General features: G+C 43.3%; 3 protein-coding genes across 11 annotated transcripts in view; 2 read left to right on the top strand and 1 right to left on the bottom strand.

Annotated features, from left to right (window-relative positions):
• Window positions 1–2073, top strand: part of LETM1 (leucine zipper and EF-hand containing transmembrane protein 1) — a 62240-nt gene extending 60167 nt beyond the window's left edge. For all 8 annotated transcript variants that reach the window (XR_015060163.1, XR_015060162.1, XR_015060160.1 and 5 more), the window contains one exon: window positions 994–2073. Coding sequence is in view for 4 of the 8 variants with exons in the window: in XM_085888709.1 (XP_085744835.1) it covers window positions 994–1038 (45 nt within the window). In the remaining 4 variants the exon portion in view is untranslated. The remainder of the gene's footprint in view (window positions 1–993) is intronic.
• Window positions 2074–17289: 15216 nt separating this feature from the next.
• Window positions 17290–43201, top strand: INO80B (INO80 complex subunit B). Of its 2 annotated transcripts, XM_085888730.1 has the most exons (6): window positions 17290–17308; window positions 17641–17703; window positions 29867–30035; window positions 30432–30544; window positions 37050–37204; window positions 41437–43201. In XM_085888730.1, the coding sequence occupies exons 2-6, from the start codon at window positions 17655–17657 to the stop codon at window positions 41947–41949; spliced, it is 999 nt and encodes a 332-aa protein (XP_085744856.1). In that variant the 5' UTR covers window positions 17290–17308; window positions 17641–17654; the 3' UTR covers window positions 41950–43201. The 2 variants fall into 2 exon arrangements, with proteins under 2 accessions (XP_085744856.1, XP_085744865.1); XM_085888739.1 differs by lacking the exons at window positions 17290–17308; window positions 17641–17703 and adding an exon at window positions 17986–18160.
• Window positions 43202–47906: 4705 nt separating this feature from the next.
• On the bottom strand, window positions 47907–59157 carry NICOL1 (NELL2 interacting cell ontogeny regulator 1). Its single transcript, XM_085888754.1, has 4 exons — window positions 59005–59157; window positions 58666–58822; window positions 50315–50403; window positions 47907–49526 (listed from the first exon to the last, which is right to left on the bottom strand). Exons 1-4 carry the CDS (start codon window positions 59059–59061, stop codon window positions 49437–49439), a joined length of 393 nt encoding a protein of 130 aa, XP_085744880.1. The 5' UTR covers window positions 59062–59157; the 3' UTR covers window positions 47907–49436.
• Window positions 59158–72089: the final 12932 nt, after the last annotated feature.

Raw genomic sequence — 72089 nt, 5'->3', positions numbered from 1 at the left:
TATGGATGCACACTTGTAAGCCTTACGGAGTGACCCAGCGTTGCTCTCAGTTGGGTTAGCCTTCCATTTTGAGAAAGCCACCTGCTTTAATGTAACTGCCTTGCCATAAGATTTGGCAATCTATGGCCAAGAGGATGATAGGGTCGTGTTCCGTGAGATATAGCGTTCCCTGCAGCCATGAAAATAACGTGTTTTTCAGTTGAAACTAATTTCACATGAGAGCGCTCAGTGGTTACGTATTTTAAGATGTCCGACTGTCTTCAGTTTCCTTTAAAATGTGTCCAATCTCTTTGTAACCATCTACCTTCACAACAATTATATAATGTTTCCTGCCTGTGATGTTGAGATTGTTTGGCCCATCATGCTTATGCTGTCTCCACATGTTATTTTAGTTTACCACTCAGTTGAATTATGTTACTTATCCTGACAGTAATAAGAACTGGTATTATTATGAAAAAAATCAACATTAAATATTAATTAAATAACGTTCACGGTGTAAGTCCAGCGATATCAATAAAAAGGGCTAACTTGAATTTAACATGTAAAATGACATGATACAATCCAGATGAAATGAGCCGCCATATTGTGTCTAATTTGAAAAGGAGGAGGTGAAATGCTCAAATTAAATGCGTATCAATTATGATAATGAGTACCAATTATGTTTGTTTATTTGATCTTTGAAAAATATTAAAGAACTTTAAGTTATGTTCAAAAGAGAAGGTAACTTTGTATGAGCACTTCACCATGCCAATTTGTGAAATCAAAAGAATGTAAAATTGTCCACACATCGTAACGAGAAGGAGACCACATCATGCCATTCGAGAAATAGACCATCACAATACTGAAGAAGCACCTTACTTTGTCTATTAAATATTCTAGTTGGCAGTATTCATTTTGGGGCGATGTTCTTTTGTACTGTTGTACAATCATGTGCCTCAGTATGATCTCAGCTTGTTTGCTTCAGTTTATAATCTCCTCAACCTGTCACTTCAGATCTCTGAACAAGGCACGGACCAAAGAGGTGATGAAGTCATATAGTCCAGTGGAAGATGATTCTACTCGTTCCGACAGCTGAGTTGATTGTGGACCCCCAGTGGAACTCTTTAAGCATTCAGAATGACATCTCAAATCGACTTTACCATTGAAAATGATCGTTTCATTCATTATTTTACGTTACGATTGAAACAAATTTTGAAATATTTGTTTCTTGGGCACGAGGAGGAAGAAGACTTCAGAATGTGATCATTTTTGAAGTCCTATGGAACATTTTATAATCCATGATGACTTGTCTTTTCTATCTGATATTTGCCATCACAAAGCACTGCAAAAACATTGCATTACTTCAAGGGTGGATTCCTGTTACTACCCACAAGTTTCAAATTAATTATTTTTTTCTGGCATTATAAATGTATAGGAAGATGCTGATGGCTTTATTCAAACCCCTCCAAAATCTCAATTGGTTCTAATAAGATACACTCAAATTATCATCGCCTGATATACAGATTGTTAAATGGTTCAAAACACAAGAACAAGTTGAATACAAAACGACCCGAAAATTGCATAGTAAACCTGTGAAATGTTTTTTGAGTGAGTCGTACCTTGTATATTTGTGAAATGTTTGTTTAGTGCACAAAATTGAAAATGAAGCGATTTAATGTAGGGACTCAAAATATTTCCCTTCAACACGAACACGTTCCTTGTATCTACCAGTGACAGATCGTTGCAGATATCTGCAGCACAAAGGTCTTTGTTAATAGAACAAAAATGTATTGTTCTGTTTATTATTATGAGGGTAATTTTAGTCATTGGGTTTAATTTTATGAACTCCATCTTTTATGTCACCTCATATGGGACTCTATCTGTAAATCAACTTGAGAACACTCATACGCTTCTCAATAGCCAATCGGTAAGATCCACTACCTCCAGCAGGTGTTTTTATTCATCAAGTTTGAAAAAAAATAAAGAAAAGACAAAGTCAACATTAGACAGCGACATAATGAAAAATTCACAAGTTTAAGTACTTTCAATCACCCTGTATTTTTGTTCATTAAAATAAGATATGAAGCTTGAAAATTTTTTTCTCACTTTCTCCTTCATTCTTATATTGAACAAATGTTTGATTATTTTATTTTTTTATTTTTTTATTTTTTAAAGAATACGCACTGAACATATCTATCTTTATGCATGTTGAAAGCAACAAACTTCTGGTATGTCGTTTCTTTTGTTTAACAGTCACATCATCGGGTTAATTATGATCCTCGTCTTTTCGGATATAGAGTACACCGCCCTAAGCTTGTCCCATATACATCAAAAATACCATGGTCCTTACAAGTGCCACCGGCACTTACAAATGCAGGAGCAGACTTTGATGGAGTTGTTTCGAATGACGAATGCACTGTATTTATTGGACTTGACTTGAAATGATTAAAATTGAGTACAAGTTAATACCCAATTCATTTGTGGTACTCTGTATGAATCAACTCAAATATAGCATCATACTTTGAAGTTTTTAGGATAAGATATAAATATGAATGGGCATTGTCAAATTTGAATTTCTGTGGTACAGTGTAATGTAATTTGATGCACTGGTACAGTGTAATCCCAAAAGGGATTCACTTTTTTTAAACTTTGAGTTGCATAAAATAATCTCTTTCATGATTCAGAAGGCCACTGTTTTCTTCTTCTTCTTGTTCTTCTTGTTCTTGTTCTTCTTGTTCTTCTTGTTCTTCTTGTTCTTCTTCTTCTTCTTCTTCTTGTTCTTGTTCTTCTTGTTCTTCTTGTTCTTCTTCTTCTTCTTCTTCTTCTTCTTATTCTCTTCTTCTTCTTCTTCTTCTTCTTCTTCTTCTTCTTCTTCTTCTTCTTCCTGTTATCCTTAAACTGGTGCTAATACTTTAAATTATAATTTTTCCGTTTGATAAACTTTTTTTTTCAAGTTTAAACAGTGAAATACCCTGGTATAACCATGTTTTAACTTATCTAAACTCTAAAGCACTGCTCCAGGTTCGGAGGGGGTCGCGAGGGGAGGACCTACTTCCCGGCCGACGACCCTGAAGCCAACGAACCACAGACAAACTCCATGGCACGACAGGTTGCTGAGCAACCACAGACGCTATCTTCGACACTTAATTTAGGTATGGTCGAGTGTCCAATTCCCGCTTTACCTTCCCGGCAAATTAATCGCCCCAGATTGCTTCCCAAAGGACTGTGCTTCCCAACGCTCCACTGCTATGAATCAAAACGGCCGAGCGATACCGTAAGTGGAACGGTTGCTAATGTCTAACCACAATGAAACAGCGGAGCTGAACTCCCTGTCACTAATCACACACGATGTCTAACCAATGTAAAGAGACTATCGGGCAGTTTGGAAACTGGTTTACACAGGTTTAGCAAAAAGGGCATGTATATACAAGGCAAACAGTGTCACAAAAGAAAGCTCTTACTCCGAGCACAGAAGAGAAATCTTAATCAGTCACTTTGTCACAGGTTCTACACACACAGGTGCCTCAGTCATTCTGGAAATCGAGATAAGGAAGAGGTATAGAAAGAGGAGAGAAGAAGATGGGGCATATTGGTGGCAGATTTACATTGGTCCCAAGGAAAGAAAGAGGAGGGGAGAAAGAAGAGGAGTGTAAAGAGTGTAATGTGAAGTGTAAGGAGAGGTGCAAATGATGAATGCTTGTAATGCTGAGAGGAAAGCGTGAAGTGCGAGTCAGTAAGCCAGCCCTAAAAAGGATGAGGGCTTATCAGTGAATGCTCTCATGCATTCAAAGTGAACGTATTAGAACTGGGAAAGCAAGCAATGGTGTAAATCAGTGTGTTATGGCCGGTGCATCCAGGGAAACTCTGCTGCTTGGTACACTTGTCAGCCCTCCCCTGGACCACGTTCACCTGCCTATTCATCCTCGCAGGTTCAGTCTTTGCTCCTGAAATCTCCAGATGCCCGAAGCTCTCAGCCCTTGAATCTCCCGGTTCACATGGCCCTTGTGAGTGGGAGGGGGGGGCGTGATTTGGAGACAGACTGCTTGTAATGTCGATTGGAATAAAGTGTGTATGAATGTGCTGCAGAGGTGTAGAGAGAGATATTGAGAAATAGGAGGGGAGATAAGAAGAGATAGAAAGACAGAGAATTTAGATGGAGAAGAATCCCAAAAGGGTTGGAATCTTCGACACAAACACAATACATTTCCTTTTATACTGATACGAGGGGAAAGGTAACTTAGACCAAATATAACTACAAAAACATTAAAAATAAAAAAAACAGATTTAACTCTACTCAGGCTGTGTTGGTATGTGTCTTGTGTGTTGGTATGTGTTTTGTGTTCGTATGTGTCTCCCCAGGTTCTCTGAAAACCATAACAAGACAAAGATTTGGATTTTATCAGATACCATCTCTTTTTGAATCTCCTTAAGCACTCACATTTGTAATCTTTTTTTATTTTCACATGAATGGTGAAATTGACAATATGTAGTATGTGGTTATTTTACATGTCCATTGCCTTTGGTCTCAGACTCTGATCATTTGTGTTGATTGTGGTGTTATCATTCACTGTCAAGTTTCTCATTTAAAATCCTGTTTCAGGGATTCTTACTGAGACCATGGCTGCAATCTAAATCCATACAAGTGCAGCAGTCTTGGGATACGTGAAGAGGGTGGCAGAGCTCCACTCCAAGGGCTGGTAAATCCAAGGAGACAATATTCATTCATTGTTTTTCGTGATTTTCACCTTCCGAGACGCTGTTGCAGGAGGAACCTCATGATCAGCCTAAACCCATCTAAATGTGAAACATGTCCTGCAAAATGGAATTTCATCCAGGTGCCGAGACATTGTACATATACTGCTTTTTATTCAAAGGAAAGGTGGAAAAGAAATTTGAAGAGAAAAAAAACTTTCCTAGAAATGTTACACTTTATGTGAATGTTCATTCACAGGGTTGAAAAGGTGGTTCAAGGTAGCTTGCATGTTTGACGACTGCAAAATTGCCATTGGTACATTGTCTGACTTGGGGATTTTTTTTGTATGCAATATCAAGGCTCATATGAGAGCTAACACACAGAATGCATGACAAAGGGAGCAGGATTTTATCAGATACCATCTCTTTTTGAATCTCTTCAAGCACTTACATTTGTAATTTTGTTTTTCCCATCTCGGATACATTGATAACAAAGGGAGCAGGAGACAAGAGGGGTGGGAGATGGAAGCAAAAAACAGTGGGGAATAGAGACATTAGGATATCTGTGGAAGGGAGAGGGATGGGGCGGGGTACACAGGGTAAACAAGATGGACACTACAGGGACTTTCAGGGCCTTACACTACAGGGACTTTCAGGAAGGAAAGCAGGGAATTTGAAGGATGCGGGTTTGGGGTGGAATAACGGGGGTGGAAAAGATCATGGTTTTGGATGGGGGGAAGATGAAAGATGGTGGTGAACAGCTCTTTTTAAGACCTGGAGGGAAGAGTGGGATTGAAGAGAGTGTCGGTGTTTGTTCCAGAGGCAGGGAAAAAAGGAATGAAAGCGTGAAGGTGAGCAGTGATTCTTGATTTTGGTAGCTTCACCAGAAGGGGGTTGGTGGCGAACCTTGAGCGCCCTGCAGAAATATGGGGGGGTGCGAGGCCAGAGAGGAGACGGTAGAAGACAGAAAGACCACTGACCTGCCTGTGGTGAGAGAGAGACACCCAAAGACTCAGCTTCATCGTGGGAGATACCAATGATCCTAAATGCCTTGGTTTCTACAGCGTGAAGCCGAGAAAAGTGTGAGGTAGGAGCACCAGCCCAGATGAGAGAGAGCAGTGCGCCATCAGGCTGTGGATGAAAGCTTCGTATATGGTCAGGAGTTCAGGTGGGCCGAGAAAGGACTTTGCACGACAGAGGATGTCATGTAGGTGACTGACTTTGGAGGCCAGCTTGGAAATGTGGCTTTCCCAAGAAAGATCATGGCAGATGGTGAGACCCAAAAGCTTCAATGAAAGGACTTCTTCAAGAGGATTGTTGAGAAAGTAGATGGGGGTGGGGGAGTTCCAGCTGGTCCTTTCGGAGAGACAAAGTGAGAATGTGAGATGTTATAAAAGAAAAGGTTTCTCAAAGGTCCTGACCAATACGGGATGCATTCCAAAAAACCACCCTGTTTTCGGTGTCCATTATACAGTTGAGGTTTCTGAATTGAAGTTCGGAAGGAAGATATTAAAGTTGAAGTGTAATTCTGCTTTAGTTGCAGTCTGGGAAAGACATAGAACTATTCAATGCCAAATGCAGTATCAGCTGCTACACTGCGAACCATAACATCAGTGGGCATGTTTATGTGATGTCAAGTGGATACTTGGAATGGGCAGTGGGCAGAGTATAACTGAAGGGATAACTGTGAAGTTATGATTGGTGCATCAACCCTAACCCTAACCCTGTCCTTTCTATTGGGTGAACCAGATGATCGTTTTGTTCTGTGTTTCAAGGTTGTTGTTTTTTCACGAAAATGAAACATTCGTTCTAAAATAGGTTATTATCAAGTTATCTAGTTCTGTCAAGTCGTCTCTGACTTTTGGTGACATTCATGATGAGATTTCTACAAACATCCCGATCCTGCACTGCTTCCCGAAGCTCTAACAGAGACAGCAACATTCGGCTCCAACACCACATTTCAAAACTGTCAATCTTCTTCCTTTCTTTCTTTTTCACTGTCCATGACTCACATCCATGCACAGATTTTTCATTGCGACGATCCAAGGATAGCCATAGTTTTTGGTTTATCAGTTTTTTTGGTTTAAAATACCAGGGCAGTCACCAGCCTGTTCTTGCTTTGTATTGTCACATATTTGTCTTTCCACATCTTTGTCAATTATGACATTGCTGTTCTCCCCAATGCCAACCGTCTATGAATTTCTCCTTCACTTTCTCCACTCAGTTCAGTATTAGAACCCAGGAAGATGAAACTTTCCACTATTTCCACACGATCATCTCCCAACCTGAACACATCGATCTTCGTTGACAAGATTTTAACCTTTTGTGGGTTTAAATTTAAAAAAAAAACTTTTTCACTTTCCTTCTTCACCGTTTGAACAGTTTCATCAAGTTATCTTTACTTTATGCAAACAGAGTGGAATCGTCTGTCTATCTTAGATTGTTGATACATCTTCCTCCAATCCTGACTCCAACCTCCATGTCGTCCAACTTTGATTTCCTCATGATCTACTCACGATACAGATTGAACTAGAGGGGGAGCACTCGGGAGAGTGCAAAACCTCCGCCGCCAATACTGCTGGGTCACTCAAGTTAACCTTGTATCTTTTTCATTAAATATGATGTCAACAGTGCTGACAGAGTTATAGTTCTTTTCTCCAATATTTTTTTTTTGGGGGGGGGGTGGAAATCACTTAAAACATGTAAAAATGCAAAAAAATATTTTTTTTCTCTAACAATTTTTTTTGGGGGGGGGGGGGTTGGAAATCACTTAAAACATGTAGAAATGCAAAAAAAATTTTCTCTTTATTTTTTTTGGGGGGGTTGGAAATCACTTAAAACATGTAGAAATGCAAAAAAAATTATCTTTTTGGGGGGGTTAACAATTTTTTGGGGGGGTTGGAAATCACTTAAAACATGTAGAAATGCAAAACAAAAAATTTCTCTATTTTCTGGGGGGGTAACAATTTTTTTGGGGTGGGTTGGAAATCACTTAAAACATGTAGAAATGCAAAAAAAAATTCTCTATTTTTTTTTTTTGGGGGGGGTGGAAATCACTTAAAACATGTAGAAATGCAAAAAAATTATCTTTTTTGGGGGGGATAATTTTTTGGGGGGGTTGGTAATCACTTAAACATGTAGAAATGCAAAAAAAAAATTCTCTATTTTTTTGGGGGGGGGATAACAATTTTTTTGGGGGGGGTTGGAAATCACTTAAAACATGTAGAAATGCAAAAAAAAAAAAATTTTCTCTAACAATTTTTTTTGGGGGGCAGGGGGGACCAAGTCCAAAATTTAATGGCATGATCCTTGGACCATACCCCCCCCACCAAGTTTCGTAAAAATCCGTCGAGGAGTTTTTCCTTAATACTGTTCACAAACAAACAAACAAACAGAAAGGGGTGAAAACAGTAACCTCCATCTATCTTCGAAGATGGCAGAGGTTAACAAGGGGAGAGAATGCATCCCTGTCTAATCCCTTTTCCAATTCCAAACCATTCCGTCTCTCCATACTCTGTTCTTACTGTGGCTTCTTCTTTCGTGTATCGGGCTTCTTATCACACATATCAGGTGTTCCGACATCCTCATTTCTCTCAATATAATCCACATCAATTCATGATCAACACAATTGAAAGCTTTGATGTATTTAACCATGAGAGGTGTGTGTGTGTTACCATTTTTCTCAGATATTTTTCTCAGAGCTCCTGACCACTTACAAAGCTTTTGTCCGTAGCCTGATGGAGTACTGCTCTCCCCTCTGGGCTGGTGCTCCTGCCTCCCACCTTTCTCAACTTCACGCTGTCGAAACCAGGGCTTTTAAGATCATTGGCATCTCCCGCAATGAAGCTGAGTCTTTGGGCCTCTCACTCAATCACCGCAGGTTGGTCGGTGGTCTTTCTGTCTTCTACCGACTCCTCTCCAGCCTTGCCCCCCCTGCTCTCTCTGCGATTTGTCCCAACCACATTTCCACAGGGCGCTCAAGGTCCGCCAACAACCCCCTTCTGGTAAAACTACCAAAATCACGAATCACTGCTCATCTTCACTCTTTCATTCCTCTTTTTTCCCGCCTTTGGAATAAACTTCCTCACTCTATTCTTTCCCATTCTTCCCTTCAGGCTTTCAAAACAGCTGTTCACCACCACCTCTTATCTTCCCCCATCCAAATCCTCGATCTTTTCTACCCCCGATAATCCACCCAAGCCCACTTCCTTCAATTCTCCTGCTTTCCTTCCTGAAAGTCCCTTTAATGTCCATCTTCCCCTCGCCATGTTCCCCGTCCCATCCCCATCCCTCTCCCTTCCACAGTTCACCTGTGTCTGTTCCCCAATGTTTTGTCCCTTCCACTCCCGCCCCTCTTGTCTCATGCCTCCTTGCTGTGAGTTGTGTGTTAGCTCTCATACGAGCCTCGACCAAGGTATACAAAAAAAAAAAAAAAAAAAAAAAAAAAAAGATATGGCTGAACGGATCTTCGTCAAACTTTCAGGGGTTCATCAGTGAGTACCGGGGAGTGTTTTCTGGTTAACAATTTTGAAAAAAAGTTTTTTATCGCTCTTCAGTACTGAAGACTTTGTAGCTATGTGAAATGTAGTATTAAATGATCTCCGACCACATTCCTGAGTGGTTGTCGGGAAGTGTTCACAAAAAAAATCAAAATTTGATTTCTTCAAAATGCCAACAAGTTTAGAACAGGAATTGGCAATTCCAGGTACCCCAGCTCGTAATTAATAAAACAGAGGTACACCTTCATTTGATATTCCCTTGCTTTTTTCCCCATGATCCACTTCAGATATGCAATTTGATCCCTCGTGCCTCTTCCTCTTCTGAAACCTGATTGCTCAATCGGCACTTATCATTTAATGAAGTCTTCTCCTCCGAGTTGAATGGTCTTCAGTAATATCTTGCCAGCATGTGAAATTAAGGCAATTTTTTGTTTATTTGAACATTCTCTTGCATCCTCTTTCTTTGGTAATGGGATGTGGACTGACTGCTTCCACCTTTTAGGTTATTTAATTCTGCTGCAAATTTGTGTACAGATAGCTGTTAAAATTTTGATTGCCTCCTCCCCAACTACCTTAGAGTTATCGTGGAATTCCATGGGCTTTACCTACCTCACGTTGTATCACCACTGGATCTTGCTCATCCTAAAATAGTTGCAGATTTGGGTAAAATCACAAACTGGTCCAACAGGTGGAACATGTCTTTCAATCCAGACAAATCTCACACTCTCACTATGTCTCTCCGAAAGGACCGTTTGGAAAACACCCCCACATACTTTCTCAACAATTCTCTGGAAGTCCTCTCTTCCAAGCTTCTGAGTCTCACTATCTGCCATTATCCTTCCTGGGAAAGCCACATTTCAAACGTGGCCTCCAAAGCCAGTCGCCGACTGGGAATCCTCCGTCGCACAAAGCCCTTCCTCGACCCACCTGAGCTCCTGACCACATACAAAGCTTTCGTCCGCAGCCTGATAGAGTACTGCTCTCCCCTCTGGGCTGGTGCTCCTGCCTCTCACCTTTCTCGGCTTCACACTGTGGAAACCAAGGCATTTTGGATAATTGATATCTCCCGCGATGAGGCTGAGTCTTTGGGCCTCTCACTCTCTCACCACAGGCAGGTCGGTGGTCTTTCTGTCTTCTACCGTCTCCTCTCCGGTCTCACCCCCCTGCTGTATCTGCAATTTGTTCCCACCATATTTCCGCAGGGCGCTCAAGGTCCGCCAACAACCCCCTTCTGGTAAAACTACCAAAATAACGAATCACTGCTCACCTTCACTCTTTCATTCCTCTTTTTTCCCGCCTTTGGAATAAACTCATTCACTCTGTTCAATCCCAATCTTCCCTCCAGGCCTTCAAAACAGCTTTTCACCACCACCTGTTATCATCCCCCATCCAAATCCTTGATATTTTCTACCCCCGTTAATCCACCCCAAACCCACCTCCTTCAAATTCCCTACTTTCCTTCCTGAAAGTCCCTGTAATTTCCATCTTGTATACCCCATGTTCCCTGCCCCATCCCTCTCCCTTCCACAGATCTCCTAATATCTCTGTTTCCCACTGTTTTGTCCTTCCCACTCCCACCCCTCTTGTCTCATGCCCCCCTTGCTGTGCATTATGTGTTCGCTCTCATACGAGCCTCGACAAGGTATACAAAAAAGCTATTGCACGTCAAAATGTGCCTTCTCAGGTCACAAAATTTCATCATGCTCGGAAACTAAAACCACAATTGGAGAGTCGATGATTTTCCATTTCAAAGAAGTGCCTTTTTCGGTTTCCAAAAAACCTAAATTTCCCTTAATGTTATCAACGGAAAAAGAAGCATTTCTTTGTGCACTTCCAGAGGAAAAAAAATACAATTTTCCTCAACTCTCTGCACCGAAAATCCTCCACGGGTCTCTGGGTGCTGTGTTGTGCAGGGAATAATAAAATGAAAATATAATTACAAGCAGTAGGCGGGAAAAATGTGGAAACCTGTACCATGGAATGTAGTACTTTAAACGGACTCAATCTTGATTACAATGTTCGTGTGTTCTCACTTCCAAGGGAAGCCTGGTGTTGGCTTGATGGTTAAGGGGGCTGGCTTAAGAGCCAAGGGTCTTGAGTTCAAACCCCTGTCAGGCTGTAAAATTAACCCTACCCGAACAGGTAGGGTTGATCCAGCCTGTCATCCTTCTGAGGTCAACAAAATGAGTCCCAGAAGATACCAACAAAAAGCTCACCCTTCCACGTGACATCATAAATCCCTCGGGCTCTCATGCTGGAACCTCTTGTCACTGAGACGTGCGTACGACCTTTATTGGCTCGCGTGATTCCGTAGCTCTGCCTCGTCCGCCCTGCACTGATTGGTGATTCGCCCCATCCTTAATTTTGCGCCAACATCTACCTTCCCGCCAAAACAATTGCTGCCCACGGCCTGGTTCTTCCCCAAAAATACAGATTACAGGGGAATAAGACATACAAAAGGTTCCGCAAGGAAGTGATTTTACACATGAACATGCATGGAAGGAGGACTGCTGCTTTATATACAAATAAGGACGCATTTCCTAATACAGTATGGTCACTTTCGCTCACACTTAACGCTAAACATTCGCGATGGAAGTAACTATCATTATGCTCCTCAATGTTTACCCCTATAAGGCATTCCTGCAACGATATTTTAGGAACTGTGCATTAAGCAGCGGGTCACAAATTTTAAGTTCTGTTATAATCCGAATATAAATAATTATATTAACTACCTTACTGGTATTGAAGGTGTGATTCACATGAGCGGGATTATTATGCACACGTCGTCAGGATTTTATTGCTCTTCCATGTCCCAATCACAATTGGGTATGAAATTTATACTAATAAAAGGGTGTGTGTGTGTGTGTGTGTGTGTGTGTGTGTGTGTGTGTGTGTGTGTGTGTGTGTGTGTGTGTGTGTGTGTGTGTGTGTGTGTGTGTGTGTTTGGTTGTTATCACCATCGAGGGGTTTCAGAAAGTGAAATGGAGCCCTCCCAAGTCTCAAAGTATCCTTCTCCGTGTGTGTGTGTGTGTGTGTGTGTGTGTGTGTGTGTGTGTGTGTGTGTGTGTGTGTGTGTGTGTGTGTGTGTGTGTGTGTTGTTATTGGTTGTTATCTCCATATGTGGGTTCCAGAAAGTGGAATGGAGCCCTCCCAGGTCTCAAAATATCCACCACCGTATGAGTATGTGTGTGTGTGTGTGTGTGTGTGTGTGTGTGTGTGTGTGTGTGTGTGTGTGTGTGTGTGTGTGTGTGTGTACACGTGTAAGTTGCTATTGTCTCTGCTATTTCCACATGTGGGTGGGTTTCAGAAGGTGAAACTGAGACCTACCGTGTGTGTGTGTGTGTGTGTGTGTGTGTGTTATTGATTGGTATCTACACATGTGGGTTTCACAATGTGGAATAGAGTCCTCCTTGGGCAGGCTCAAAGTATCCACCTTTATTTCGGTAAGGGGTCACGATTCATGGAACAAGCTGTGAAGTTTTCTGTTTTCAAAGTTTTGTGCTGAGGACTCTATTCAGGATTGTTGCTGAGCCCCAGACAGCTTCCAACTGTAGTTCGTTTGTAATAATATTCCCAGGGATGGGTTTTAATATCTCTGTGAGGTTCTTCGTCATCATTCCCAAAGCTCCAACTATCACTGGTACAACTTTGGCATTCTTCAGCTTCCAGGATCTTTTCACTTCATTCTTGAGGTCTTGGTATTTGGTCATTTTCTGGATTTCTGCATCGTTTAATCCAAAATCACAGGTTTACCACCTCAGTTAGCAATGTCTCCTTCTCTCTTTTTTTTGTACCAAAGTATGATATCTAGTCACAATGCTTTGTTTTCGATGTTCACGCTCGATGGGATCATTAGGTCATACATGAGCATGATGTCCTTATTTTCAATGATTGCCCTTGGTTCGTGTTTCCATGAATTTTCTGGAACTTGAACATCAAAGTTTTTGCAGATGTGCCTGTGGTTAACATTACAAACTGTTGTGTTGTTGCGTGCACAGCTATTCTGACATGAGATTTTTTTGTATGTGCGTTTGGTGATTGAGCATAACATATAACTCTCTTTGCTAACTCCACCCCTCACCCAACTCTTTTTTTTTGTCCTCCTCACCCCTCCCTCCTCTGTCTGCCCCCTCCTCACTCCCTGCTCCAAATAACAGTGAATAGCAACGTTTCGTGAGGTATTGTTCTCCCCACCAACACCCCCTTTCCTCGCTCTTCTCCCCTTCTTAGCTTCAACTTCTTCACCCACTCCTAGCTCCCTGCCCATCCCTTCTCTCCGTCCTCTCTGCCTCCCCTCTCTCCCTACCTTCGACCTCTCTCTCCCTCTCTCTTTCTCCAATCCCTCCACTTCACACGCCGGTCAGCGTCAGTAGTCTTTCAAACGTAATTTTTAGCATTCGGTCGGGAGTTTGAAGTGTGGGCAGCTGCCCATCCGGCGAGCTGAGAAAGTTGTCCAAGTCTTTCGTTGTGCGGAGGCACATGACACCCCTCTCTCTCACATACTTTCTCCCATCCCTTCTCTTTTAGTGTCTGCCCTAACCCTAACCCTATTACTAAACCACGGCGAGACGTGGTTTAGTATTTAAGTAGCTAAGATAGTAGCTAGTGTCTGCCCTAACGCTAACCCTATTACTAAACCACGGCGAGACGTGGTTTAGTATTTAAGTAGCTAAGATAGTAGCTAGTGTCTGCCCTAACGCTAACCCTATTACTAAACCACGGCGAGACGTGGTTTAGTATTTAAGTAGCAAAGACGAAAAACTCTGAAAACAGACAGAGCAGCTAAGCAATGGAATATTGCGAAGGAAAGAGACCTAGGACCTATTACCTAATATAGAATATGGAATATGGAGAATAGGATATGGAATATAGAATATGGAATATAGAATATGGAATATAGAATATGGAATATGGAATATAGAATATAGAATATGGAATGTGGAATAAAGAATATAGAATATGAAATATAGAATATGGAATATAGGATGTAGAATATGGAATATAGAATATGAAATATAGAATATGAAATATAGAATATGGAATATAGAATATGGAATATGGAATATAGAATATGGAATATAGAATATGGAATATAGAATATGGAATATGGAATATAGAATATGGAATAAAGGATGTAGAATATGGAATATAGAATATGGAATAAAGGATGTAGAATATGGAATATAGAATATAGAATATAGAATATGGAATGTGGAATAAAGAATATAGAATATGAAATATAGAATATGGAATATAGGATGTAGAATATGAAATATAGAATATGGAATATAGAATATAGAATATGGAATATAGAATATGGAATATGGAATATAGAATATGGAATAAAGGATGTAGAATATGGAATATAGAATATGGAATAAAGGATGTAGAATATGGAATATAGAATATAGAATATGGAATATAGAACATGGAATATAGAATATAGAATATAGAATTTCAAATATGTAATATAGAATATGGAATATGGAATATAGAATATGGAATATAGAATATGAAATATAGAATGTGGAATATAGGATGTAGAATATGGAATATAGAATATGAAATATGGAATATGGAATATAGAATATAGAATATGGAATATAGTAGATTATAGATTATGCAATATAGAATATGGAATATAGATTATGGATGATGGAAATATAGAATATAGATTATAGAATGTTGATTATGGAATATGGAAATATGCATGCCTGGTGTAAGCTTAATGGTTAGGGTGGTGGGGTTTGGATCCGAGGGTCCTGAGTTCAAATCCCGCTCAGCTGTTAAATTAATAGCAGGTGGGGTTAACTCAACCTGTCATACTTCCGAGGTTGGCAAAATGAGTGCCAGCATGCTGGTATACTGTGTCAGAGTGGCGACCCGTCCAGGATTGTGCCCAATAGCCAAGGAGACTGCTTTAGGAGCACCAACGCTCTGCACAGAGTATGGTCCCCTCCCCTCCTCCTTTAAACAAACAATATATATATATATATATATATATATATATATATATATATATATATATATACATACACACACACACACACATACATTATGTATAATTGGAACGCTCGAAGCACAACTCCGACTTCGAAGTGGTGTGTCCTTTTACCAATCAGCTTGCTATCGCTTGCCAAGCCAGACATTCCTTATCAACCGTTTCGTTGGAGTTGCTTGCTCGAATGCTCAAGCCACCTGGCGAGCGCTCTTTAAGCTGCTTGACAATCATGAGGCACACACACCCGATATCGAACCGTTTCACCCCACCGAGCATTCGCTCTGAGTCTGAGAGATCGGCGGTTCGAAGCCTGGCCCAGTTATGCCAAAGACTTAAAAATGGTACATGCTGCTTCCTTGCTTGACACTCAGAATTTGAAAGAATAGAGCATGGACAAACAACCATAGGTTGGTAATCATAGCGTAGCCTTTGATGGCCTCCTCGTGGGTCAAAGGTTTCTTGAAAAAGAACATATTGTTATTACTGCAAATAATATCTTTCCTCATGCTAAGGAAAGAGACAAAGGACCTCTGCGTGGAATAACATTGATCCCTGGGTCACGTGATGCCATTTTAGACCAATCAGAACGTCGACAAGTTCGTCCGAACTCGGACGTCTTGGTCAGGATTGAAGTAATTTATCTGAAGATAGAAAGGAAAATATGAAATTCTATGAGAGGGATCGTGTCAAGATTTTCGCTTAAAACGAGTCAATGACACCCGACACACACACACGTTCCGAAAATCAACAGAATCGGATTTCCGCGGATATTTTCCGGAAATAAAGGAATTTGTTCATCTATCTATAATTCCAGAAATGTGTGTGTGTGTGTGTGTGTGTGTGTGTGTGTGTGTGTGTGTGTGTGTGTGTGTGTGTGTGTGTGTGTGTGTGTGTGTGTGTGTGTGTGCGTGTGCGTGACTGCTGTTTCTTGACAACCACTGGTCCGATGTAATTGAAACTTGCCAGATATATTGCTGGGGACCTGAGGATGTGCCTTTTCAAGGTTTGATATTAATCGGACAAGTGCTTCCCAAGTTATGGCCATTTATTTACCAAACCAATGACAAGACACGTTGTTGCGTGGGCGTGGCCAATGGGGAAGGGAAGCTCAGCCACGTTCCCCATTACGGGTTACAATGTACGGGCTTCCGGAGAGTGATGACTTCGTGTATTCTAATAATTTCTCGATTTCTTATGCGCATTTATAGATAAACACAATGGCCCAAGTTATGATCGTTTTCATATTAGACGGTGCATAAATTTCGGTAACATCAGAGTGCTGGTATGCTCCGAACCAGGAAGTAAAATTTTTTTCTCTCTCTTCTCTTCTCTTTTTTGTTTTTCCTTGCCACGACATTGCGAAAAGGTAAAATACTTCTTCTTCTTCTTCTTTCGCTGCTCCCTTTAGGGGTCATCACAGCGGATCATCCGTACGATCCGCATAGTGATTTGGCACACATTTTATGCCAGATGCCCTTCCTGACGCAACCATGGTCGCCTCTTACGACACAGGGATATGGTACACCTATTTTATCCAGGGTATACACCGGCCCAGTACACTGGTACTCATTTCGCTGACCTCAGAAGGATGACAGGCTGTCAACCTCCTGGTGTATTAATTCAGTGGCACAACAGGACTTGAACTCAGGACCTTTTGGATCCTAAGCTGCTGCCCTTACCACTGCGCCAACACCAGGCTACGAAAATGTAAAATACGTTGGCGCTTATTGAATAATTGGGTATTAAAACTAAATTGCGAATAATCGTAACTGCGAATAATATGCGAACTTCCGGGCCACGCACGTACGGGCACGCGATAGCGAAAAAACGGCCTGTGTGGTTGTTGTTTGTTGCTCGTGGTTGAATATTTATTTATTTATTTATTTATTTTTTACGGGCACGTACTAGTTTTTAAAATGGACAATTATTGCCAGAATTGTGGAACCTCGATTCGCTTGATTTGTATTGAGCTTTTTTTTCCGATTTTCGTGCTTGGTCTTGACCTCGCCGTTTTCCTCCACGACGTTTGAAGGAGATTCGTTACAAACTTCCCTCCTGGTGAGGTTCCGCTCAAACTCGCAGCGAGACGTCCGACCGAGACGAGATGCTTTCTCAAACATTATAAACGCGGCAAAAGGTTCGAAAAACGTGAAACAAGCGATTTGTCGTCGTGAACTGCACGAAGTGGGGATTTTTGTTCATTTTCCCCCTCAAACTCCTCCCACGATCCTCCATCTTTGTTGTCGCTTCATCTTCGTTCTCTCTCGATCGGCGTCACTAAAAACGGGGTTCATTTATTTATTATCTCTATTACTTTTGTGCTCTTTGTGTTTTTTTTTCTTCTTCTTCTTCCTCTCTTAATCTTCTTCTTCTTCTTCCTCTCTTTAGTCTTCTTCTTCTTCCTCTCTTTAGTCTTCTTCTTCTTCTCTTTAGTCTTCTTCTTCTTCTCCTTCCATCCTTACCCGTCAGCTTGCCTTCAAGACATGAGGAAGAAACAAGAGGTGCCGAACGAAGCCGACGATGACGGCACAGGTGAGTCGGTGTACCTGTGTTCGTTTGTCTTGTTCGAGCTTGACCTCTTTATACGATCTGGTAGTGAGGTGGTGCGAATCCGGTGTCGGTAAAACGGATGGGGTTTTTAACCTTTAGGGTGTATTCTTTGGTGGATGAATGATGAATCGAAGGACGTGGTGTTTAACTCTGTGCAGGAATGTAACTAACGCGGCCTCACTTTAAATATCGTGTTCAGTTTTTGACCCGGGGGTCAGCGTCGAGCCGTGGGGGGGGGGGAGGGGGCATTGCAATGATCCCGGAGGTTCGCTCGACGAAGCTTCGAGGAGCGGTTCATGGACGCAGGACTTGGTCGGTGATCTGCTGGACGTGTTGAAGATGACTAGTTGGTCCGTTGGTCTTCTCGGCCTTGTTGCATACCTGCCTGCTGGACTTCTTGAGCATTAGATTACCTTTCACGAAGCCCAGATGTGCTTTGGTCAGTTGGGGGATGACACGTTCGTTGTTATTATTATTGCCAGATGATACTGCTATCATTATTGTTGTTAATATTATTCGTGTTAATTAATATATGCTTTGTTACGATGTTATCGTTTTTTTTTGTTTCTTTTTTAATTACAATGCCATTTTGTGGAAGGACACGTTAAGCTGTTTTATATACCTTAACATGACGTGCGTTTAAAACGTGGGAACTCTTCCGGATTCTTCATAGTTAACGAGCCGAATCGACTCGGGGGATGATGACGGTCATGTTGGTGTATTGTATTCCACATCAGAACACTCTCTAGTAGAACTGCACAAAAAAACATCACACACACACACACACACACACACACACACACACACACACACACACACACACACACACACACACACACACACACGATGTAATGGAGACATCAGGAGGAACCTGGATAGCATTCAGGTTCCAGCCATGACTCCACAACCCTCAAACCCATCCAGGTGCAGCCAAGTGAGCCTGACAAAAAGAAACCCCCCAAAAAAACCAATGTCACCCACTTGGTGACCAGTATCTTGCCAAAATGTGAACATGAGTGACTTATTTATTCGATTAAAGTTACTCAAAAAAATAAGGGTTTCGTCGACCTTGATGCTTGACCTTTTTGTGACCTTAACCTTTGACCTTGACCTTTATATTTTCGTTCGGTTAATGGTATCTCTCCAGGACCGTTGTACATGAAATATCAAGAGATTTTGATGAGAACTGAGGAAATAAAATTTTCATGAAAAATCCGTTTTTTCGTCATGACGTCATCAAATGACGTCATAGCGTCAAACTTTTGACAGATCTGGAAAGCACTTATCAAGCGCTTTCATATGAGGTATTACTCGATATGGTATCTAAGATTTCAAAATTTGACCTTGGGGTCAAAAACTTTCGACCTCCAGTGCTAACCATGAAGGTCAAGGCCAATCGCCACCAAAAATTAATCAGCTGAGCGCCAGACCATGAACTATATTCCCATGAAGTTTGAAGACGATCCGATCAAAATTACTCAAAAAAATAAGGGTTTCGTTGACTCCCCTGATTTGCGACAAAGTGACCTTGACCTTTGAACTTAACCTTGAAAATTTTATGCACTGAAAGGGACCTCTATAGGACTAATATGCGAAGTTACAAAAATTTCCAATGATAACTGTGCTCTACAGAGTGATCGATACGTGATTACAGACAAAAAAAAACATACAAGCTGACTAACATATCTTGCAAAAACTTCGTTTTGGCAAGATAAATATCCCTTCTCCTTCGAGGAGAGAGATATAGAGATAGAGATAGATATATGGGTGGTTGCTATATAATTGCATACTAGTCATACAGTTTTTGACGGATCGGGCTGAAATTTTTTGACAAAGAGGTTGATTATAGTGCGCATAAAAACCTGGAAGCCGATTTTTGATTTTCTAAAAAATTAATTTTTTAGGATTTTTCAAAAATTTCAAAGTCCCATTGCTAGGCAACGGTGGTGTCCATAGCAACAGTGCTCAAAAGCATACAACTAGATCCTGGTATGAACCTACCTGTCAAGTTTTATAAAAATTGGTTGACTCCTCTGGCCTCCAGAGCTGTCCATTACATACAAACGTATATGTATATATATATATATATATATATATATATATATATATATATATATATATATATATACACACACACACAACCCGGTAGGTGACATGGGTAGTCGCGACCTAATTGCAAACTAGTCGTACAGTTTTTGACGGATCGGGCTGAAATTTTTTGACAAATATATTGATTATAGTGTGCACGAAAGCCTGGAAGTCGATTTTTGCTTTTCGAGAAAATATATTTTTTAGGATTTTTCAAAAATTTCAAAGTCCTGTTGCTAGGCAACGGTGTCCATAGCAACGGTGCTCAAAAGCATATAACTAGATCCTGGTATGAACCTACCTGTCAAGTTTCATCAAAATCGGTTGACTCCTCTGGCCTCCAGAGCTGTCCATTACATACAGACATACAAACATACATACAGACAGACGGAAAAAAGTGAAAATAAGGGTACTCTTGCGACCACCCAACATACAGACAGACAGAAAAACTGAGAATATAATAAGGGTAGTATCGCGACCACCCTTCAGACAGACAGACAGACAGACAGCAAAACAAAACAAAAACAAATAATGTGAAAAAGCGGAAAGAAACATGAAAGTAACAAACTTGGCCTCGCTTCAAATAACACACTAGGCCTCGCTTCAAATAACACACAAGGCCTCGCTTCAAATAACACACCAGGCCTCGCTTCCAATAACAAACCAGGCCTCGCTTCCAATAACACACTAGGCCTTATTTCAAATAACACACTAGGCCTCACTTCGAATAACAAACTAGGCCTCACTTCAAATAACAAACTAGGCCTTATTTCAAATAACACACTAGGCCTCGCTTCAAATAACAAACTTGGCCTCGCTTCAAATAACACACGAGGCCTCGCTTCAAATAACACACTAGGCCTCGCTTCAAATAACACACAAGGCCTCACTTCAAATAACACACCAGGCCTCGCTTCCAATAACAAACCAGGCCTCGCTTCCAATAACACACTAGGCCTCACTTCAAATAACAAACTAGGCCTCACTTCAAATAACAAACTAGGCCTTATTTCAAATAACACACTAGGCCTCGCTTCAAATAACAAACTTGGCCTCGCTTCAAATAACACACTAGGCCTCGCTTCAAATAACACACCAGGCCTCGCTTCCAATAACAAACCAGGCCTCGCTTCCAATAACAAACTAGGCCTCACTTCAAATAACAAACTAGGCCTCACTTCAAATAACAAACTAGGCCTCACTTCAAATAACAAACTAGGCCTCACTTCAAATAACAAACTAGGCCTCACTTCAAATAACAAACTAGGCCTCACTTCAAATAACAAACTAGGCCTCACTTCAAATAACAAACTAGGCCTCACTTCATCCGAAAGTTCTTGTATAACTCCACAAAAACATGTCACTGACACACACACACACACACACACACACACACACACACACACACACACACACACACACACACACACACACACACACACACACACACACACACACACACACACGTGCACACACACACCTTGTCCATTTATAGTAGACGAGTTGGTCCATTGGCCCAAATTTTTATTGGTCTTCTCGGCCTTGTAGTTGGTTGGAATGATCTCCATGGGGATGAAGCGGAAACAGTGGATAGGTTTCATTTGAGTTGGATAGGGACCTAAAGCTGAAAGTATTGGGTGTAGATGGATATTGGTAGGACTTGTGGGTGGGTGATTGCAGTGTTGATGGAGCACAGGCACAATAAACCTAATGGCCTCCTGTCTTAAAGTCTTTGTGTGTATCATTCATGATTTGTCATTGTGGTTTCCTCAGTGTTGTTTGATCTTTCTTTCCTTTATTTTTTTTTTCTCCTTGCTCCCGATGTGGTTTTTTCATCCCACATTTTCAGCTTGTGACAACTTGTTGTTGGTTTAACATTTAAGATATCTGGCTTAAGAGCTTAGGGTCCTGAGTTTGAGCTCCAGTCATTCCTTTTAAAATAGCATCACATGGGTTGATTCAGCCTGTCATCATCCCAAAATCGGCAAAATGAGTACTGGCTTACTCGGAAGATTGAGCCATTCGAGTATCCTCCATCAGAGTGGCGACTCATCCAGGATTTTACCCACCCCAAGCCAATGGAAAACCGTCTCAGCAACCCTATGCGTCTGAAGATGCAAAAGAGTGGTTCTTCTTCTCAGCATGTGATGTTCGTTTCCATGAAACCACCCTTTGTACCAAAACTCATCTTTTCTGATGCTTTTCCTCCCTCTGTAGGTCTTATACGTTGATTGTCAGACAGCATTCCTGTATTCTTGTTTTGGTGTAATTAGACTTGTATACAGTGTCGTCCCGCGATCTAAATACTTCAAAGATCTGATTACAAAGTATTACAAAGAAAATCACAAAGTAATAGTGAATGATCTAGGTTCACGAGGTGCACCCATATGGGACATTCAATATACTGCACTCTAATTTCAGACAAATAGGTTCATCAGGTGGAAGGGAGATGGCATTTAGACAAACACATAATGGTTTGTGGAATTTGAATTTTTTTTCTTAGCCTATTAATGTTCCTATGTGAGCTCCAAGGATATGATTGGAGAAACCTGGGTTCAAATTCAATTTGCCATAAATGTGTTTGTCAATTGTGTAGGGCTGGCAGGATATCTTGGAGGTACGCACACTCGCCTTCGAGCTGTGAAGCCTGAATTAGAATCTCGACCCAGCTATAAATGTTACCCTGGTGTTTCACGGGCGAGGTGATTCGTCAGATCTCGACGTTAACCTTCTCGACGAACCCTTCTGGTAGCATCGGTTGTCGGTGGATGTTAGCATTACCCCAGTGTTTTTTTGCAAAGGGTAAGCTGGCACCTTGAACAAATTAGAAATTCCTGCCACAGTCGAATGTTGGGCCCAGCCAGGTGCATCCAGAAGGACTTGGACCAGAATTGTTTCCCCAGCTGACCCCACAAGGTGTGAATATTTGGGTCGGTTAAAGAAGAAGAAGATAGGTCAATTATGCACTTGTGTCCTTATTCGTCTAAAAGTGCACTGCTGTCCACTCATGTCTTTGTCTTAAATGTGATGTGTATAAGCTCCATGATCCTTGGATCAAAGTAAACAAAATTAAAATTCAATGTGACAAATGTTATTAGGGTACCCAGTCTAATGGACTGGGTAATTAGGGAACCCAGTCTAATGGACTGGGTAATTGGGGTACCCAGTCTAATGGACTGGGTAATTGGGGTACCCAGTCTAATGGACTGGGTAATTGGGGTACCCAGTCTAATGGACTGGGTAATTGGGGTACCCAGTCTAATGGACTGGGTAATTAGGGTACCGGTACCCAGTCTAATGCACTGGATAACCTATTGTTTTTCTTCTGTTTATTTCTTATCCGGGAGGGAGCGGGATATTATCATCGGGTTTTTACTTAGCGAAATCTTCGATTTTGTCAAGTATGTTGGTCTGTTCAGTTTGTTGGTTTGTTTGTTTGTCCGGTCGTCTACAGCCCAAACGGCTGGACCAGTCGTTCTTAAATTTTTACACCTGATAGGCAATCCACCTGAGACGGTCCGCATCCAAACCCCGTCTTAATCGGACTAAACGTCGCCACGTGACGTCACACAACGTGAAAACGCATTTTTGGACATAACTCAGTGACCGGAAGTCGTAGCGACTTCCTGTTGATGCCAAAACAAACTTCAATGGAATATCTAAATGTTTTAAAATGCATGTTAGTACAAATTATGCACAGTTTTCGCAAGCATATGACGTCAAAGTTTTTAGCTATTGGCGTGATTTAAAAAAATTCTATTCGTTCTACAGGTCACAATTCTTAACTGATTTGGATGAAATTTTAACAGTGATAGAAATCCACAGTATCACAAAAAGATTTGTGACTTTTGGTGATGTTCAAGATCAGGATCTGGATTCTGCATCACTTTATATTATCGCCCATTATAAACCAATGGGTAATTTTGTGAATTACACATGGCTATTTCTCAAACAGTTTTGCACTTATTATATTGAAACTTATGCTGTCTATTTATGCATGTAATATTAACATGTGTACAAAGTTTGATCGAAATTGACCCAAGGTCAAGGTCAGGGTCACCCAAAACATGAAAAACACATAAAATACATATTTTTGTTTTACAACATATTTCAAACCTGATAACGGGATCGTAAAGCTGGTTGAAAAGCAATGTTCCGAGGTATTTTCAAATATTTTCCACTATCAGAATGAAGGCAACAAGCACCGATGATAAGTTGTTGAATGTCACATGGTGGCTTTAAATGAGTTGTGAAAATTTTCAATCTGCTGCCGTTACCATGACAATGCGCGCCTGATAATTGTTATTTGTGACGTCGCGTCATTTTATTAATGTACGAACAAATAAACACCACACATTCCATGACATTACAGCTTGGACCACCACACGGAAAGGTCAACTAATTCGCCAAGTGTCGTGCTCAGCACGTTTTTCATTTGTGTGTTTGTTTGTCTGTCTGTCTGTTAGCAACTTTACGGCAAAACTGCTATAGCAAACACTATCAAATTTAATCCACAGGTGGGCAATGAACCTTGGACGACCCCATTAACTTTTGGGTCCAATTGGATCAAAGGTCAAGGTCACGAAAAGATCAAAATCGTTTTTCGCTCATAACTTTGTCAAAAATTATCTGATTTACTTCAAACTAAGCTTATAGTGAACCTTATTCTATTTGTCACTTATAATCCTTCCCAATCCTTGAATGAAAAATGCATATTTGTGAAGATTGGTAGCGTCCGAAGTTTTGGGGGTCATTGTCATCAGTCAAAATTACAAATTTTCCATTAAAACTAGAACATGGTTACGAAAATACAACTTTACGGGAAAACGGCTGGCTCAAACACTGTCAAATTGTATCCACAGGTGGGTAATGAACTTCGGACAACCCCATTAACTTTTGGGTCCAATTAGGTCAAAAGTGAAGGTCAGGTCACAAAAAGGTCAAAATCGTTTTTCGCTCATAACTTCGTCAAAAATGATCCGATTTACTTCAAAGTAAGCTGATAGTAAACCTTATACTATTGCTTCACGAAAAAATAAGTGACCACTATATTCGTTATTGTTGTGTGTCTGTCTGTCTGTCTGTCTCTGTCTGTCTGTCTGTCCCGAGCACAGCTCCATGGGTTTTGATCCGATCCTGATAAAATTTTGGTGGGAGGTTTATATCATGATTGAGTTGTGTTTTCCTGAAAATGGGCGTGGTGCGCTTATTATGGGCGGAGCCACGCCCAAAAACGTGTTTTTAGGGGGTAGCCGATTTCAATTTGCATCTTCTCCTCGGCGGTTTGTCGAATCTGAGGGGTTTCGGTATTTGGTTAGCCCAATGGCACCTGCATAGCCCCACAGAGCTCAATTTTTCATTTTCGTCCCAAGGTCATGAACTTAGAAAATTGCGAATTGTGTTTTTAGGGGGTAGCCGATTTCAATTTGCATCTTCTCCTAGGGGGTTTGTCGAATCTGGCAGGGGTTTCGGTATTTGGTTAGCCCAATGGCACCTGCATAGCCCCACGGAGCTCGATTTTTCATTTTCGTCACAAGGTCACGAACTTAGAAAATTGCGAATTTTGACATAAAAATCCATCTTCTCCGAGGGGTTTGTCGAATCTGGCAATGGTTTCGGTATTTGGTTAGCCCAATGGCACCTGCATAGCCCCACAAAGCTCGATTTTTTTTTTTTTCCATTTTCGTCACGGTCACAAGGTCACGAACTTAGAAAATTTCGAATTTTGAGGTAAAAAATAATATGACCGCCCAAACTTTGAGAGCTCGGATGACAATATTTTTTTTATGCATAATCTTGAGGTCATTCACCACCTAAAGTCTTGAAACCATTTTGCTCTGTCTCGAACACCTTGCCCGTGGCACCCCCTTCAAGTTTGTTTTTACGCTGATTTCATCAAAGTATGGATAATTAATCCGATGAGTGCGAAATGCCATATAGCCTATATGACGTTATATTGTTCTTGGAATGTTCCAGAGGAAGTTTTGCACCAAAGGTCATAATCCTTGACGTTTGACCTTTAAAGGTCACAAAGGTCAAATTTTCAAATTTGTGGGAATCGAACCGGGTTTTCGACCTTCTTCGACGAACTAACTTCAATAAGCTATAGCACCTATCCTGTTTCCTTATTTTAATGTCCACAACATTGTTTTGTAACCTTTAAAGGTTATGCAAAGGTCAAATTTTTAAAGTTGTTCAACGAAACCGGGTTTTCGACATTTTGCAGCTCATAACCTGTCACTCGTACCACATCATGTTGATCATTTTTATAACTTGGTCAAACATTATCACATTGTCTCATCCTTGACTTCTGAAACAATCTACATCGTTAAATACCGCTCGTGAACCATCGTCGTCTTCAGACTTGTTTGTATTGTGACTTAAAATCCTAATAATCCTATAGTGAAAAATGCATATTTGTGAAGATCGCGGTTAAGGATGTATCAAATTTAAATTTGATCCCCAAAATAACTTTATGCCTTAAATGGGCCGGATTAGTTGTGCCTGGCAACACTTGTTTATTCTTTTTGTGGGCAATTAAAAATCATTTTCTCAGGAACGGTAAGTCCGATCGACACGAATTTTTCACCATACGATGTATCTTTTTTAATGGCATACTTAATTGATAATTATGATGTCATAGGTCACGTGGTACGGGCGCCATCTTGAAAAAAAAACGATGAACTTTGGACTTTTGTATATCTGAAACCGTGCAATGGAAAAATCTTTTGCTTCATATATTTTAATGAACTCCCCATGGGGAACACGGGTGATTTTTCGTGATCGGTGAAGCAGTATGCCGGTGAAAATTCGTCAAGTGGAACGCTGCATGGGAAAAATCTGAAATTTCTTGAGCGTCATCTACACAGCAATTCACCGTAGAAAAAAAAATTATTGTGACGTCATCGGTGACTTGGTTCGGCAGCCATCTTGTTTTGAAAATGTTTTTTTTATCTTCTTCTCCAGAACGGCTTGACAGATTGAGGCAAAACTTTACACACACATTCCCCATGACGTCCTTTCACAAGTTTGTTAATTTCTTATTGATAGGTCACATGGTTTGGTGGCCATCTTGAATTGACCTTAAAATCTTCAAACATCATCTCCAGAACTGCTGGTCAGATCAAGAGAAACTTCACAAGTCTATTCTACACATGTTGGGAGTATGTTTGTTTATGAATAATTGATAGGTCACATGGTTTGGCAGCCATGTTGGATTTAAGAAATATATTAAATAATGTTTTTTTCTCTGGAACTGCTTAATCTATCGAAGCAAAAATTTGCAACTATTATCTTCTATCATGCCTGCATACATGGTAAAAAATTATGACCTCACAAGTCGCATGATTTGGCAGCCATCTTGAATAGAAAAACGCACCTTATCCGATTAACACGGAACTTAACAACCGTGTTCCACTACACAATTGGAAGCAGGATATAAATTTATGATGTCCTAGGTCACATGGTTCGTTAGCCATCTTGGATTGAAAATTCATAAATTAAAAAAAATTCTTCCCCAGAACAGCTGGACAGATGGAGGCAAAAATTCACACACACTTTCCCCAAGACATCCTTTCACAAGCTTGTTAATTTCTAATTGATAGGTCACATGGTTTGTTGGCCATATTGAATTTACCCGAAAACCTTCAAACATCATCTCCAGAACGGCTGGTCAGGTCAAGGGGAAACTTCACATACATATTGCACACGAGTAGAGAATATAAGTTTGTTAATTTCTAATTGATAGGTCACATGGTTTGGCAGCCATGTTGGATTCAAGAATTATATTAAATAATGTTTTCTCTGGAACCACATAACCTATCGAAGCGAAACTTGGCAACTATAATCTACCCCCATGCCCGCATATACCGTAAAAATTATGATGTCACAAGTCACATGGTTTGGAGGCCATCTTGGATAGAAAAACGCACCTTGTCAGATCAACACGAAACTTAACAAGCATAATCCACTTCCCCATTAGATGGAGAATTTAAATTTATGTTGTAATAGGTCACATGGTACGGCAGCCATATTGGATTGAAAATTAATAACATTAAAAGTCTTCTTCTCTGAAACAGCTGAACAGATCGAGGCGAAACTCCACATGTATGACCGCCTCTCCATGACAAACAAAAAGTTCTCCTTTTATGTACGATACATCGTTTGGCAGCCATATTGGATTGAAGGGAAAATATTAATTAATGTTTACTCTGGAACTGCTGCATCAAATGTGAAACTTCAGTTTTATGATGGAACAGTCATGGGGAATGAAGGGTTTAAAATTTCAAGCTGATCGGCCATCTACACAACAATTACACAACAATCTGGTTTGGCAGCCAGAATTATTTAATTATTTGAATCTGAGAACTTTTAGATTTGTTTTTTTCAGAAGTCCCATTTGGCTGCACCTGCATGCGTTTGAGCATACAGGAAGAGCAATTCAATTGATACCGACAATGTCCCCAGGAAAAAGGGCTAACTGCATATGTAATAACTGGATTGAACACTTTGTGCTACCCGGTTCGTAACTCATCTGTTCCGCGCTGTCTCGAAGTATGGCTGTATTTGTATCGCTATTAAATAATGTTTTCTCTGGAACCACTTACCCTATCGAAGGGAAACTTTGCGACTATCATTTAAGTCTCATGTTGTATCAAAAGCGGACGTTTGGATACCCGGTCATCACTGCCAGCAGTTACAAAGTGGCAGTTCTAGTTAGTATTATTATTGGCAAATTTTAAAAATGGCTTCTCTTTTTTTTCTTTTCTTTTTTCAACTATCACAAGTGCACTTATTAGATGTTACTGGATGTGAAGGTGACTGCTCATTTGCTTCACCTGAAAAAATCTCCATCATCACATCTATCTATAATTCCAGCTGTGTGTGTGTGTGTGTGTGTGTGTGTGTGTGTGTGTGTGTGTGTGTGTGTGTGTGTGTGTGTGTGTGTGTGTGTGTGTGTGTGTGTGTGTGTGTGTGTGTGTGTGTGTGTGTGTGTGTGACCGACCGACCGACCGACCGCTGTTTCTCGACAACCACTGGTCCAATCTAATTGAAACTTGCCAGGTATATTGCTGGGGACCTGAGGATGTGCCTTTTCAAGGTTTGATATTAATCGGACAAGTGCTTCCCAAGTTATGGCCATTTATTTACCAAACCAATGACAAGACAAGTTGTTGCGTGGGCGTGGCCGATGGGGGACGGGAACCTCAGCCGCTTTCCCCATTACGGGTTACAACGTATGGGCTTCCGGAGAGTGATGACTTCGTGTATTCTAATAATTTCTCAATTTCTTATGCGCATTTATAGATAAACACAATGCCCCAAGTTATGTTCGTTTTCATATTAGACGGTGCATAAATTTCGGTAACATCAGAGTGAGCTGGTGTGCTCCGAACCAGGAAGTAATTTTTTTTCTCTTCTCTTGTCTTTTTTTCCTTGCGATGGCATTGCGAAAAGGCAAAATACGTTGGTGCTAATTGAATATTTGGGCATTAAAACTAAATTGCGAATAATCCTAACTGTGAATAATATGCGAAATTCCGGGCAACGCACGTACGGGCACGCGAGAGCGAAGAAACGGCTTGTGTGGTTGCTGTTTCTTGCTCGCGGTTTGAATATTTTTTTTTTTTTTTTTTTAACGGGCATGTACTCGTAGTCAAAATGGAGAGAAAAAAATTCAAATTTACTGTTTTGTCCAAAACATAACCGGTATCGGTACACCTTGAGAAACCACAATAACTATGATTGGCACCCTAAAAACAAGAGGGGCTTTCTGTGTTTGTTTTTTTTTTTTTCTTGGAGGGGTTGGGGGAGGGTGAAAGAGAGAGAATATCTATGTTGCTGATGAAAAACAAATATTTCATCATGTCATACCACGTCAGATTATTTAACCGAGGAACAATGTCTCCGTGAGTGCTGCACAGCACATGATTCAGCTTTTTATTTGTCCAGGTTCCCATTTTGCAAGGGATGAGGAAATCGGCGTATGGTTTTGCCGATGAATACCAACACTGAAAGTGAATGAGCTGAGAATTTGATCGTAATACTTGTGTTGCAGGAATCTATGGAGTCCACAAGAAGAAGCACAAGAAACACAAGAAGCACAAGCGGAAGCATGACAGCGAGACGAGCTTCTCCTCTGAGACGCTGGAGACTGTTAAAAATGTCGGAAAACCTCAGCTGAAGCTGAAGATAAAGATTGGAAACCAGACATTAGCAAATAAAAGGTGTTGTGTTCTTCATTCATTTTTCTTTAACGTAAAAAAAGAAAAAAAAAGAAAAGGTTTTGGCTTCTTTTTGTTGTACTTCTTCTTCTTGTAATGTACATACATTCTTAATCCTTATTTGTCTTTCAAGGATTGCATTTTTTTCAGTTTTGTGCTTCTCCAATAAGACGTCTGAATGAGTACGAGACAGACGATAAACCTCATTCTTACTTGTATCGCTACCTTTTTTTTTTGTTTTGTTTGGCATATTTAGAGTTCTGGATATCTAAATTTTGCTCTGAATTCTTGCAATGGACTGCATTTTACTCTATATTTGGTTTTGATTAAAACTTTGTGATGTGCATGACAAAGGCAGTTCCTGTACATTGAACAGGAAAAATTTTGATATTCCCACAGTATCCCACAGTATACTGTGGAACCAGGTGCTACCCCTAGTACGACGGTTCATGGTACAAACAGCCTGGTGACGGACATAAAGGATGAAGATGAAGAATCCTTTACTTGGATAGGTGAGGCCATGTGTTGGTGAAGAGTTTTAAGGTATCTGCGTGTTTGCAATTTGATTTGTCATGGCTTTCTAGGATTTCTTTTTTTTTTTGGATTTTCATCATTCTAAGCACTAGGATCCCCCCTCCCACCCCCACCTTCAGCAAATTTGGCTAAGGCCCATGAGTTAATATTTTAGCCAAATAGGGATACCTTTTATTGAAACGAAATCTCAAGTGTATTTGTGGAACATCCTGCATTGTCCTTTTGTTTCCAGTAGCTTCATCATACTTATGGTTTTAGAGTTATGGAACACACACACACACACACACACACACACACACACACTTTTTTATTTTATTTACAGATGAGGGCCATTCAAAAAGTTGTCCGATGATGCCGGGACAGACAAGGTAGTTACAACAGTGCGCCAGTTAGCTGAGATAGACCTTATTGTGTTCTCAATCCATCGGATCACACACAGCACGCCGTTTCTGTGAACAGATAGAGCTTTATTGGTAGCTCACACAAAACAGAGCGAAGAGACAGAAGATCATATATGCGACCAAAGCAGAGCCATGTGCGGGACAGTGGCAGATGACGTCATGTCCTAAGCAATAAAATAGCAACGACCAATACTGGTGGTGTTTGCTTATTTTTCAAGACATAAAAGTTGAGCACATGACCTCACATCTACAAAAACTCTTCAAAGGTTTTTTTTTTTCTGTTTCGTGGGTATTCAAAAAACCCTCAAAAATCCACCCTTTTGCTGACTTTCCAGAACCCTTGAATATGGTCAGCCGTAGAAGGGTAAACTAGTTAAGGTAAACCGGCCGCTCGGGTACATGGAGATTTGAATCCATCCATCTATTGGGACCATACACTTGTGCAGAACGTTGGTGCTGCCTAAGCAGTCTCCTGGGCTATTGGGCACAATCCAGGACGGGTCACCACTCCGCTACAGCATACCAGCAAGCTGGCACTCATTTTGCTGATCTTAGAAGGGTGACAGGTGGAGTCAACCCCACCTGGTATTAATTTGACAGCCGACCAGGATTTGAACTCAGGATCCTAGGATCCCAAACCCACCCTAACCATTAAGCCAACACCAGAAGATTTGAATAGCTGCTGGTAAAACAGCCGCGAGGGTTCATAGGGTTAAAGGATGGTGTATGGAAAAACCCCAAAGATTGCCATCCATGAGAGGAGGAAATTCCTCCTTTGTTGCTTCAGTGTTGAGAGAAAAGCGATGTCATGGAGATTATGTCGCTGGTACCCAGAGTGCTCTGAGAAGTGACATCACTTCTCCCAATCTCAGCGGCTGTGTTTTTGTGAAGGTGAAGTCTAGTGTTGTTTCCTGTATCTGTCTGCATGTGTGTGTGATTTGTCACAGCTCATCCACAAGCCCTTAGAACCTGTTTTAAATTTTTTTTTAAGAGGTGGTCGTTTGTGGAAAACTGAAAACCGATCAATGTCTGGAGAAGTTCCATTTCCAAATGTATCCGTGTCTTGAGTCCTTGATCCCCTCTTTGTCAGAACATCGGGATCCTTATTGTTGATTCAGTAATTTTTCTCTAAATATCGTTGTGTTGATGCACTGTCTAAACTAGCAAAATAAGTCCCAATCAATTTGGAACCTATCAATCTAACCATTTTAATGTGCATAAAAATGAGAGAATGCAATGTCAAGATTGCTTACAAACCTTACAAAATATACCATGTTTATGCCTCTTCAACACCCAATGTGACGAAACAAGTTTGTTTGATGGGAGTTATGACCTCACTGCAAAGGATCCAAAGCAATATTTAAATGTCAGAGCTTTACAATGAGAAATGATGCTTTTATTTATTTATTTATTTATTTATACATCTTCATCGTAATCTTGTTCAAAGCTGTTTTCTTTTTAGTTAGTCTTAAAAATGAAGACGATCTCCCCCTCTGAATCGTGTGATATGTTCTGATTGGACATCAGATTGATCTCTCACTGCGTTGGTGTCGTTACCCCATGCACGCGAAGCGAAAAGCAGGGTGAAGCAATTCTTTCACGTCTCTGTCTGTCTGTCTTGTAAACGTCAGCTTATGATTGAGGAACAACTTGACTTCAATTGAATGTTATATTTTGAACATGAATCAGAAAATGAACCTGTAGTTCAGCAGTACTTTGGCTCTGAATTTATCCTGATCGCACATGAAGGAAACAACAAGCACGAGGAATTAATTTTTATTACCATTTTGTATGCAGCCTGTGGCTGCTGGTTGCATTGTTTCTGGAAGCGTGGTTGTGCCACTGATGCAGTGCGCCCCTATTACCAGCACGCCGGTACTCATTTTGCCGACCTCGGAAGGATGACAGGCTGAGTCACCCCACCTGATGTTATCTCAACGGCTCAACAGGGGCTCAAACTCAAGACCCTAAGATCTTCAGTCAGCCACCGTAACCGTTAAGCTAACACCAGCCTACGGATAACGAATGTACCCGTTAAATAAGGTGTTGTATAAGAACTAATGTAACATCAACGGCGGTAAACTTCTGAAAAGAAATTGGTTACGACCTTTTAAATCATTATGTTATTTCAATTGAATTGTATAGTTAAACACGAGAACACAAACCACCTTTTGGCACTTTCAAAACCATTCCGTTTAGCAGTACTTGAACAAAATATTTCCGCATTTTACTTCATCACGACCAATCAAATTTGCCACTCGTATACTCCACTCATGTCCTCAGGTGTTCTATGAACTCTCGAGTTGACGGGTTTGTTCTTGAGCAGAGAAATTCGGCGAGGTTGTGAGATATTAATTCCGAAACACAACTTGATATTACTGTTAACAACAAAAAAAAAAGATTGAATAATCAATACATGTGATCAACAAGACTAAGCATTTGACAAGAGTCTCACTTGGGGTGCAGTTATATAGATTACAGTAGATATGAGCATGAACAATCTTTATTACAGTACAACTGCATGCAGATTCTCAGTCACTGGAAGATTTGCTAATTAACAATAGCCTCTCCTGACCGACCACCTTTGGGAATGCCACAAGTACGAGTACAGTACTGCATATCTTAGGTTAACAAAGTTGGATAATTAATCTTTTCTTTCATGAAAGTGCTTGAAAGAAAAAGTATCATCCCCAGTTCGGAAACCTTCGTTTTATTTTTTTTCATTCGAAAGATTAACTTCTCAGTCTCGGCGATAGTGTGAGTCTAAGTTTTTGTGAAATAAAACAAATCTGTGAAAACTAAGAAGAACATGTATTGCTCAGTGTTCCCACGGCAGCATCGGGTCAATAACGCTTCAATCGGTTTCACTCGCTTTTTCGTCAAACTTTCCCAAAACCCCCCATGATGAGTCAAAAACAACTCGCAAGTACTCCAGTAGGTACTACCGCCAAGCAGGCTCCTGGTGAAATTGGACGTTGTGAAACGGCACAAGCAAGTGGAGTGTCTCGTGGACATAGGCCGCATACTCGGGCTACCTCCCTTGACTGTGAAGACGGCGAAGCGACAAGGTGGTATTTGCTCGTTATTACTAAATCTGAAAAGGTGACCCCAAGAAGTGCTGTTAGAATCATGATGGGTGGAGATACGACAATGGAGAAACTCTTAAGTATTTGGATCGAGGATCAGAGTCAACAAAATGTGCCCATGAGTTTGATAATGTTCCAGGCTTGTCTTTATACCTACTTGAGGCCTTCTTCAACCTCAACAGACACCCCGGAAACTTTATCAGCAAGCAAAGAAACCCCGCCAGCAACGCGTGAGACCAGCTCAGTATCTTGAGATAACTATATTCTGTATAGATTAATTTTATTATATCTTCAGTACTGTTAGTTTGGTTATGTTCGGATGAGCGAAAATTACCGCCAAGAAACGCCTCCACAATTTATAACATTATTCATACGGAAAAACTGATTTTGATTTACACAAGGGTTTGCAGGAGCACATTTCGATTGTAAATAGGGGACGAAGTGAATCGTGAAAAACGATGAACATCATTTTATGCTTTTTATTATGTGTTTCAAATTAGATTTAAGTGGTTGTGGCACAGTGCTTTCCCCCTTTCCCATTGTAAACTGTGTGGCTGCCTCTTTGTTGTTTTCTCCAGGCTTTTGTCTGTTGTTGCAACCCCTGCACTTTTACCCCTCTATTCAACTCCAGCCCTACGAGGTGGCCTCTTCACACTCCTTATCTGAATGTCGAAGCCCAACCTCCCTTCTCGCATCCACTACATTGTTCACTTTTTCTCCTTCCTCTGGAACCATCTTCCTGCGTTTGTGCAATCATGCCTTTCTTTCTCTTCTTTCAAAGTGGCTGCTCACCACTGTGTCGTTACGTATCCTTTCGTATTGTTTGTTACTTGTGATCACCTCCCTTGGTATACTTTGTTTCCTAAATCTCTAATTGCTCCTAATTATTCATAACTGTTCTCTGCTGACTCTATTCTTGTTTGTCTAATGTCTTTGTTGTAATTCGCAACTTCTTTAGCATTTAACCTTCTTACCCGACCTCTGCCATTTTGCATATTTGCAGGGAACTGTTTCTGAATTTTGCTGCTCTCAATGAAGCTTTGATTTTCTGCATTTTATTTGATGCTATGAAAATACTTTCATCGCAAAGGATGTCCTCAAAGCCTGCTCTTCTGCTCTTGCTCACCCTCTCTCTGTTCTATTCACCCTCTCATTTTCCCAAGGTCATCTGCCATCTGCTTGGAAATCTGCTAACATCACTGCCCTGGATAAAAAAGGTGCAAAAACAGATCCCTGTAACTATAGACCAATCAGCCTTCTCCCAATCATCAGCAAGGTTATGGAATCCATCATCGCTTCAGACATGAAATCCTTCCTCTTCTCCAATGGCTTGATTTCCAATCATCAATTTGGTTTCAGACCAGGTCACTCTACCCTAGATATGCTGCTACTGCTCTCCCATCAATGGATGGAGGTCCTCAATGCCAGACAGGAAATCCGAGCCGTATCCCTGGACATATCACGTGCTTTTGACACAGTCTGGCACCCTGCCCTACTCACCAAACTCTCTGCCCATGGTATTCAAGGCCATCTCCACTCATGGCTCGCAGACTTCCTCTCCTGTCGCAGTCAACGTGTGGCCCTAAATGGAGTTCTTTCATCCCCTCTTCCTGTGCAGGCTGGAGTTCCTCAAGGTAGCGTTCTGGGCCCTGTTCTTTTTCTGGTTTTCATCAATGATCTCTCGGACTCTCTGGAAAATCCTCTATTTCTCTTTGCCGATGACTCAACCCTCTGCCGTACCATCTGTCATCCCTCAGACCGGCAAGCAGCAGCTTCTTCGCTCACTGCAGATCTGGATAAAATCACAAACTGGTCCAACACGTGGAACATGTCTTTCAATCCAGACAAATCTCACACTCTCACTATGTCTCTTCGAAAGGACCGTTTACAAAACCCCCCCCATTCACTTTCTCAACAATCCTCTGGAAGAAGTCTTTTCTTTCAAGCTTCTGGGTCTCACTATCTGCCATGACCTTTCCTGGGAAAGTCACATTTCCAACCTTGCCTCAAAAGCCAGTCGCCGAATGGGAATCCTCCGTCGTGCAAAGTCCTTCCTCGGCCCTCTTGAGCTCCTGACCACTTACAAAGCTTTTGTCCGTAGCCTGATGGAGTACTGCTCTCCCCTCTGGGCTGGTGCTCCTGCCTCCCACCTTTCTCGACTTCACGCTGTCGAAACCAGGGCTTTTAAGATCATTGGCATCTCCCGCAATGAAGCTGAGTCTTTGGGCCTCTCACTCAATCACCGCAGGTTGGTCGGTGGTCTTTCTGTCTTCTACCGACTCCTCTCCAGCCTTGCCCCCCTGCTCTCTCTGCGATTTGTCCCAACCACATTTCCACAGGGCGCTCAAGGTCCGCCAACAACCCCTTCTGGTAAAACTACCAAAATCACGAATCACTGCTCATCTTCACTCTTTCATTCCTCTTTTTTCCCGCCTTTGGAATAAACTTCCTCACTCTATTCTTTCCCATTCTTCCCTTCAGGCTTTCAAAACAGCTGTTCACCACCACCTCTTATCTTCCCCCATCCAAATCCTCGATCTTTTCTACCCCCGATAATCCACCCAAGCCCACTTCCTTCAATTCTCCTGCTTTCCTTCCTGAAAGTCCCTTTAATGTCCATCTTCCCCTCGCCATGTTCCCCGTCCCATCCCCATCCCTCTCCCTTCCACAGTTCACCTGTGTCTGTTCCCCAATGTTTTGTCCCTTCCACTCCCGCCCCTCTTGTCTCATGCCTCCTTGCTGTGAGTTGTGTGTTAGCTCTCATACGAGCCTCGACCAAGGTATACAAAAAAAAAAAAAAAAAAAAAAAAAAAAAAAAAGGATGATGAACATTTTGGTGTCACTGAGCAATTTTATTATTCAATTCTTATACCATTGGTTAAGTATTCCCCATCCCCCTTCCCCCTTCTCCTGAGCTTGGTTTGAAGAGTGTTGTGCTCTGATGATGCAGTTATATCTTCTGACCAATGGCTGCTTTGATTGTGATTTTGTATCAGAGGGTGATATGGAACCACCAGTACCACAGGAGCACAAGTCGGATGCAGAGGAGGAAGAAGAGCAGCGTTGGCTTGACGCTCTTGAGAAAGGGGAGTTGGATGACAATGGCGATCTCAAGAAGGAGGTGGACGAGTCTCTACTTACTCCTCGACAGGTGAGGTGGAACTATCTGGGCGTTGGGTCACAACATACTAATGCCCGTACGAGTCTGTGTATGCAATGTAAACATATCGGCACAAGCTTTATGAGCCTGGTTTGACATTCACCAGCACACGATTTTCATCCGACTTATTATTGTTGCGTCAGCTATGAATCTGGTGATCCAAATTGAAAACGAGTTTAAATTTTTTTTTTGTTAATCCCACTGCTTGATCAGTAACTATTGACCTTATTTAGTTCATAAACTTCCAAGTCAAATGTCTTGGTGGAAAAAATAAATAATGTATTAAAAAGTTAAAAAGCTGTTAAATATCGCATCAAAACATTAACCATATTTGACACGGAGCGTCGGAGCTGCCAAAGCAGTTTATGGTGAGGATTACATTGTCAGGTCAGGTTTCATGTAAACCTGCACAAACTTGTTTCATGGTTAGGTTGTTGGTGATTTAAACTGTCTCCCCCAACAGGTTTCCTGGTGAGGAGGGTGTATGATATGGACACCCAGCAGGATTAAAATCAAAACCTGTCAAAGGGCGGAGGAGCTCCTTATGAGCCAACGGCCATCCATATCTAGTGAGCATCTGTGTCTGCGGACGTCCGCCTGCAGTTGGGTTACATTTTATGAGGAGGTTGGTGGCAGGATTTGCACTTTGGCCACCATAAAACACTTCATTCCACAAATGCAAACAAAACTGAAACCCCACTCCATGGGAGTATCTGCTGTGCAGCTTCCCTTCGCAGGGGAGCACACCGGATGACGGGATTGGGGCAAAATTATCGGGACCCCCATTCCTTGATGGTTGGAGGAAAAGCACGGGGTAAACTTCCTGGGTCAGATTGCAGTGGTGTCGTCCACCAGACAGCAGTCTCCTTTGGTTAACCTGAGGCAGTCCCTTTGGGTGGATGCCTGGAAAGTCCTATCCCTAAGAGAGGATGATCACCTGTCTCTGTTATCATCTGAGCTCAAGCGTTTGGACATCGGTATTGCAGCACTCTCTGAGGTTCGGAGACCGGATTGCAGCAAGATGATGGCAGGTGGTTACACCTCCTGTTTGTCTGGTCGCTCTGATGGTTACCATGCCCAAGGAGTTGGTGTAGATGTGTACAATAAGCTAACTTCAATGATAATTGAGGTAACACCGCTCAACGAGCATATTGTGAGACTAAGGATTCGTCACTCCTTGGATGTCATTTCCCTGGTCTCTGTGTATGCTCCGACTGAGACGAGTGATCTCACCGTCAAGGATGCATTCTATGCCATGCTGGGGTCTGTGGTTGATAAGTGCCCCAGGCAAGATACACTTCTAGTCTTGATTTCAATGCATCAACTGGCACTGATTGGGATGGTTATGAGACGTGTGTTGGACCCATGGATCGAACTGTGAACCAGAATAGCACTAAGTTCCTTGACTTTGCAAGAAGTCATGGACTTAGTGTGGCTGGTTCATGGTTTCAGCGCCCACAAGCTCATAGCTGGACTTGGTATTCCGACGCTGGTGTGGCAAAGGAGATTGACCATGTGCTCGTTGATGGTCGCTGGAGGATGATCCAGAACTGCAGGGTCTACTGGAGTGCTCAGTTCCTCAATACCGACCACAGGCTTGTTGTAGCAACTCTGAAGTTGTAGCTTTGATCTGGGAGAATAGTACCATCCCAGCCTCGGCTGGATGTTGGCAAGCTCAAGGATGAGAGGCCAGCTGGGGAGTTTGTGAACAGGCTGAGTGGAGATTTGGGGGGTCTGGGTGCTTTCGGGAATCCCTCAGAGTTGGGTGGTGCCTTCAAGACCACCATTCTTGATGTTGCCGGTGAATGTCTTGGAACTCACCGTAGGTCGAAGAAGAATTTGTCTCTCAAGAGACACTGGATAACATTGACCATAGTCGGAGTGCCAGGCTTCATGGCAGCACTGAGCTGTTCAGGGAGTTGAGGCATAAAACTACGTGCACTGAGGGTTGACAAGGAAGCCGATGTGCGAGGAATCTGTGAGGGGGTGGAGCATCACCTGTGGTGAAGTGATTCTCATCCTGCCTCCAGAGGAATTTGTGCATTGCGTTCCTCCACGCCCGTCCCTCACTGTACTGCAGTTAGAGCAGAGGGTGATGTGCTCTTGACAGAGGAGTCCGAAGTGAAGGCCCGCTGTGCCAATTACTTTGACCGGCTGTACCAGGCTGACCCACCAGCTGTTATGTTGGTTGTCAGCGGTGTTACAATCCCTATTGCTGACCCTCCGATCATCTGTGATTCACCTTCGTTTGTGGAAACACAGGCTGTGATGAACCGGTTGAAATGGGGTGATGCTCCAAGGATCTGTGGCATCCATGCTGAACTTCTCACGGCTGGTGGAAATGCTGTACTTGTATCACTGCATGCAGTTCTACACTCTGCCTGGAACACGGCCATCATCCCAACTGACTGGAAGAGGAGCCTTGTGTCCCTCTCTGAAAGGGAAGGGTGATCGCCAGGACTGCAACAACTTACGAGGGATGCTGCTGCTCTCGGTGCCGGGCAAGGTCTTTGCTTGGATAATTCTTGATAGGGTTCACCACCATCTGCTTGAGCACCAGTGCCCAGAGCAGTCAGACTTTCCACCAAAGAGGTCAACAATTGACCGTGTCCTTGCTCTTCGCGTCCTCACCAAACGCAGACGAGAGCTTCGGCAAGGGCTGCTTGCAGCCTATGTTGATCTTTGCAAAGTGTTCGATTCAGTGAATCGGGATGCCCTCTGGAGGATTCTTGGTCTTCGTGGGGGTGCCAACAAAACTGATCAATCTGATGTCTGAACTGTACTCTGGTACTGAGAGTGCTGTGAGATGTGGTGGTTCCATCACTGACTTACTTCCAGTTGTTACTGGAGTTCGTCAGGGGTGTGTTCTGGCCGCTACACTTTTCAGCACTTGTATGGACTGGATTCTGGGGAGGATGTCGGAGATATCAAGCTGCGGTGCATCGTTTGGGAATGTCAAGATCTTTGATCTTGATTTCACAAACGATGCAGTCATCTTTGCGGAGACTCTGGATATCCTTTTGGGGGCCCTTGAGGTGCTGAATGAAGAGTCGGAGCCGCTTGGATTATGGTTTTTCTGGGTCAAAACTAAGATCCAGGCTTTCAATGACTTCTTGGATGCTGTTGTCTTGTCTGTACCTGTTTGTGGTGAGATGTTGAGGTCAAGGAAACATTCACTACCCTTGGCAATGATATTCATGTCTCCGCCGGTTGTGAGCCAGAGATCAATAGATGTCTGGGTCAGGCCTGGGGAGTCATGGATTCACTGGATCATGGGGTGTGGCACTGCCGGTTCATTTGCAGGACGACGACAAGTCTGAGTCTTCACGTCCTTGGTGCTTTCCAGTCTTTCTCTGCAGATGTGAGACTTGAACTCTGACCAGGGATCTGAGACGGAGACTTAATTCCTTTGGTATCAGGTCTCTTCGGAGAATCCTTGGCTATCGCTGGTCGGACTTTGTGTCCAACCGAATTTTTGGACAAAATTGCAACCAGATATTCTTTATGTTTTATTTTTTAATTCGAGACTGCACTTGAAATTTTCATTTCTTACTCAATTGATAATTGCTTTGAATAAACCCTTCAACATGTTTTATGTTTCTGTTGAGTGTTGTTCCAAATGGCTTACCTACTGAAACATCGTTTTATCTTTTTGCCGCCGTTGAACCTTCCAACAGGATGATGTACAGCCAGCGCACTTACCTTTGCCCTATCCTGTCTGTGTTTGATTCTCGACCGGCTTATAAAACCTTGGATTTGTGCTTTGCCATCCATAGTGTTTCATCTGATGACTGTGCCATCCATCGAAGATGGATCTGCCTGCTCACGTTAATCGGTGGACATTAACGATCACACTGTTTTTGATGAAGAGTAGGCAACATATTGCTGCCACCTTGGCCAAATTACAAATTCCTGACCCCAACCTATTGGGACCATTACAATATGACTACGGACCTTAGGAAACATTTTCACAATTCGTCCATCTTTTAGCGGATTGATGATTTTGCATTTGCTGTGGGGAATTTGTGAACGTTGGCAAAATTTGCTTATTTCTCACCATTCTGCAAGCTTGGCATTAACTGCCCCCATCTGTGAGACGTGCTGTTCTCGCTAGTCCGAGGATAAAATGCCATTTATTTTTCTGGAAATATAGTGCATGTAAGTTTTTTTTTTGTTTGTTTGTTTGTTTTACCAGGCCTCATGGCTGCATGTTTCTTTCTTAGCGTGCTTTGTTGAGGCGTGACACAGCACCCTTGCAGCCGTTGCTTGAGCTTCCTATGGGCTATAAGGAGAAGGAAATGACTGAAGAGATGATGCTGAAGCGGGCAGAACGCGCGCACAAAAGGCGCTTGCAAGCAGCTAAGAAAGCTGAGGAGAGCAAGAAGCAGACCATCGAGCGCCTCACAAAAACGAATCGAGCCAAGGTTAAAGCGGCACGGGAGCGGCAGGCCCGCCGGCAACAGGCTCCGATGGTTCATTACTGCAACAGACCAAACCTGGTGACACTTTCCTTTCCTCCGGGTTTCCCTGTCCCTCTGATGGAAAGTGCTAAGACGGTGGCCATCCCTCCACCTGTTGTGCATTGCGGTTTGGATGGCTGCCCAAACGTTAAGATCTACAGCTGTTCAAAAACGGGAGTTCCTCTTTGCAGCCTTGCTTGTTATAAGAGGAATCTGGAGCTCAAAGGATATTCGTCACTTACAGGTGAACTAATGCACCAGGAAGGGCCATCATGATGTCGTTGGCTGGTCTGTCCTCTGTGGAGTCCACCGTGAGCCTGAATGTTTGGATTTGACTTCCTGTTTATTCACGATTTTCCCATTTGGATACTTTCTTTACGTTTTGTGTTGCAATTCCCTCAAAGTAATAACTCGTACGTTATGATGTTGATTTTATTTAATTTTATTCAATCTAGTTGTATAACAACATCCTGGAATGCTTTGTGCAAATGCTAGGCCTGCTCATTAAAGTTTGGGTAATATATACAATTAAGCAAAAGTGTTAATATTGATTGTTAAAAATCATTCATCCTCAAAAATTCCCTTTCTATGGGGTAAGGTTGATTAGTACTATACTTATTCGTTTAAGACACCTCTATCACCAGCTATTTAGCTCCATTCACCTCCACCTTTCTCACATCTCATCTACCCACGATCAAAAGTGTTAGTCATGTGCTTAAAGGGTCCCCCCCCATGTTTCAAGTAATAAAAGTAGAACCACTGGAACTGTAGCTTATCTGGGCCCTAGCCTAATGTTGTAACCAAAATTTGGTAGCATTCTGACTGGTGGGTCTGGAGAAGAAGATTTTTGAAGAAATTTACTAAGTCGACCATTTTGACCTACTTTGTCATGTGACCAGATCGAGCTTTGCAATTCCTGTTAACAGTCAGGAGCGGAACGTTGCTGCCAAATTTCAGCCGGATCGGCCCAGCGGTTTGCCCGGTGAAGTCAAATGAGATGGACGGATGGTTTGTGATGATGATACCTTATCTGGAATTGAACTTCCAGATAAGCTAAAAATGGTCACTTAAAGCCCTCCACTGGAAGACAAAAAAAAAGAAAGCTGATATCAGGAATTAATTGTGAATATTGACAAGACTGTGGACTGAGCTGCACATTTTTTACCGACCGGTACAAATGACATGGAAAATCCTCATTCTCTCTTTTCCACTCAGAAACCTTAATTGCATAATTAGGCATTTCATTTCTTTGTGGTGCCAGGAAACTGAAACGCCACGCTCACTGAATGATGCCTTGCTGTGAGATGTGTCCAAACCCACTGGGTATCTGACTGCAACAGTTTGACTGATTTTTTTTTAGGGATTGATACAGTTGGATAAAGCATGGAATTTATTTTCATACGAGTTAAGAGTTTTGTGCCTCATTGCTATTTTAGTGATTTAACACACAAGAAATTTTGATATGGGAGGCCACTTGCCCCATTGTACTTGTGCTCTATCAATGCCACTGATTAAATCTGTTGGTTTATCCATTTTTACTTAATTGGGGACATGGAACAGGGACATTGCCAGGGTTTATATTGTTCCAGGCTCGCCTCCGGTAAGAGTCACAAGGGGAATTCTCGGACCCACTTCCTCGGCGACAACCCTGAAGCCAACGATCCGTGGGTAACTCTGCGGCCAAATCCCTCTTTACCTTCCTGCAAATTAATCACCCCAGATAAGGACATGCTTCCCAACGGTCCACTGCCATTAATCAAAATGGCCAAGCAATACTGTAAGTGGAACATTGGCTAATGGGTGACCATAACGAAATGGTGGGGCTCAACTTCATGTCTCTATTCACACACTGTTTTACCCACTGGAAGAAGACAATGGGGGCAGTTTGGGAAATGATTAATATAATTTAACAAGGAGCACTTATTTAGAAGTCAGTGTCACATTAGAACAGCTCTTACCCCTTGCACAGAAGCCCAGTCCTGGTCAGTCACTTAGTCACAGGTTCTACAACACAGGTGCCTCAGTCATTCCGGAGAAACAATATCAAGGAAGAGGTACAAAGAAAAGAGAAGAAAGAAGAGGTACAAAGAAGAAGACAATGGAGCAGTTTGGGAAATGATTAATAGAATTTAACAAGGAACACTTATTTACAAGTCACTGTCACAGAAGAACAGCTTTTACCCCTTGCACAGAAGCCCAGTCCTGGTCAGTCACTTAGTCACAGATTCCACAACACAGGTGCCTCATTCATTCTGGAGAAACAAGATCAAGGAAGGGGGAGGGGGTGTCAATGCATGGAGAAGGGGGAGGGTGAAAATACAGCCTGAATAGTGTCTGGATAGTTCAAGCCTAAATAGTGTCAAAACACAGAAGGGTCACCCACCATTTTGATGGCCTTTTCTGCTAGTACCCAAATTTTGCAAAACACAGAGTTGTACTGTACATGATTGGGCTGTATGTTCTACCTTGTTACCCAAACTCAAAAATAATCAGCAAAATTTTGTGCAATGCAGATTGGAATAACATACTAACCGCTGTGCAGTGTTCAAGGCTTTATGACCATAATTAAAAGATGAAATTCCAATTGCTGATAAATTTGGGGCGATATTTTGCTCCATCAGCAAGGATGGCGGAAAATCTTGCCTCGGTGAAACCAGGACAAATTTGAAATCGAGATTGGAAGAACATGAAAGGTCAATTTAGCTGGGAAAGTACAACGGTCGGCTATCACACATCATTGTATACAATGTGGCCACAAGTTAGACCAAGTTAGTCATCCGCACATTAGGTGTTTCAACCAATGAACATCGGTGATTGGTGTTTGAGGCTTGGTATGTGAAAAGTCAAGAAAGTGGTTGAAATGTTGAATCATTAATATGTTTCCCGGAGCGTGACGGGAGGGGGTGCCACAGAGGGTGCCATGACGCCATCAAGAAAGTGTCCAATATGGAACTCCCATTTACACTTCGAAAGACCGAGGAGCATTCTCGCAGAATATCTGAATCTTAACCCTTTGAACCCTCGCTGCCGTTTTACCAGCCGCTATTCAAACCTCCATATACCCAAATGGCCAGTTTACCAGCAGCTATTCAAACCTCCATACACCCGAGTGGCCGGAATTTTCTCCAGGCAGCCCAGGGTGGGGGGGGGGGGATGAAAGTCCAAGGAGCTCAGGGTTCAAAGGGTGAAATGTATTTTATCCATATTTTATTCGCAATATTTGCAGTAGAAAATGGCTTTCATTCGCATGAGGGGAAGGGAGAATGGGGTGGGAGAGAGGGAGAAGGATAGAAGTGGGAGAGAGGGAGAGGGATAGGGGTGGGAGAAGGATGGGGTGGGAGAGAGGGAGAAGGATAGGAGTGGGAGAGAGGGAGAGGGATAGGGGTGGGAGAGGGATGGGGTGGGAGAGTGGGAGAGGGATGGGGTGGGAGAGTGGGAGAGGGATGGGGTGGGAGAGTGGGAGAGGGATAGGGGTGGGAGAGAGAGAGAGAGGGATAGGGGTGGGAGAGAGAGGGATAAGGGATAGGGGTGGGAGAGAGAGGGATAAGGGTGAGAGAGGGATGAGAGTGGGAGAGAGAGGGAGAGGGATGAGAGTGGAGAGAGAGAGAGAGGGATAGGGGTGGGAGAGGGATAGGGGTGGGAGAGAGAGAGGGATAAGGGTGGGAGAGGGATAAGGGTGGGAGAGGGATAGGGGTGGGAGAGGGATAGGGGTGGGAGAGGGATAGGGGTGGGAGAGGGATAGGGGTGGGAGAGGGATAGAGAGGGATTGGGGTGAGAGGGAGAGAGAGGGATATGAGAGAGGGAGAGGGATAGGGGTGGGAGAGGGATAGGGGTGGGAGAGAGGGAGAGGGATAGGGGTGGGAGAGGGAGAGGGATAGGGGTGGAGAGAGAGGGATAGGGGTGGGAGAGAGGGATAGGGGTGGGAGAGAGGGATAGGGGTGGGTGGGAGAGAGGGAGAGGGATAGGGGTGGGAGAGAGGGAGAGGGATTGGGGTGGGAGAGAGGGAGAGGGATAGGGGTGGAAGAGAGGGAGAGGGATAGGGGTGGAAGAGAGGGAGAGGGATAGGGGTGGGAGAGAGGGAGAGGGATAGGGGTGGAAGAGAGGGAGAGGGATAGGGGTGGGAGAGAGGGAGAGGGATAGGGGTGGGAGAGAGGGAGAGGGATAGGGGTGGGAGAGAGGGAGAGGGATAAGGGTGGGAGAGGGATAGGGGTGGGAGAGAGGTAGAGGGGTAGGGGTGGGAGATAGAGATTTCCAGTTGATGTGATGCCCAGTTTATCGTCCATCTGAGAGATGGCACACACATTGATTCATTACCCTGCCTGTGAAACACCAGGATGACAGTTTATAGTTCAGTCGGGATTCGAAACAAGGTTCAACAGCTTCAAGAGAGAGTGCGTACCTCTCGGCTTTCCTGCTGTGATGTGGAGATTCATTTCTTTATAACAACTGAAAACATTTTTTAATCATTGTAATCATTTATTTTATTTTGCCTTCCTAAATCTAGTGTCAAAGCACGGTATCACCATTGAAGTTTGAAGAGCGCATGCCAAATGGCTTAACCAAGCACTCCAACAAAATGGTTGCATGAACTTGTAAAAACTAAACTTTTAATATTTTTATGTCTTTATCGATGCCAAAGTAATTGGTTGTTTCATGAAAAATCATACAAAAAGGGGAAACATGGTGTAAAATAAAATTTCACATTTTCACTGAGCCAGCCACTGCCCGATGCACCGCAGAACAACATGGGGCCAACGCAGACAAGTGGCTCCTGGACTTTGTTCAAGTCAATAGATATACAGTTATCAGTGACAGTGCAAATGTTGTCGAGCACTCGCCAAGTGGCTTAAGCACTCAAGGAAGCACTCCAACGAAACGGTTGATAAGGAAGAACAGCTGGCTTGGCAAGCGATTTAGTGATCACCAATCCGTCATATTAAACACCTCCCGGAGACACCTGAAATGCCAAATACAGTATGTCCGAATTGGACAAATGAACACTTTTTTTTAGCAGTCGGAACTGCTGCTAAGTTCAATTCTGGAGCTTAAATTTTGTAATTCAGCTTTGTTTCAGAGATTCTCAAGGTTATGGCATGTGCAGAAATGAAATAAAGCCACTAACACAGCCGTCTCCTGGAATGTATAAGCATTGCAATGTATCCAGCGATTTGTAGGTATGATGATCAGGTATTCGATAATTATGAGTGAGGAAAGTGAAAAAAAAGACGTTATCCTTTAGAGTCAAAGCTTTATCCTGTTCCAAGTCAAAACATTGTTGAGCAAGCCACAAAAAATAGCGAATTAAGACGCCATTGCGGGAGAGTGAGGTGTCCGAGGATGTGCATGATGAAGGATATAATTAAATAAGGCCGTTAATTACCTTCAAAAGGGGTGTTCTAATTTACCCAAACACCTAGTTTTCCCTCATGCACTTCCTTGGATTTCCCTTCGTATGCATGTAAAGTTTCAGGCCGCTAAGTTTCATGGTTTTAGAGTTATGAAGGGGACACACTGACTGATACACGTTAACATTTTTTATTATAGATTGTAAACATTTCATAATTGTTTTGTCCCTCACCAGATATGATTGTGCACAAAATAAATCATTTTGGAGATATTTTGTGTCATTGTGAAAGGAAAGGCTATTTTAGAGGAGGGAGGGTGTTGGAGTCCCGTTTTTTTTTTTTGGGGGGGGGGGTGGGGATTCATGCACTGGACATCACAGGAGGGGAAAGGGTATCAAAAAGTCACATATTTTGTGTACTCCCTTAAAGTGGATAGGTTGAGCCAAGTTAGCACACAACACCGACATTGCTTGCATACAATGGCCACACAACTTTACCATGTCACATCAGCACCTCTGACTCGCTCGCTCTGCTCTCACTCCTCTGACCTACTCCAGTACCTCCAGGATGTATGTGTTCTTCCAGTAACCCCCTTATTTCCAATACCAAAACTGACTTTACATCTAATCTCTAATGTTCCTCACTTCTCATGCAGGTGGTCAATGTGGAACCGGTTTCTCGAGGCTGTCCAGGGATTGAAACTGGTAGTGCAGTCATCTCAAAAAAAATTTTTTAATCCCAATTGACCTTGACTAGCCCAACGCTCTTATGGGTTGTTTCCTCTCCTCTTCTTTTCCTGTTCACTCCCTTACTTAGTCGGTTCATACCTTTTGTCTCCTTGCTCTTCCATGAGCTTCGATGTTGTAGAGAAAGACACATAGCCATTAATCACATGATTAGTGCATGTTTAGAGTAATTTTGTGTTCACATGACCGGTCCAGATCAGATCACATGACTGGTCCAAACACGAGAGTGTACAGAGCAAACACATTCGCAAACAACCGGTTACAGAGGCATCATTACCGTCAAACAGAGTTGAATTACAAAAGCATACCTTTTCAAATATATAACTATTCAATAAATATATATTTTTCTAAATACATCTCTAGACTTGTAACATTGATATTCCAAAATGCATAGAAACAGACAACAGTTAAACTGTGCTATTCTAGCATGCAACTATGGTTATTAAACTATAGATCATGCGGACTGGCACGGACACCAAATCGCAAACTCTAAATGCATTCCATGGACGACTGACAAAAACACACACACACATTACACACACATCACACGTGTTTCTCAAACGGATTTTGACAATGACCTGTTGACAAAGGCAAGACTGAAAACGCATTCCCATGCACCGCGACTCGTCACAGTATGTAATAAATGGACATTGAAAACGTGTAATATTAACTTTCCATTTTATACTAACGTTTACGTCACATAGAATCTCCGCTGTTACATCGGTGTTACACGTGCAATCAGTGTTACATTGTGCACACATGCACGCAATTCAGAGTATTTCATCCCAACGTCTGGGAGTACCCTGCATACCACAAAGCAGATCAGCAGCCTGCTTTTATTTATTCCTTTTACCCTGATTTACAGTAGCACAGTATAAATCTTACCCACAATCCTTGAGGTCAAAAAAAAAACATGCAACCCACTTACTTCACTTGTACTACAATACAGTATACTGAATTTTTTTTTTCAAAAATCGAACACTTCCCATTTGTTTTACTTGCCCCCAAATAATAAACCGGAACACTCGTATCACAAACTTGCGACATGCATACTGCAAGGCGCGTAGCGTGGACGTCGATTCGATTACAAGATTTCCTTAAACTACCCGAGTCATCGTACAAGGGGGGCTGAGTTACTCTGGTTTACACAAAGTGAATGTAAGTAATCTGGCATTGAACATTCAATGGTACAGTATTAACAATTCTGTGCACATGCATTACCTGTGTGTACATGTACCAGACACAATAAATCGCACAATTACACGGGCTTACGCAAGTTGTACGCACTGCTGTGATATTGCAGGTACGACGGTGAGAGCAAAAGATGAATTATTCATTGCCAGTGATTCCAAATGATAACGTTTCTCAAAATGGGGATGGTTTTGCTTTCGCCAATTTCCTTGCACTCTCAACTCCAACACCAACCACTTGGAACCCCCCCCCCCCCATCATGTAAACGCCATTTGGATTGTGGAATATTATGTGTGCGCATGTGTATGTTACACAAAACTGCTCATTACTTTGGTTTCGATTCGAGCATGTTCAATGTAGCTTTTGATTGATGGTCGATGTGTATTATGGTCACTGCGGATGAGGTCTGCGTTGAAAGTGTCTTTAGACCAGCGTGTTCTGTGATGCATGCACATGTGCTCAGCGGAGTGGCAGAAACGCATTACAGTTGGGATATGACCGGCGTCATGGCACGTGGTACGCTGCAATGGCATCCCTCCCTCCGATCAATTCTTGATAGCAGCAAGTCCGTCTGTGCAGGGGAAACATGGACACCAGAACTATATTTAGGTGCATTACTCATCAATGATCAAGTTTATTTGCTGAAGTGAAATACAGCACTGTAAAAACACAATCATCTTCTTTAACTGCCACAATTATTCCCACGCTGTTGTGGGGAAAGTTTTGGTCCAAGTCTTCACATACCGGCTGGCAAGACCTGACATTTGGCTCTGGTTAGGGGAGGAATTTGTTCATGGTGCCAGCGATAGCTCATCTACTCTTCTTGAAGGACACCGTGGGATCTTTAACGTCCACCAGCGAATGCCGACAGACGGGGCACCTAGTTTAACGTCCATCCGAGAGACGGCACACCCATTGATCAATCACCCCGCGAACACTGGGATCATAGTTTATCGTGAGGTCAGGATTCAAACCCAGGGTGGACGGCTTCAAGGTGGGTATGCATACATACCTCTAAGCATCCTGCTAGCCTACTGTAAAAACAAAATAATTACACAAAAATTTGTTTCATCATGGCAGGTAGGACTCTAAAAGTTATGATTTTAAAAAAACTAGTCATGAATAGTAATAATATACAATGTGCTTGCAGAGTTTCTTTGTAAGGACGATAGATTGTCTCAATATAAAACACTGATCGACATCAAGAAAAGCTGAAGAGCTTCACAAAAACCTGTCCGAGTCCAACACATTATTAGTTACATCAGCTGTGAAGGAAATGTATTGTCCCTTTTTTTTCCACCTTGAACAGCGACTGAGTCTGAGTGCGTGTGTCTGACACTTGAGGCACAGGAAACTTACTCTGGTGATAAGTCCTTCTGTGGAGCTTTGCATGGCGGTCAAGGCTCTTTCCATGAATTCAAATGCGTGACAATCAACGCAGAGATGACCTTCCACAGGGAAGCACAATATTACCACCACATGGGAAAGAGAGAGACAGCCGACAGCCCACATTGTACAGAGAAGTCATTCAATCAAAAATAACTTCATATCTGACCGAGTATCAACTTGGCAAAGATTTTGTGCAATAAAATATCATGGGAACAACCTCAAAGCCCTTTTGGGCCATCTACGTCTTATGCAAATGAAAATGATGGAATTGACCGCACGAACCCACCCCTTACATCGGTGCCTGCACCATTGCCCGTCCCTAAGCTCTCTTCGATGCCCTCCCAACGTCTTTGCCTTTATCTTCCACTTCTTCCCTCGTTTTCTCGAGGTGCTCATTAATCTTTCCCCAAATGGCCTGGAGGTGCGCACACTCACCTTTGAGCTGTCTAACCTGGGTTTGAATTCTGACCCAGCTATAAACTGTCATCCCGGTGTTTCACCGGTAGGGTGATTCGACAATGTGTGTGCTATCCCCTCGGATGGATGACTGGGTGTCCCGTCTGCTGGCGTTCGTTGGTGGACGTGAAAGATCCCATGGTGTCCTTCGCATAGAGTAGGTGAGCTATCGCCGGTCACCTTAACAAATTACAAATCCTTACTCGAACCTACAGTGGCACTACATCAGCGGCCCAGCAGAGCTCCCAACAAATAATGCTACCTGCAGCCATGTGATGCATATGAAGGAAGAAGATCATCTCCACTCCATTCCTTTTACCATTTCCTTACTAGGTTCATTTTTTGGTATTTGTATTTTTAGTGTGGAATGCACAATGTAAAACATTTTATCAAATTCAGTATTACCAAAGCAGCCTCAGAGCAAGGATTAAAGGATTACACTGGGTGTTTTGGTTTGCCTTCGAAGTGGTAACCAGGGCAAGCATTTGAAATATGTTCTGGGTGCCGGCGATAGCTCACGTACTCTTCACGAAGGAATCCGTGGGTCCTTCAGGTCCACCAACTATTGCTGGCAGACGGGATGTCCAGTTCATCAGTGGGATGGTGCTCCTCATGATGTTTAATCGGTTCACCCATTTAACCCAGATGAGATGGCTCAGGTGTAAGTGTGCAACTTCTGTCTGCAACATCTTGTTTAACAATACAACATAGGATATTGCCCATTCTCCAACCATTGAAAACACAGTTGCTCAAGTCAGATACGATTTACTTTCCAACACAGTGGTTCTTAAACTGGGGGGGGGGGGGCACGTGGACCTCTTTGTAGACCTCAAAGGGGGGCATGAGGGGGTCTGTGAAAAATGTTGGCATGAAGGGCTTGCTATGCAAAAAGTGCACACACACAAAATTATGAACCGAGTACATGAATATATACACTTTCCACACCGACCTCACTTTCCCTGCCTCTCTCTACCTCTACCTCTACCTCTACCTCTACCTCTACCTCTACCTCTACCTCTCTCCCTCTCTCTCTCCCTCTCTCTCTACCCCTCTCTCTGTCTCTGTCTCTGTCTGTGTCTGCACGTATCCAGATGGTGATTGTGTCAGGGTGGGGTTCGTCTCTGGACGCGTCAAGGGCCGTGTTTGTCTCGGAGCCGTATTTATAGTATGACTGGGAAAACATGGATTTCAGAAATTATTTTGTTTCCATCTTCACTGTTATTCAATGCAGAATCATTTTGATAAGATGGTATGAATCGTAATTAATGCTCCACCGCACGTCTGCCTCCCTTCCCCCACCCCTCCTCACTCTCTCTCCCTCCTCCCTCCCTCTTTGCTCCCCCATCCCTCCTCACTCTCTCTCCCTCCTCGCTCCCTCCTTGCTCCCCCATCCCTCCTCACTCTCTCTCCCTCCTCCCTCCCTCTTTGCTCCCCCATCCCTCCTCACTCTCTCTCCCTCCTTGCTCCCCCATCCCTCCTCACTTTCTCTCCCTCCTTGCTCCCCTACCCCGCCTCGCTCCCCCTCCGTCCTTTCTTTCCCCCTCCTTCCTCTCTTTCCCCCTCAATCTCCTCATTCTCTCCCTCCCCCTTTCCCTCTGGCCCACTCCTCTATCTCTCCTCCCTTCCAGTATTCCCGTCAGCAAAGTGACATGTGCTATTTGCTCGTATCATACATAAAGATGTGTGTGCTTGTTTGTTCAATATAAAATATAGAAAGAAGAGTTTGTTTGTTCATTGATGCATTCGGACCCTGCAGGAACCAGTGCACCAAAACTTTTCATGACGTCCTCTTTCAACAAGAGGAATGTTGAGGGCAATGGTTGGATAAAAAAAATTGAATTGAAAAATCAGATCATTGTCCTTCAGGCCTCGATCGGGTCTTATGCTCATACACTGCCTGGGTTTTTTCCCGGGAGCAATCAAGTAATATATATTGTGAAGATCACATGTTGAGGTTGTGGTGATTTATTGTCAATACAAATTTAATTATTATTATGTTTACACATGCACCTGTAATTAAAAAGATTGCTTTACACAGGTTTATTATAACACCTCCATATTTATTGTCAGGTCAGGCCAAATTAGATCTGTGACTTGCTACAGGTACCATTTAAACCTGTATTCGCCTGTTTCATGGTCGGGTTGTCGGCGATTAAACCGTCTCCCCCTCCAGGTTTCCTGGTGAGGAGGGTTTGTGATAGGGACACCCAACAGGATTAAAAACAAAACCTGACATAGGGCGGAGGAGCTCCTTGTGAGCCAACGGACATCCACATCTAGTGCCCAACTGTGTCTGCGGACGTCCTCCTGCAGTTGGGTTACTTTATTTTCAGGAGGTTGGTAGCAGGATTTGCACTCCGGCCACCGTAAAACCCTGCATTTGGCAAAACGTACAACAAAGAAATCTGAAAACCCACTCCGTGGAAGTACCTCCTGTGCAGCTTCCCTCCGCAGGGCAGTTCACCGGATGACGGGATTGCGGCAAAACTTTCGGAACCCCCACTCTTTGATGATAGGAGGAAATCCACTGTGTAACCTTCCCAGGTCAGATTGCGGTAGTGTGTGTTCGGGTGGTGCTGAGGTGTCGTCCACCAGACGTCAGACTCCTTGGGTTAAGCTGAGGCGGTCCCTTCGGGTGAGTGCCTGAAATGCCCTATCCCGACCGTAAGAGAGGATGAGCACCTGTCTCATCATCTGAGCTCAAGCATTTGGACATCGGTATTGCAGCACTCTCTGAGGTTTGGAGACTGGATTGCGGCAAGATCATGGTGGGTGGTTACACCTACCATTGGTCTGGTCACTCTGATGGTTACCATGCCCAAGTTGCTGCTGTAGCTGTGTTCAACAAGCTGACTCCAATGATAATTGAGGTAACACCGGTCAACAAGGGTATTATGAGATGAAGGATTCGTCAATCCTTGGGTGTCATTTCCTTCGTCTCTGTTTATGCTCCGACTGAGGCAAGTGATCTCACCGTGAAGGATACATTCTACGCCACGCTCGAGTCTGTGGTTGATCAGTGCCCCAGGCGAGATACTCTTCTCGTCTTGGGGGATTTCAAGGCATCGACTGGAACTGATAGGGATGGTTATGAGATGTGTGTTGGTCCCCATGGTTCTGGAACTGTGAACCAGAATAGCACTAAGTTCCTTGACTTTGCAAGAACTCATGGACTTAGGGTGGCTGGTTCATGGTTTCAGCGCCCACAGGCTCATTGCTGGACTTGGTATTCCAACGCTGGCGGTGTGGCAAAGGAGATTGACCATGTGCTCGTTGATGGTCGTTGGAGGATGATCCAGAACTGCAGGGTCTACCGGAGTGCTCAGTTCCTCAATGTCGACCACAGGCTTGTTGTAGCAACTCTGAAGTTGCAGTTTAAATCTGGGAGAATGGTACCATCCCAGCCGAGACTGGAAGTTGGCAAGATCAAGGATGAGAGGATAGCTGAGGAGTTTGCAAACAGACTGAGTGGAGATTTGGGGGGTCTGGGTGCTTTGGCTGGTGCTGAAGAGTTGTGGAATGCCTTCAAGGCCACCGTCCTTGTTGTTGCCGGTGGATGTCTCGGAACTCACCATAGGACGAAGAATAATTTTGTCTTCCAAGGGACACTGGATACCATTGACTGGAGTTGCAGGGCCAGGCTGAATGTCAGAGCTGAGCTGTTCAGGGAGCTGAGGCGTAAAACTGTACGTGCACTGAGGGTGGACAAGGAGGCCGAGGTGTGAGGGATCTGTAAGAGGGTAGAGCATCACCGGTGGTCAGGTGATTCTAGTCCTGCTGATGGGGGAATTTGCGCATTCCGTTCATCCAAGCCCATCCCTCGGTATGTTGCAGATAAAGCAGAGGGTGGAGGGCTCTTGACAGAGGAGTCCGAAGTGAAGGCCCGCTGGGCTGGTTACTTTGAGCGGTTGTACCAGGCTGATCCACCAGCTGTCGAGTTGGATGTCAGGAGTGTTACTCTCCCTGTTGCTGACCCTCCAATCAACTGTGGTCCACCTTCGTTTGTGGAAACACAGGCTGTGGTGAACCGGTTGAAATGGGGTAAAGCTCCAGGTATCTGTGGCATCCATGCTGAACTTCTCAAGTCTGGTAGAAATGCTGTACTTGTGTCGTTGCATGCAGTTCTGTGCTCTGCCTGGAACTCAGGCATCATCCCAACTGATTGGAAGAGGGGCCTTGTTGTCCCTCGACTGCAACAACTACCGAGGGGTGACGCTGCTCTCAGTGCCGGGCAAGGACTTTGCTCGGATAATTCTTGATAGGGTTCGCCACCATCTGCTTGAGCACCAGCGTCCAGAACAGTCAGGCTTTACACCAAAGAGGTCAATGATTGATTGTATCCTTGCTCTTTGGGTCCTCACCGAATGCAGATGAGAGTTTCGGCAGGGGCTGCTCACAGCCAATGTTGATCTCTGTAAAGCTTTTGACTCTGTGAATCGGGATGCCTTCTGGAGGATTCTTGGTCTTCGTAGGGTGCCACCAAAACTGATAAATCTGATGTCTGAACTATACTCTGGTACTGAGAGTGCTGTAAGATGTGGGGATACCATCACTGACTTATTTCCAGTTGTTGCTCGAGTTTGTCAGGCGTGTCTACTGGCCCCCTCACTTTTCAGCACTTGTATGGACTAGATTCTGGGGAGGATGCTGGAGAGATCAAGCTGCGGTGCATCATTTGGGAATGTCAAGATCTCTGTCCTTGATTTCGACAGATGATAGTCATCTTTACAGAGACTCTTGATATCCTTTGGAGCGGCCTTAAGGTGCTGAAATGAGGAGTTGGAGCCGCTGGGATTACGGGTTTCCTGGGTCAAAACTTTGATCCAGGCTTTCAATGACATCTTGGATACTGCTATCTTGTCTGCACCTGTTTGTGGTGAGGATGTTGAGGTCGTGGAGAGATTCGCTTACCTTGGCAGTGATATTCATGTCTCTGCTGGCTGTGAGGCAGAGGTGAATAGATGTCTGGGTCGGGCCTGGGGAGTCATGGATTCACTGGATCATGGGGTGTAGCACTGTCGGTACCTGTGCGGGAGGACGAAAGTCTGAGTCTTCAGGTCCTTAGTGCTCCATTCTTGCTCTCTGGATGTGAGACTTAGACTCTGACCAGGTACCTGAGAGGAAGACTTAATTTATTTGGAACCAGGACTCTTCAGAGAATCCTTGGCAATCGCTGGTCAGACTTTGTGTCCATTGAGTGGTTGTTGAGAGAGACTCAAATGAGATTTGTTGCCTGCATAGTCCGTGAGCGTCAGTTGCGGCTGTATGGACACGTGGCTCATTTTCCTGACGCTGATCCTGCTCACCAGATTCTCTCAGCGAGGGAGCCTTGTGAGTGGGGGAGGTCAATGGGCCGACCACGTGCCTCGTGGTTGCAGCAGTTTGATCAGCATCTCAAGGAGATGGGAATGGGCCAGGCATCTGCCTGGGGGATGGCCAGATGGAAGCCCCTGGAGGCGGAAAGTGGACGCAGCAACACGCTGCTCTAGCATTTGCTCCCTGGCCTGGCCTCCATGTTCAGGCCTGAAGTGAGTATGTTGCTTATTCACTGCCAGGGATTTTCCCAGGAGCGATCGAATAACATGTGTTGTGAAGATCATGTGTTGAGGTTGTCGTGATTTGTTTGCAGTATTAATAAAAAGTAGTTAAAAGAAGGGAAAGCGGTCCAAGTGCATTTTGCACCGCCCAAGATCGGTAATTCATATGAAACCATAAGACCAACATTCCCCAATTTGTCATGCAGGAAATATTTAAATACAAATTTCATTGAATTTCACTGGCAACGCTGGGTACTTCAGCGTATGTGTGTATCTACCTTGAGGAATCTACTCGTTTACCCACGTATCAAATGCATTTAATAGCTGGTTCTCTAACATTTTCGGTGGGTTTCTAAAGGTTCTTGAACAGGAAGAGTTTCGGACGATTGTTTCAGAAAGTACTCGCTTGTGATGTACATTGATGTCCAAAGTGCTGTGCTCCACAACAGCTGGCGATATGCGAGTTAACAATTCGAACTGTAAATGTAACACTGGTATGTCTGTTTTCTCCGCTCACCGAAGATGGAACGAGGTCATGTTTTCACCCGTCTCTCTGTTTGTCTGTGGCCGTTCTAGTTTTCATTGTGATATTAAATTTAAGTAAAAAGAGCGAGTGTAATCCATTTCGTTAATGAGTACCTGCTTGTGCTACCTCTGTGAATATCCTCTGCGTTGTTTTGCGCAATCGCTGGTTCCATCTGGATTATTTCCTCCGCCATCGAAGGTGAAGGAGGTTATGTTTTCACCCCTTTCTGCCTGTCTGCCTGTCTGTGTACAGGATATCTCAAGAAGTTGTGGATGGATCTGGATGAAATTTTGTGGACATGTTCGGTGTGTGACAAGGACGAACTGATTCGATTTTGGTGAAGATCTGGATCCAGATCTGAAAATGTAAGTCATTCTTCACCATTGAGAGATTGGGCTAAACTAATATATCGCACGATATCTCAAAATGGTTTGGACGGATTTGGATGCAACTTTGTGGGCAGGTTGGGTATGCGGCAAGGATGAATTGATTCGATTTTGGTGAAGATCCGAATCGGGATCTGAATATGATAATTATTTAATTTTTTAAGTGATTCTTCACCATTGAGAGATAGGATAGGGTCAAAAATGATATAGTACTATATAGCATGATATTTCAAAAATGTATTGGGCCCAATATGTTCTCATGGATCAGGCATTACGTAGCGGAGGTTTGCGCTCCACCGAGTACCCTTGTCGTTCTATCTGGGTTGGTCACTGTGCGAATTGGGTCTGATAGAGCGACTTCAGCACAGGCTGCTCATGCACGGAAACACCGTGTCCTTCAGCAAGGGCACGGGCGGACACGCACTGTAACGTCTACACATGGCTGCCCAGAAACACGTCCGCACATCCACATGGCAACACGTCTACCCGGCTGCCTGGTGACACATCTACATGGCAACACGACTGTCCAGCAGCACTTTTACACATCTGCATGGCTGCCCAGAGACACGTCTACACATCTAAAGAACTGCCTGACAACACGTCAACAAATGTACACGTTTGCCCAGCGAACCATCTCCACGGCAACCTACCAACATGTCTGCACAACTGCACAGTGGTAGGTCTACATTGCTGCACAGTAACATGTCTGCCTGGCAACAAGTCTGCCCTGGAATATATTAGCGCATCTACACGGAAACACTGCTGCACGGGAGCACAGCTGCACGGTAGCGTGGATGCATGGTAACACGGCTGCAAACCAACGCGGCTGCACAGGAGCACAAATGCACGGGAGCACAGCTGCACGGAAGCGTGGCTGCACGGTAATGCAGCTGCATGATAACTGGGATGCACGGTAATGCGGCTGCATGGTAACTGGGATGCACGGTAATGCGGCTGCATGGTAACTGGGATGCACGGTAATGCGGCTGCATGGGAGCGCGGCTGCACAGTTACGCAACTGCACAGTAACTGGGATGCACAGTAACGTGGCTGCATGGGAGCGCGGATGCACGATAACACGGATGCACGGTAACACAGATGCACGGTAACGCGGATGCACGGTAACACAGATGCACGGTAACGCGGATGCTTTCTCCCACTCGGGATTTTTTTAAGAATCAGAGCGACAAAAACAGATAATTACAATGGAACGTGGTCTAAATCTGGAGCCAATGTAATTTGGATTGTTTTTTTTGTTTTTTTAGTAAAATGGCGATGATTATAAGAATAAATCACATCAGCAGCATCTGGTGCAGGTCCCATGGACCAGGTCAACGGCAGGAGGAATATTTTCCATCCTTTTGTTCACATCCTCATCGCAGGTGAAGCTGAAGCGCATTCACTGCCCCGGCTTACCTGGCCCTGGGGTGCCTTTTGCAGAGGTGTCCGACACGAGGCAATGTCCGGGAGCGGACACGAGCAGAAGGACGAGGGCGAGAGCGGCGAAAGCCCAGGCGGACGGAGAGTCTGGATTCGACGCCATGACGAGGCGACGACGCCAAGGACTGCAGCGCTGCAGATCCAGAGATCGGGACGGGGGAGGAGTTCAAAGGAGGAGGAACATGGAGGGGAGTGGGGTGGAGGAGAGGAAGGGAAGATTGCAGCGAGGAAGGAAGGATGACAGGAAGGTAAAAAGAAAGGAATGTCGGATTTCATGTGAAAACTGCGATGACGTGACCTGTTTGGGGAACCCACCTGAGCTGCACTCGATTCGGGAATCACACGAAGGTTAAAATCCGATCCACTCATCATTAGTTTGTTACTTCTTTTTTTACATTGATTGAAGGTTCATGGAGGAGCTTCTGCAGAAATCGGACCCAGGACGAGGATATTAGGAGAACAAAGCATCACGAGATGCAGCGGGTCAGATATAAATAACCCGAAACAGTGTAACTAACCAATCGAACGAACCAACCAATCAACAATCCATATCACCATGGAACCAACCAACCAAACATCCATATCACCATCCAACCAACCAAACGTCCATATCACCATCCAACCAACCAACCAAACATCCATCTCACCATCGAACCAACCAAACATCCATATCACCAACCAACCATCCATCTCACCAACCAACCAAACATCCATATCACCATCCAAGCAACCAAACATCCATATCACCATCCAACCAACCAACCAAACATCCATCTCACCGTCCAACCAACCAAACATCCATATCACCATTGAACCAACCAAACATCCATCTCACCATCCAACCAACCAACCAACCATCCATATCACCATCGAACCAACCAACCATCCATATCACCATCGAACCAACCAAACATCCATATCACCATCCAACCAACCAACCAAACATCCATATCACCATCCAACCAACCAACCAAACATCCATATCACCATCGAACCAACCAACCAAACATCCATCTCACCATCCAACCAACCAAACATCCATCTCACCATCGAACCAACCAAACATCTATATCACCATCGAACCAACCAACCAAACATCCATCTCACCATCCAACCAACCAAACATCCATATCACCATCCAACCAACCAACCATCCATATCACCATCCAACCAACCAAACATCCATATCACCATCGAACCAACCAAACAACCATATCACCATCGAACCAACCAACCATCCATATCACCATCCAACCAACCAAACATCCATATCACCATCCAACGAACCAAACAACCATATCACCATCGAACCAACCAAACAACCATATCACCATCGAACCAACCAAACATCCATATAACCATCGAACCAACCAACCAAACATGCATCTCACCATCCAACCAACCAAACATCCATCTCACCATCGAACCAACCAAACATCCATATCACCAACCAACCATCCATCTCACCAACCAACCAAACATCCATATCACCATCCAACCAACCAAACATCCATATCACCATCTCACCAACCAACCAAACATCCATCTCACCATCCGACCAACCAAACATCCATATCACCATTGAACCAACCAAACATCCATCTCACCATCCAACCAACCAACCAAACATCCATGTCACCATCCAACCAACCAAACATCCATATCACCATCCAACCAACCAAACATCCATATCACCATCGAACCAACCAAACATCCATATCACCATCCAACCAACCAAACATCCATATCACCATCCAACCAACCAACCAAACATCCATATCACCATCGAACCAACCAACCAAACATCCATCTCACCATCCAACCAACCAAACATCCATCTCACCATCGAACCAACCAAACATCTATATCACCATCGAACCAACCAACCAAACATCCATCTCACCATCCAACCAACCAAACATCCATATCACCATCCAACCGACCAACCATCCATATCACCATCCAACCAACCAAACATCCATATCACCATCAAACCAACCAAACAACCATATCACCATCGAACCCACCAACCATCCATATCACCATCCAACCAACCAAACATCCATATCACCATCCAACCAACCAAACAACCATATCACCATCGAACCAACCAAACAACCATATCACCATCGAACCAACCAAACATCCACATAACCATCGAACCAACCAACCAAACATGCATCTCACCATCCAACCAACCAAACATCCATCTCACCATCGAACCAACCAAACATCCATATCTCCAACCAACCATCCATCCCACCAACCAACCAAACATCCATATCACCAACCAACCATCCATCTCACCAACCAACCAAACATCCATATCACCATCCAACCAACCAAACAACCATATCACCATCGAACCAACCAAACAACCATATCACCATCGAACCAACCAAACATCCATCTCACCATCCAACCAACCAAACAACCATATCACCATCGAACCAACCAAACAACCATATCACCATCGAACCAACCAAACATCCATATAACCATCGAAGCAACCAACCAAACATGCATCTCACCATCCAACCAACCAAACATCCATCTCACCATCCAACCAACCAAATATCCATATCACCATCGAACCAACCAACCAAACATCCATATCACCATCGAACCAACCAACCAAACATCCATATCACCATCGAACCAACCAACCAAACATCCATCTCACCATCCAGCCAACCAAACATCCATCTCACCATCGAACCAACCAAACATCTATATCACCATCGAACCAACCAACCAAACATCCATCTCACCATCCAACCAACCAAACATCCATCTCACCATCCAACCAACCAACCATCCATATCACCATCCAACCAACCAACCAACCAACCATCCATATCACCATCGAACCAACCAAACAACCATATCACCATCGAACCAACCAACCATCCATATCACCATCCAACCAACCAAACATCCATATCACCATCCAACCAACCAACCAAACATCCATATCACCATCGAACCAACCAACCAAACATCCATCTCACCATCCAACCAACCAAACATCCATATCACCATCCAACCAACCAACCATCCATATCACCATCGAACCAACCAAACATCCATCTCACCATCCAACCAACCAAACATCCATATCACCATCCAACCAACCAACCATCCATATCACCATCCAACCAACCAAACAACCATATCACCATCGAACCAACCAACCATCCATATCACCATCCAACCAACCAAACATCCATATCACCATCCAACCAACCAACCAAACATCCATATCACCATCGAACCAACCAACCAAACATCCATCTCACCATCCAACCAACCAAACATCCATATCACCATCCAACCAACCAAACATCCATATCACCATCGAACCAACCAACCATCCATATCACCATCCAACCAACCAAACATCCATATCACCATCCAACCAACCAAACAACCATATCACCATCGAACCAACCAAACAACCATATCACCATCGAACCAACCAAACAACCATATCACCATCGAACCAACCAAACATCCATATAACCATCGAACCAACCAACCAAACATGCATCTCACCATCCAACCAACCAAACATCCATCTCACCATCGAACCAACCAAACATCCATATCACCATCCAACCAACCAACCAAACATCCATCTCACCATCCAACCAACCAAATATCCATATCACCATCGAACCAACCAACCAAACATCCATCTCACCAGCCAACCAACCAAACATCCATCTCACCATCGAACCAACCAAAGAACCAGATGACCAACAAACCAACCAAACATCTATATCACCAACCAACCATCCAGATCACCATAGAACCAACCAAACAACCATATCACCATCGATCGAACCAACCAAACATCCTTATCACCATCGAACCAACCAACCAAACATCCATATCACCATCGAACCAACCAACCAAACATCCATCTCACCATCCAACCAACCAAACATCCATCTCACCATCCAACCAACCAAACATCCATCTCACCATCCAACCAACCAAACATCCATATCACCATCGAACCAACCAAACATCCATATAACCAACCAACCAACCAAGGGCCCATATCACCATCGAACCAACCAAACATGCATATCACCATCGAACCAACCAACCATCCATAATGAGCAACGAACCAACCAACCATCCATATCACCATCCAACCAACCAAACATCCATCTCACCAACCAACCATCCATATCACCATCCAACCAAGCAAACATCCATATCACCATCCAACCAAGCAAACATCGATATCACCATCCAACCAACTAACCAAACATCCATCTCACCATCCAACCAACCAAACATCCATATCACCATCCAACCAACCAAACATCCATATCACCATCCAACCAACCAAACAACCATATCACCATCCAACCAACCAAACATCCATATCACCATCCAACCAACCAAACATCCATATCACCATCGAACCAACCAAACAACCATATCACCATCGAACCAACCAAACATCCATATAACCAACCAACCAACCAACCACCCATATCACCATCGAACCAACCAAACATTCATATAACCAACCAACCAACCAACCATCCATATCACCAACCAACCAACCAAACATTGAGATCACCAACCAACCATCCATATCACCATCGAACCAACCAACCATCCATATCACCATCGAACCAACCAACCATCCATATCACCATCGAACCAACCAAACATCCATATCACCATCGAACCAACCAACCATCCATAATCACCAACGAACCAACCAACCATCCATATCACCATCGAACCAACCAAACATCTATATCACCATCCAACCAACCAAACATCCATATCACCATCCAACCAACCAAACATCCATCTCACCATCCAACCAACCAAACATCCATCTCACCAACCAACCAACCAAACATCCATATCACCATCCAACCAAGCAAACATCCATATCACCATCCAACCAACTAACCAAACATCCATCTCACCATCTAACCAACCAACCATCCATATCACCATCGAACCAACCAACCATCCATATCACCATCCAACCAACCAACCATCCATATCACCATCGAACCAACCAACCATCCATATCACCATCCAACCAACCAACCATCCATATCACCATCGAACCAACCAACCATCCATATCACCATCGAACCAACCAACCATCCATATCACCATCGAACCAACCAACCATCCATATCACCATCCAACCAACCAACCATCCATATCACCATCGAACCAACCAACCATCCATATCACCATCCAACCAACCAACCATCCATATCACCATCCAACCAACCAAACATCCATATCACCATCCAACCAACCAACCATCCATATCACCATCCAACCAACCAAACATCCATATCACCATCCAACCAACCAACCATCCATATCACCATCCAACCAACCAAACATCCATCTCACCAACCAACCATCCATATCACCATCCAACCAAGCAAACATCCATATCACCATCCAACCAACCAAATATCCATATCACCATCCAACCACCGAAACAGCGAATCTCACCAACCAACCATCCATATCACCATCCAACCAACCAAACATCCATCTCACCATCCAACCATCCATATCACCATCCAACCAACCAAACATCCATCTCACCAACCAACCATACATATCACCATCCAACCAAGCAAACATCGATATCACCATCCAACCAACTAACCAAACATCCATCTCACCATCCAACCAACCAACCATCCAGATCACCATCGAACCAACCAAACATCCATATGACCAACAAACCAACCAACCATCCATATCACCATCGAACCAACCAACCATCCATATCACCATCGAACCAACCAACCATCCATATCACCATCGAACCAACCAACCATCCATATCACCATCGAACCAACCAACCATCCATATCACCATCCAACCAACCAACCATCCATATCACCATCGAACCAACCAACCATCCATATCACCATCGAACCAACCAACCATCCATACCACCATCGACCCGACCAACTATCCATATCACCATCCAACCAACCAAACAGCCATATCACCATCCAACCAACCAACCATCCAGATCACCATCGAACCAGCCAGCCATCCATATCACCATCGAACCAACCAACCATCCATATCACCATCCAACCAACCAAACATCCATATCACCATCGAACCAACCAACCATCCATATCACCATCGAACCAACCAACCATCCATATCACCATCGAACCAACCAACCATCCATATCACCATCGAACCAACCAAACATCCATATCACCATCGAACCAACCAACCATCCATATCACCATCCAACCAACCAACCATCCATATCACCATCGAACCAACCAACCATCCATATCACCATCGAACCAACCAACCATCCATATCACCATCGAACCAACCAACCATCCATATCACCATCCAACCAACCAACCATCCATATCACCATCGAACCAACCAACCATCCATATCACCATCCAACCAACCAACCATCCATATCACCATCCAACCAACCAAACATCCATATCACCATCCAACCAACCAACCATCCATATCACCATCCAACCAACCAAACATCCATATCACCATCCAACCAACCAACCATCCATATCACCATCCAACCAACCAAACATCCATCTCACCAACCAACCATCCATATCACCATCCAACCAAGCAAACATCCATATCACCATCCAACCAACCAAATATCCATATCACCATCCAACCACCGAAACAGCGAATCTCACCAACCAACCATCCATATCACCATCCAACCAACCAAACATCCATCTCACCAACCAACCATCCATATCACCATCCAACCAACCAAACATCCATCTCACCAACCAACCATCCATATCACCATCCAACCAAGCAAACATCGATATCACCATCCAACCAACTAACCAAACATCCATCTCACCATCCAACCAACAAACCATCCAGATCACCATCGAACCAACCAAACATCCATATGACCAACAAACCAACCAACCATACATATCACCATCGAACCAACCAACCATCCATATCACCAACGAACCAACCAACCATCCATAACACCATCGAACCAACCAACCATCCATATCACCATCGAACCAACCAACCATCCATATCACCATCCAACCAACCAACCATCCATATCACCATCGAACCAACCAACCATCCATATCACCATCGAACCAACCAACCATCCATATCACCATCGAACCAACCAACTATCCATATCACCATCCAACCAACCAAACATCCATATCACCATCCAACCAACCAACCATCCATATCACCATCGAACCAACTAACCATCCATATCACCATCGAACCAACCAACCATCCATATCACCATCCAACCAACCAAACATCCATATCACCATCGAACCAACCAACCATCCATATCACCATCGAACCAACCAACCATCCATATCACCATCGAACCAACCAACCATCCATATCACCATCGAACCAACCAAACATCCATATCACCATCGAACCAACCAACCATCCATATCACCATCGAACCAACCAACCATCCATACAACCATCCACCCAACCAACCATCCATATCACCATCCAACCACCCATTCAACCATATCACCATCCAACCAGCCAACCCTCCATCTCCCCGTCGTACCGACCAACCATCCATATGACCACCGATCCGACCAACCATCCATATCACCATCGAACCAACCAACCATCCATATCACCATCGAACCAACCAACCATCCATATCACCATCGAACCAACCAACCATCCATATCACCATCGAACCAACCAACCATCCATATCACCATCCAACCAACCAACCATCCATATCACCATCCAAACAACCAAACAACCATATCACCATCCAACCAACCAACCGTCCATATCACTGTCCAACCAACCAAACATCCATATCACCATCCAACCAACCAACCATCCATATCACCATCCAACCAACCAAACATCCATCTCACCAACCAACCATCCATATCACCATCCAACCAAGCAAACATCCATATCACCATCCAACCAACCAAATATCCATATCACCATCCAACCACCGAAACAGCGAATCTCACCAACCAACCATCCATATCACCATCCAACCAACCAAACATCCATCTCACCAACCAACCATCCATATCACCATCCAACCAACCAAACATCCATCTCACCAACCAACCATCCATATCACCATCCAACCAAGCAAACATCGATATCACCATCCAACCAACTAACCAAACATCCATCTCACCATCCAACCAACCAACCATCCAGATCACCATCGAACCAACCAAACATCCATATGACCAACAAACCAACCAACCATCCATATCACCATCGAACCAACCAACCATCCATATCACCATCGAACCAACCAACCATCCATATCACCATCGAACCAACCAACCATCCATATCACCATCGAACCAACCAACCATCCATATCACCATCCAACCAACCAACCATCCATATCACCATCGAACCAACCAACCATCCATATCACCATCGAACCAACCAACCATCCATATCACCATCGAACCAACCAACTATCCATATCACCATCCAACCAACCAAACATCCATATCACCATCCAACCAACCAACCATCCATATCACCATCGAACCAACCAACCATCCATATCACCATCGAACCAACCAACCATCCATATCACCATCCAACCAACCAAACATCCATATCACCATCGAACCAACCAACCATCCATATCACCATCGAACCAACCAACCATCCATATCACCATCGAACCAACCAACCATCCATATCACCATCGAACCAACCAAACATCCATATCACCATCGAACCAACCAACCATCCATATCACCATCGAACCAACCAACCATCCATATCACCATCGAACCAACCAACCATCCATATCACCATCCAACCAACCAAACATCCATATCACCATCGAACCAACCAACCATCCATATCACCATCGAACCAACCAACCATCCATATCACCATCGAACCAACCAACCATCCATATCACCATCGAACCAACCAAACATCCATATCACCATCGAACCAACCAACCATCCATATCACCATCGAACCAACCAAACATCCATATGACCAACGAACCAACCAACCATCCATATCACCATCGAACCAACCAACCATCCATATCACCATCGAACCAACCAACCATCCATATCACCATCGAACCAACCAACCATCCATATCACCATCGAACCAACCAACCAGCCATATCACCAGCGAAGCAACCAGCCATCCATATCACCATCGAACCAACCAACCATCCATATCACCATCGAACCAGCCAAACATCCATATCACCATCGAACCAACCAACCATCCATATCACCATCGAACCAACCAACCATCCATATCACCATCGAACCAACCAACCATCCATATCACCATCCAACCAACCAACCATCCATATCACCATCGAACCAACCAACCATCCATATCACCATCGAACCAACCAACCATCCATATCACCATCCAACCAACCAACCATCCATATCACCATCCAACCAACCCAACATCCATATCACCATCCAACCAACCCAACATCCATATCACCATCCAACCACCCAAACATCTATATCACCATCCAACCACCCAAACAGCCATCTCACCAACCAACCATCCATATCACCATCGAACCAACCAACCATCCATCTCACCAACCAACCAACCATCCATATCACCATCCAACCAACCAAACATCCATATCACCATCCAACCAACCAACCATATCACCATTGAACCAACCAACCATCCATATCACCATCCAACCAACCAACCAAACATCCATATCACCATCCAACCAACCAACCATCCATATCACCATCCAACCAACCAAACATCCATATCACCATCCAACCAACCAAACATCCATATCACCATCCAACCACCCAAACACCCATCTCACCAACCAACCATCCATATCACCATCCAACCAAGCAAACATCCATATCACCATCCAATCAACCAAACATCGATATCACCATCCAACCAACTAACAGAACATCCAGCTCACCATCCAACCAACCAACCATCCAGATCACCATCGAACCAACCAAACATCCATATGACCAACAAACCAACCAACCATCCATATCACCATCGAACCAACCAACCATCCATATCACCATCGAACCAACAAAACATCCATATCACCATCGAACCAACCAACCATCCATATCACCATCGAACCAACCAACCATCCATATCACCATCGAACTAACCAACCATCCATATCACCATCGAACCAAGCAAACATCCATATCACCATCGAACCAACCAACCATCCATATCACCATCGAACCAAGCAAACATCCATATCACCATCGAACCAACCAACCATCCATATCACCATCGAACCAACCAAACATCCATATCACCATCGAACCAAGCAAACATCCATATCACCATCGAACCAACCAACCATCCATATCACCATCGAACCAACCAATCATCCATATCACCATCCAATCAAAATGTATTAAAAACCCCTCACCCCCACATTATTAAAAACCCCTCACTGCCACATTATTAAAAACACCTCACCCGCATATTATTAAAAACACCTCACCCCCACATTATTAAAACCCCCTCACCCCCACATTATTAAAAACACCTCACCCCCACATTATTAAAAACACGTCACCCCCACATTATTAAAAACACCTCACTCTCACATTATTAAAAACACCTCAGTCCCACATTATTAAAAGCACCTCAGTCCCACATTATTAAAAACACCTCACCCCCACATTATTAAAAACACCTCACCCCCACATTATTAAAAACACCTCACCCCCACATTATTAAAAACACCTCACTCCCACATTATTAAAAACACCTCACCCCACATTATTAAAAACACCACACCCCCACATTATTAAAAACACCTCACCCCCACATTATTAAAAACACCTCACTCCCACATTATTAAAAACACCTCACCCCACATTATTAAAAACACCTCACCCCACATTATTAAAAACACCTCACTCCCACATTATTAAAAACACCTCACCTCCACATTATTAAAAACACCTCACTCCCACATTATTAAAAACACCTCACCTCCACATTATTAAAAACACCTCACCCCCACATTATTAAAAACCCTTCACCCCCACATTATTAGAAACACCTCACCTCCACATTATTAAAAACACCTCACCTCCACATTATTAAAAACACCTCACCTCCACATTATTAAAAACACCTCACTCCCACATTATTAAAAACACCTCACTCCCACATTATTAAAAACACCTCACCGACACATTATTAAAACACCTCACCCCCACATTATTAAAAACCCCTCACCCCCACATTATTAAAAACACCTCACCCCCACATTATTAAAACCCCTCACCCCCACATTATTAAAAACACCTCACCCCCACATTATTAAAAACACCTCACCCCCACATTATTAAAACCCCTCACCCCCACATTATTAAAAACACCTCACCGACACATTATTAAAAACACCTCACTCCCACATTATTAAAAACACCTCACTCCCACATTATTAAAAACACCTCACTCCCACATTATTAAAAACACCTCACTCCCACATTATTAAAAACACCTCACCGACATTATTAAAAACACCTCACCCCCACATTATTAAAAACCCCTCACCCCCACATTATTAAAAACACCTCACTCCCACATTATTAAAAACCCCTCACCCCCACATTATTAAAAACACCTCACTCCCACATTATTAAAAACACCTCACCCCCACATTATTAAAAACACCTCACTCCCACATTATTAAAACCCCTCACCCCCACATTATTAGAAACACCTCACCTCCACATTATTAAAAACACCTCACCTCCACATTATTAAAAACACCTCACTCCCACATTATTAAAAACACCTCACCGCCACAATATTAACAACACCTCACCACCACATTATTAAAAACACCTCACCGACACATTATTGAAAACACCTCACCCCCACATTATTAAAAACACCTCACTCCCACATTATTAAAAACACCTCACTCCCACATTATTAAAAACCCCTCACCCCCACATTATTAAAAACACCTCACTCCCACATTATTAAAACCCCTCACCCCCACATTATTAAAAACACCTCACCTCCACATTATTAAAAACACCTCACTCCCACATTATTAAAACCCTCACCCCCACATTATTAGAAACACCTCACCTCCACATTATTAAAAACACCTCACCTCCACATTATTAAAAACACCTCACTCCCACATTATTAAAAACACCTCACCCCACATTATTAAAAACACCTCACCCCCACATTATTAAAAACACCTCACTCCCACATTATTAAAAACACCTCACTCCCACATTATTAAAAACCCCTCACCCCCACATTATTAAAAACACCTCACTCCCACATTATTAAAACCCCTCACCCCCACATTATTAAAAACACCTCACCTCCACATTATTAAAAACACCTCACTCCCACATTATTAAAACCCCCTCACCCCCACATTATTAGAAACACCTCACCTCCACATTATTAAAAACACCTCACCTCCACATTATTAAAAACACCTCACTCCCACATTATTAAAAACACCTCACCGACACATTATTAAAAACACCTCACCCCACATTATTAAAAACACCTCACCGACACATTATTAAAAACACCTCACCCCCACATTATTAAAAACACCTCACTCCTACATTATTAAAAACACCTCACTCCCACATTATTAAAAACCCCTCACCCCCACATTATTAAAAACACCTCACTCCCACATTATTAAAACCCCTCACCCCCACATTATTAAAAACACCTCACCTCCACATTATTAAAAACACCTCACTCCCACATTATTAAAAACCTCTCACCCCCACATTATTAAAAACACCTCACCCCCACATTATTAAAAACACCTCACTCCCACATTATTAAAAACACCTCACCCCACATTATTAAAAACACCTCACCCCACATTATTAAAAACACCTCACCCCACATTATTAAAAACACCTCACTCCCACATTATTAAAAACACCTCACCTCCACATTATTAAAAACACCTCACTCCCACATTATTAAAAACACCTCACCTCCACATTATTAAAAACACCTCACCCCCACATTATTAAAACCCCTCACCCCCACATTATTAGAAACACCTCACCTCCACATTATTAAAAACACCTCACCTCCACATTATTAAAAACACCTCACCTCCACATTATTAAAAACACCTCACTCCCACATTATTAAAAACACCTCACCCCACATTATTAAAAACACCTCACCCCACATTATTAAAAACACCTCACCCCACATTATTAAAAACACCTCACTCCCACATTATTAAAAACACCTCACCTCCACATTATTAAAAACACCTCACCTCCACATTATTAAAACCCCTCACCTCCACATTATTAAAACCCCTCACCCCCACA

This window comes from Eptatretus burgeri, chromosome 1 (assembly GCF_056783735.1).
Source record: "Eptatretus burgeri isolate ZD-2024b chromosome 1, Ebu_testis_v1, whole genome shotgun sequence".
Lineage (NCBI taxonomy): Eukaryota > Metazoa > Chordata > Myxini > Myxiniformes > Myxinidae > Eptatretus > Eptatretus burgeri.
Note: the sequence above shows the minus strand (reverse complement) of the source record. Positions and strands in the feature narration are given on the sequence as shown.

Coding starts and splice junctions, on each gene's coding strand:
- INO80B (XM_085888730.1), top strand. CDS start 17,655: ATGAGGAAGAAACAAGAGGTGCCGAACGAAGCCGACGATGACGGCACA. Junction 17,704..29,866: donor AGCCGACGATGACGGCACAG/GTGAGTCGGTGT, acceptor CTTGTGTTGCAG/GAATCTATGGAGTCCACAAG. Junction 30,036..30,431: donor CAGACATTAGCAAATAAAAG/GTGTTGTGTTCT, acceptor ATATTCCCACAG/TATCCCACAGTATACTGTGG.
- NICOL1 (XM_085888754.1), bottom strand. CDS start 59,061: ATGATGAGTGGATCGGATTTTAACCTTCGTGTGATTCCCGAATCGAGT. Junction 58,823..59,004: donor CCGAATCGAGTGCAGCTCAG/GTGGGTTCCCCA, acceptor CTGGATCTGCAG/CGCTGCAGTCCTTGGCGTCG. Junction 49,527..50,314: donor CAGAAGGACTTATCACCAGA/GTAAGTTTCCTG, acceptor TCCCCTGCACAG/ACGGACTTGCTGCTATCAAG.